Consider the following 65,112-nt stretch of genomic DNA (forward strand, 5'->3'; position numbering starts at 1 on the left):
TTCACAATTATTGTAGATGTATGGAAGATGATGTGTTATGTGTGAGACCGGGTTTGGGAGGGGGGACCTAGGGGGCAGGTTGTTCATTCAGCAGCCTGACTGCATGGGGGTAGAGGCTGTGGGCCAGTCTGGTGGTTCCTGGCGCAGATGGACCTATATCTCCTCCCAGAGGGCAGTAGATGGAACAAGTGATGTGCTGGGTGTGACTGGTCCAGAATGATGTTGCGCACTCGGCGCAGGCAGCGGGAGGTGTAGACAGTGGTGATCTCTGGGAGGTGAGTCCCAACTATTCTCCCTGCTGATTTCACCACTTTTTGAAGAGCCTGCTGTTCTGCCTTAGTGTAGCTGAAAAACCACACTAACAGTCCATAAGTAAGCACACTTTCTACAGCACAGTGATAAAAGTTTACCATAAGCCTCTGGGGAAGTTTTGCTCTTTTTAGCTTCCTCAGATAGAAGAGGTGTTCCTGGGCCTTCCCTATAGCTGAAGTGATGTGTTTGCCCCACGACAGATCCTCCGTCACAGTCAGACCCAGGAACCTAAAACTTGAGACCCTCTCCACCTCCTCATTACCAATGAAGAGTGGAGAGTGGCTGAGCTGTCCAGTTTTGCGGAAGTCCACTATTATTTCCTTTGTCTTTTTTATGTTAAGAACCAGGTTGTGGTTATTGCATCATGCTGCTAGTTGACCAACCTCCCTCCTGTATGTGTCCTCATCACTGTCAGTAATGAGACCGAGCACTGTCGTGTCGTCAGCAAATTTAATGATGTAATTTGATGGAAAGGAGTGAGAGCAGTCATGTGTGAAGAGTATAAAGAGAAGTGGACTAAGCACACCCTTGGGGGGCCCTGGTGTTAATGGATAAATCATTAACATTGCCATTTTCACAAACAGAGTAAAGGTTTCACAAATCAGAAACTGTATTTTAATGAGTCTCTGGATTCTCCATGTTAATTTAGTCCAGAATTGACAGGTCTAAGTATAGTGGTTTGTGATCTGGACCTGGTCTAATGTGGTCTGGATGGAAAAAAAGCAGTGAAATCGCCCTGTTTTGCATTTTCACAAATAGAGTAAAGGTTTCACAAATCAGAAACTGTGTTTAAATGAGTCTCTGGATTCTCCATGGTAATCTAGTCCAGATTTTACTAGTTAACATTGAGATCATTAAGAAAAAATACTACAGTAAAATGAATAAAACTCAGGATTATGATACCCTTTTACATCTCCTGTTATACTGGAGTATTAGTTTAAGTGTTGTACTTTTGACCTGTGCACTAAATGAAATATTTGAAAAATAAGTTTTTGTTGGACACTGAAAAACAAATAATGAAGTAACAAATAATTTTTCCATTTAATTGTTTTTTCATTCTTAATTGAAATTCAAATGAACACGGACTCCGAGATTAGAAATTAGAAATATGTATTTGTGATTGTTGTAAGCTATTTTGTTAAGTTTCTTCTTAGCAAAATGCTCTGGGGAATTTAAGCTGGCCTTTTAATGTGGAAAGTAAACAAGGGAAGGAGTGAAGCGGTAATGCACTTTCATGACAGTGTGAAAATTAATAAAGAGTGTTGCCATCTTGGTTCATGCTGGTTCAGAACATGGAGCCTCTGTGTTTACTGTGTTCACATCTCTTTATCGCCCACACATAATCAAGGTCACACTCTTGACCTAGTTATTTCTAAAGGTCTTGATATAACCCCAAGGTGCATACTAGGTATTGGGATTTCAGATCACTTATGTGTAAAGTGGTTTTCTTCATATCTCTTAGGAAGACTGTTCTCTGTGTCTATCTGTAATTGTAAATCTGATGAGGCTGGCATTCCATATGGAGTCCCTCTGGGGTCAGTTCTCAGTCCTTTGTTGTTGAATTTGTACATGCTTCTGCTTGGGTCCATAATGCAGCAATATAATATGTCATATTAGTAGCTCAGTACATAGGGAATTGTGTTGGGAACCAGAGGGTCGCCTGTTCGAGTCCCCGTCCAGACCAAATATGGAGCGTGGACTGGGTGGCTGGAGAGGTGACAGTTCACCTCCTGGGCACTGCCGAGGTGCCCTTGAGCAAGGCACCGAACCCCCCAACCGCTTGGGGTGCCTGACCAAGGCAGCCCCCTCACTCTGACATCTCTCCACTTTGTGCATGTATAGGTCCTGTTTGTGCATGTGTGTGTCTTTCGGACCCGTGTGTTAATGACAAAAAGAGTGAAAAAATTGAATTTCCCCTCAGGGGGATTAATAAAGTATATAAAATTAAATTTAAAAAAATTAAAATACTTCTTATTGTTTTTAAATGTTTTAATGGTTTTGCTCCTTTTGCTCACACCAGAGAGATTCCTTACATCATCAAACAGAGGTCTACTCATTGTACATAAAACCAACTCTCAGTCAGCTGATGGTGCTTTTAGTCATTATGGTCCTACAGTCTGGAATTATCTTCCATATGAACTACCGTCTGCTCAGGGGCGTAAATAAAGACAGTGCAGGCAGTGCGGTTGCACTGGGGCCCATTGGGTCTTGGGGCCCGTAAAGAGTGTGGGCCCTTGCAAGTGATTCAGATTGCCACCTTGAATTTATTCCTGTGTTCAAAGAAGAATAACGAAAAAAAAGAATGTGCCTGATTTAAAAATGGTGCCACTATTTATGTCCTCAAAAAGGCAAACCCATGTACGTCATGGTTTACTCTTTTATTTATTTATTTTTTAAATAGTCAGTAGCTGGTTAAATAAAATAATATGCTTTTTCTACATATGCTTCAAAATCTATAAATAAACTATAAAAACTATTCAATTAAATGAATGTAAATGTTGTCCAATCAAGTCTCTAATTGTGTCAAGACAATATATACATGATAACGTGCTCTAGGGCCCATCATAGTAGTGTGCACTTGCGCCTGTCGTAACGTCCTTACGCCACTGGGTCTGCTACAACTGTTCTTTTTTAAAAGCAAACTAAAACATATCTTTTTTCGCAAGCTTATAGTTAGGTTTTTAAGTGTATTTTTATTTGTTTTAGGATTTAGTATTATTATTGTTATTATCTCCCCTTTTTGAAGAAAAACGATAATCATAGTACCCTCTTACTTTGTTTGTTTTTTCTCATGTCCTGCTTGGTTTTATGTATATAATACTTTTTTGTCTTATATGATATTTTATGTTTGTCATGTATGATATAGCTTAAGCATAGTGGGTCTCATTCATGAAAAGTGAGTAAATCTGTGTGTAGATTTGCACATAAAAGCCTACGCTACTAAAAACCTACTCCGGATTCAGGAACGCCACGGGAAACTCAGATTTGATCGTAAACACGTGTGTATGATCATGAATGCCAATCCATCGTAAAGTGACAGCGTGCTCCCGGTAATCAGCAATTAGCATAAATCCCCGCCCATGAATAGCCAATGACCACCATATAAGGAGGTGTAGGTGCATCCAGTCGACCTGTCAGTCATGGCGCAAAGAAAAGAAGAAAAAAAGAGAGAGAAAGAAAATGATTTTTTCCGAAGTGGAGATTGAAATAATTTTGGGTGAAGTGGACTTAAGAAAAAACATTTTATTTTCTTCAGTTAGTAGTGGTGTGACAGGGACAGGCAAAGCGAAGGCCTGGAGGGAGGTAACAGATGCTGTTAATGTTGTCTCCGTAGTACAAAGAACCATGTCAGAGGTGAAGCGTAAATGGTTTGATATGAAACTGGAGGCAAAGTAGTCTCGCCACCAGACAATCAGAGATCTCCACCTTCTGATAGTTTGGGGACACTCCTTTCTAAAGTGTGTTTAACACACCGGCGAAAACGGCCGGCAACACAGCAACGTCTCTTGCATTTTTGAAAAGGACACGCCTTCTCGGAAATGTGCGCTCCCCCTTTTTTCGTCCGCAAGGAAACAACCACACAGAGAGCTTGAAAATGGATGCCGAGAGATTAAACTCCATTTTATCAAACTTGTGCTCATCCGTGAAGAAAATATTTTTTCCAGCGGATGTCTTAGTTACAACATGATTGAGCTAACTGGAGTAGTTTCATGTCATATCCGACAACGGGAGGCTTTTAACAGATGACGTCCAGATGTTAGCTTTGCTGCTAGTGTTAGCTGTCCCTATCAACTGATGCTTTCTAGACATCGTGATTTCCCAAAACTGAATAAATACCACACATAGCAACACAAAACTGCTTTGCTAGGTCAATCATGTTGTAACTAAGATATCCGCTGGACAAGATATTTTTTTCATGGACCGTTTAATGAGTTATTACCTACTACAGACACCGCTAACGGCTAATAGGGCTAACAGCTAACGGTTAGCCCAGCTAAACGTGCACACAGAAATAGTAATGTTTGTTCAATCATTGTGTTTATAGACTTTACAAACATCGGATTAGTCTAAACAGTGATACGTAGGCTATATATGTAGCTAAAAGCTCTGCGCTTGTTTTCTACCCGGACTATAAAGGGAATCGCCTTGTTGTTTACAAGGCGATTGCCTCTATAGTCCGGCCGGACGGATGAGTCATGGGCTTGTAAAAGATTATGTTTGTTTCTTTCAGTTGGCGAGAATGTGTCGCCACAAACGCAACAAACATCCACTAACTTTGACGGAGTTTTCTGCGAGCACGGCTGAGCCATTTTGTACCGCTACACGTGCTTCTAATCGGACTATGTTTACAAGCACAAGAGTTCAGCGAGCCACCGAAGGACCGCCCTGCAGATTTACTATTGGTTCTGCAACGTAGGGAGTTTTTTTAAACTCTGAAATTGTATCCGCCCATCTAAACACAAAATCAGGGAGAAAGTCATCAGTCTTTAGTTAAGCAAAGCGTCACTGAATTGTGAGTCTAGAGGCAAAGAAACGCATAAGCACACACACAAAAAATACAGCGGTCACCAAACAAACAGAAGATTCATTTGTGGGGTTTTGAATGAAGTGGGAGGGAAACCAGAGATGTTTTGTGCGTAATGGGTAAACTCTAAATCAGTGATGGCTGTTGGAATCTGGATCTTAAACCTGCTAATTGCCAACTAATTTAACTAAATGTGTGATATTTTTTAATTTAATAATATTTTGACATGTTTAGATTACGTGTTTCAAAGGCATCTGTGTATTGTGTACATAACAGAGTTAAAATTGTAATTTCCAATAGTGACAAGCAATATTTATGTGCTTTACTAAATTTACACAAGCACTACGAGTGGTCAGGAGCAGGAGTAGATTTTGTTAGTAGCTACGAAAAGACTGGAGCTACAAAAATATTGATGCATGCGGACGTGCACGTAAATTTCCGTCTGCGAACAGTTTACACACAAATTCCTTCTGCTCACGTTTCATGAATGAGACCCATTGAGTCTATGCTTGTCGTATGAAATGTCCTATATAAATAAAATTGACTTGACTTCCCCTATTGGTTAGCACAACTGTTAATACAGCTGTGAAGGGCAAATATTTGCTAATTAGAAAATACTGTCAAACACAGTCCAGCAGCTTTATACACACTAGTAGCGTGAACACACCATTAGGTATCATGGTTAGGGTTAAAATGATCACTTGAAACATGAAATCTTGCAGGGGTTTTCAAATCTGGGACATCTAGACAGGACCTAACCTCCATATTAACTTCTGTATACACAAACTGAACTTGCTGCAAACTCACTGAGGTGAGGTTTTGCAGTAACGCCCAAATAAGCACCAAAAAAGTACTTACAAAGCATGGAAAGGCATCTTTTGTGCATTGTACCCATTGGCTTGCTGCTAGAAAGAAACTGAGGATTGCTGGATTTACGTTAAAGCATTATCTTCATAGAAAAGTAACACACTAGAGTACCTTTTCCATTACCCCCAACCCCCGCAAGTCCCTCTAGCTACAGCTGGGCGATGTGCTAGAGCAGAGACCTACCAGAAACCTTATTCTAAAACAGAAAATTACAACCGTACACCAATCTAAGCTTCTCTCTTTTGTTTCACCTTACTAGGACTAACTTAATTGCCTTGTAAACTCAACGTTAAACTCTCTTCATTCAAACTCGACAGAAACACAATAAAACTCATTAAAACTGCTTTAATCTTGTTAGTCATCTAGATAGATTTTTCTTTGTGTAGGCTACTCTCCTACAGAGGTGTGGTGTCTTGATAATTAAGCTGTTGTGTGTCTTTAATGGTGCTTTCACATCTATAGTCGGTTTCATTTGGTTGCACCAGAGTGAAAAAGTGACAAATAACTGCAAATCAATAGTGTAGTGATCAACATATTAGGCCTCACCAAGGGGCACCAAATATGTTGTAAATTAGCTATCGGAAATAATTAATAATTATTAATAATAATTAATAATTATGTTAAATAATGTGAATAATTAACATTAAATCACCTCGTGGGGCACCATTCCCGTAAAGGGAAAATGAAGATATCAGTCTCATAAAATACGCTAAACTATTAATTTGGAGTTTTGATTAATAATTAAATTAATGGGGGCGTCTGTGACTTAGTGGGTAGAGCAGGCGCCCCATGTACAAGGCTGTTGCTGCAGCATCCCAGGTTCGAATCCAGCCTGTGGCCCTTTGCTGCATGTCATCCCCCATCTCTCTCTCTCCCCCTTTCACACTTACCTGTCCTGTCCATTAAAGGCAAACTGCTGGGCGGTGAAGAGTGAGGTCGAACAGGAGGCTTAGTTAATTATCCCGATTTTAATTTAGGTTTCATTAGGTCCAAGTGAATGGTTTTGTGCATTCCTGCGGTCCCCATTGATAATATAGGCTGTTTTAATATAGGCTACTCTCCCACTATCGCCAAACTAAGCAAATCAAACGAGTGTTACTTCTCACTTCATTCATATACAGTACAGGCCAAAAGTTTGGACACACCTTCTCATTCAATGCGTTTTCTTTATTTTCATGACTATTTACATTGTAGATTCTCACTGAAGGCATCAAAACTATGAATGAACACATGTGGAGTTATGTACTTAACAAAACAAGGTGAAATAACTGAAAACATGTTTTATATTCTAGTTTCTTCAAAATAGCCACCCTTTGCTCTGATTACTGCTTTGCACACTCTTGGCATTCTCTCCATGAGCTTCAAGAGGTAGTCACCTGAAATGGTTTCACAGGTGTGCCTTATCAGGGTTAATTAGTGGAATTTCTTGCTTTATCAATGGGGTTGGGACCATCAGTTGTGTTGTGCAGAAGTCAGGTTAATACACAGCCGACAGCCCTATTGGACAACTGTTAAAATTCGTATTATGGCAAGAACCAATCAGCTAACTAAAGAAAAACCAGTGGCCATCATTACTTTAAGAAATGAAGGTCAGTCAGTCCGGAAAATTGCAAAAACTTTAAATGTGTCCCCAAGTGGAGTCGCAAAAACCATCAAGCGCTACAACGAAACTGGCACACATGAGGACCGACCCAGGAAAGGAAGACCAAGAGTCACCTCTGCTTCTGAGGATAAGTTCATCCGAGTCACCAGCCTCAGAAATGGCAAGTTAACAGCAGCTCAGATCAGAGACCAGATGAATGCCACACAGAGTTCTAGCAGCAGACCCATCTCTAGAACAACTGTTAAGAGGAGACTGCACGAATCAGGCCTTCATGGTCAAATAGCTGCTAGGAAACCACTGCTAAGGAGAGGCAACAAGCAGAAGAGATTTGTTTGGGCCAAGAAACACAAGGAATGGACATTAGACCAGTGGAAATCTGCGCTTTGGTCTGATGAGTCCAAATTTGAGATCTTTGGTTCCAACCGCCGTGTCTTTGTGAGACGCAGAAAAGGTGAATGGATGGATTCCACATGCCTGGTTCCCACTGTGAAGTATGGAGGAGGAGGTGTGATGGTGTGGGGGTGTTTTGCTGGTGACACTGTTGGGGATTTATTCAAAATTGAAGGCACACTGAACCAGCATGGCTACCACAGCATCCTGCAGCGACATGCCATCCCATCCGGTTTGCGTTTAGTTGGACGATCATTTATTTTCCACCAGGACAATGACCCCAAACACACCTCCATGCTGTGTAAGGGCTATTTGACCAAGAAGGAGAGTGATGGAGTGCTGCGGCAGATGACCTGGCCTCCACAGTTACCGGACCTGAACCCAATCGAGATGGTTTGGGGTGAGCTGGACCGCAGAGTGAAGGCAAAGGGGCCAACAAGTGCTAAACACCTCTGGGAACTCCTTCAAGACTGTTGGAAAACCATTTCAGGTGACTACGTCTTGAAGCTCATCGAGAGAATGCCAAGAGTGTGCAAAGCAGTAATCAGAGCAAAGGGTGGCTATTTTGAAGAAACTAGGATATAAAACATGTTTTCAGTTATTTCACCTTTTTTTGTTAAGTACATAACTCCACATGTGTTCATTCATAGTTTTGATGCCTTCAGTGAGAATCTACAATGTAAATAGTCATGAAAATAAAGAAAACGCATTGAATGAGAAGGTGTGTCCAAACTTTTGGCCTGTACTGTATATATTGTTAATTTTGTGTTGCGTCATATAATCATCATTTGCTATTCATTTACTCTGTGTTACCCATTTAGTTAAATAAATCTTCATTTATCGCCAAGTCGTTGTTTGTGATGTATATCTTGTGTACAGGAGCTGAGATCACTGCCTAGAGAATTCATAACCCAGATACTGAGATTGATTCATTATTGATAAGCGTGCTGACGAATTAATAAGTAATTTACGGAGTTATTCATTTGATTAGTCGCTTCCCTCATTAGGAGAGTGGTGCCCCAAATTCATTATTACGAGTGCAAATATTCTAAAAGAGGTATTTCCCCTACATTATCTGGTGCCGTCCGTGTGAGGCCTTATCAAATCATTGTTCCTGTGAACAGGTTATATAGGGTAAGTTCAGGGTGAGTGGGACAGTTTTTGGTTTTCTGCATTTTGTGAGATTTCTGGCTATGGATTTCAAAAAATAACCCAACATATGATACATTTCTGTAATGCTGAAGATTTTACCTATCCATTTGCGGAGGAAAGAAGATCTGATTATGTTCCATGGATGCATGGCATACCCTTTTTTGTGAACTGACTAAAATTTGTTTTTGTGTGTGAGATTTGGGTGAGTGGGACAGGACATTTGGGTGAGTGGGACAACACATTTGTTTAACTTTTTGTTCTCTCCCTGTACTTTTCTTCTTGCCTTCTCATTCCCTCTCTGCCTCTCTGGTGCCATTCTTTCTGCAGTGGATTAATCAGGATTAGTTTGGCAAGAAATCAAGTCTAAACTTTGTATAGGCTGACATTTGATGAACAAATGTTCCCTACTGTTGTTACTTTGAAAAGCCTTTACGTCTGCATCTAGTACACATATTATCTGATAACTGTGTTGCATTGTATTGGCAGGGGTGTGTGTATATGTGTGTGTGTGTGTGTGTGTGTGTGTGTGTGTGTGAGTGTGTGTCTGTGTGTGCGCATGCGTGCAGTTTGTATTGGTTGGTGTGTGTGTGTTCCTCTATATATCCTATCATCAACAATAGGCTTGAAGAGTTGGGGACAATTTGCAAATTAGATCCTGGGAAATAATCTGTTATCATGCATCCCTAGTAGGCTGGGTACACTTGCTGTTTATGCTAGCTGTTTTGCTAGCTAGGTAGTCGGGCTAGCAGTAAAAAATTGAGGTGCTCCATCAACAATTGTGTGGTAGATTTTGGGTCTGCACACACAAGAAGGTAAGGAACTATTAATCTAGAACATATATAATGATTCCCTATGGCAGGATTGATCATTTTTATTCATTAAGAGTGCCTTTTGGTGCTGTCCCACTCACCCAAAACCATGCTGTCTGGGACAAAATAAAAATAGCCTAATTCCATAAATGTAAACATAATCTTAACATTTTTTTCTGATTTTATTGTAGAAGTGCATCAAATTCATGTTTCCAGCAAATATTTCTGCAATATCTTGGCGAAAACATTTTTATAACCTTATGATCATAACAATCAAAATCTTATGCCATTTTCCTCACCTTGGGTTATGCAGGGTCAACTTCCTGATTGATGTTGGCCCCGCCCCCACATGTGACATCACACCAATGAGTGTAAGCAACTCTGATAATGTGGTTTCACAGCAAGGCTCAGCAAAAAAAGTTTTTATTTTCAATGACCAGGGGAGAAAATACAGCCAATTTACTTATACTGTCCCACCCAACCTGATGTCCCACTCACCCTGAATTAACCCTAAACAGACAAACCTTGGCGTTTTTAACGGCGATAGTGGAAATACATTTCCCCGATAGCCCCCGTAAGGCTTATTATATGAACAGATTCTGAGCGGGTTGTCCACTGGAGGATCGATCATGTGTTTTAATCTTTGTGCTTCTGATTTGTGTGTGAGCATTAATAACGGCAGTAAAATATAACCTTTGGGTGGATGACGCTAAACCCAAAAGATAGATTATTTAAATCCTCGCGTTCAGACCATGGTAAATGATATATTTGTGTTATAACACGGAACTTAAGAGCTAAACTACGGTAAGCCTTAACGTTTCAATTGTGGTGCTGTGACACCCGAATCTCTCAGATATCTGCATATGAAGCGTCCCGTACACATTAAGAAAGGCCTATTTGACACACTGATTGCCATGAAACGCGGAATCATAATCGTGTCCTGTTTTAATTAAGCTTTGCTGCGATACTCCAGAAAGCTGTAATTAACTCAGACCCTCTGTGTCCTCTGGTTTGATTAGCTACCTTGCCAAGACAGCTGCTGACGGCAGTTAAGAGGTTGTTGTTACTGTCGTTGCTATGGTAACGCTTGTGTCGGAACAGCGCTGACTGTTTTCGAGCTTTAAAGTGATTCACTGCTTTGATAAGAGTGAATGAAATCGTCGCCGAACGATAAAGTGTTAACTGATTGCCCTGCTGGGTAACTGTGCTAAACGGGTGAAGCCGCCGTGCTCATCTGTGTGTGGGTTTAGTGAATTCTGAACTGCTGCAATATGATTGCAAACGATGTTTTGCCCTGGGTGTTTTCAATGGTTACGAGCTTCTGAAGCAAAAACAGGACAAGCCACCAGAGATACTGGATGAAGCGAGATACCCAACTCAGCTCACTTCCTGATTCAGTGACGTCAGCGCCACGCCCCCGTAGGAGACTTGCGGCAGCTCTGAATGTATTGTCGTCAATGAGGAAAATGAACGTGATCACAATTTATGGTCAATTCTTTCGCCCAGTAGTCACTAAAGTAAATATTGGGTTCATTTTCCACAAGCCACACATCTTACCAACATTCTGACACTAAAGCTGCATTTTTCATCCGAACAGATCAAGAGAAAGTTAACTTTGTTTGAGCCCTGTCCGTCTCAGAAAACAAGTTCTCGCGAGATCTCGTGATCTTGATAAACAGGCGGTAAAATCACAGTTAGTTTACAAACAGTTATTTACCGCTAGTAATAAATAAAAAATGCCCAAGCTTTGTGCAGCAATAGGCTGCAATAATAGGAAGAATGTATTTTCATTCCACCTGCTTCTCGATCCGCATACACAGACATCCACAGAGCCTCTGTTCAACACGGTGGTGGGGAGGGAGGTTGAGGGAGAACAGGCTCTGATTGGAGGGAGAGCTAACCACGCCCACTTAGGAGACAGGAAGAGTAACCGTTTTCTTAACATTGGATCAGCCTACAGTTGGGTATCTCCCTTCATCCAATATCTCTGGTATCTCCCTTCATCCAATATCTCTGAAGCCACTCAGTGGGCGGTGCTAAACCGTCACTTCCTGCCCTAATCATCTTCTACTATTTAGTGCTCCCTCAGGATAACGCCCTCTCGGGCTATTCTACCCAATTACATTGAATTTAAAATTAAACAGCGCCCTCTTTAGGTTGCTGTGCCGCATTACATTGAATTTAAAGTGAACATCGCCCTCTCTGGTTCCTGTCTCTCATTACATCGAGTCTGCAAATTGAACAGTGCCCTCTCCTGGTTGTTTGGTTAACTGAGTTTGGTTCACAAATTCAAACTGTGTACAATTGATGAGTCTTAAATAACCAGCATTGATTTAAGTTAAGTTTTGTTAACTCTGCCATCCCATTATCTTATATTCTTATCATTACACAAAACAATTTCTTTTAAATCTGAGTAAACCTATATTAAGCCTGATTTCATTTCAAAGGGTATTTAAACACACAGATTTGTCTTACCATTCATAAATAAGTGGCTTATTTCGTTTGTTTTGATCTAAATTGTGATTAATTACAAATTGTGCTTTGTGATTTTCTTTTTTTCCCTCCACAGGAAATTTTAAATAGACTAACCACTATAGTTACTGAAAACTCACTAGTTACTATTGACTGTTTATGTGACTGTTAACTGCAGAAAATTACTTCCTCAAAAGCAGAATAATTATTTTTCACCTCAAACGAAAAATTTAAATTTACCAATCTGATTTTCTATAACTACTAATAGCACTATTGATTTCTATACATATATAGAGAGAGATAGAAACCAATCTACACAATTTTGATATCATTGACAAAACTCAAATTAAAATAAAATAAAACTTAATAAAATAAAATATTTACACGCCCTACACATTTTGAAAAAAAAAAAAAAACCTTTTGATTTTGTCTTTCTCATACTACACTTAGTGATAGACTCTCTCAATTTGACACGTTTTGTGTTCCCACTGATCTGTACCCAAAGGTCAAAACTCTTTAACCAAACTCCTTGTACCTTAAGCCTAAGCTAAAGCCAACATGGCTACAGGTCACTCTTCTGAACCCTCAAGCCAGGGAGACCCCCTTGATGAACTTGAGCCAGTGTTGGTGGACATGACTAAAGACTTGATACCTGGCTTTGTAATTGACATCCAGAAAACTGAACCTTCCGAACTTGAAGCTACACTGTCACTATTAACAACCACAGCTTTAGTTACCCCACTAAAAGGCCAGACACTAACTGAGATGTTAGGAAAAATGGCAGTCGTTATGGCAGCTGAGCGGAGAGCCCTCAAACAAACACTTGAGAGCACTCACCAAGCTCTGGCCAAAGCAGAAAGAGACATTAGCGAGCTGAAAGCTCGGCCCAGTACTTCACAGGGGGACGCTGATGGTGCAACTTCAAAAGATGAAGAGAATGCTGAATTGCAAGGAAAGAACGCAGAGTTGGTCAGCCACCTCCATGACCGTGACATGGAACTATTTGCAACCACGCAAAGGCTCGCAATAGTAGCCGAAGAATGTGATGAGGCTAAGAGCCTCCTCAAGAAAGCCTTCAGTGAAATAAGATCAATCAATCAATCAATCAATTTTATTTATAAAGCCCAATATCACGAATCACAATTTGCCTCACAGGGCTTTACAGCATACAACATCCCTCTGTCCTTTGGACCCTCACAGCGGATAAGGAAAAACTCCCCAAAAAACACCCTTTAACGGGGGAAAAAAACGGTAGAAACCTCAGGAAGAGCAACTGAGGAGGGATCCCTCTTCCAGGATGGACAGACGTGCAATAGATGTCATACAGAACAGATCAGCATAATAAATTAACAGTAAAACAGTAATCCGTATGACACAATGAGACAGAAAGAGAGACAGAGAGAGAGAGAGAGAGAGAGAGATGCAGGACAGACGGTAATGACAGTAGCTTACAACAACATTAATGAAAGTAATTATCGTTATAGTTCTGGCTACTATGGTACAATATGTTGAAAGTATATATTAGTATCTGGCAGTATACATGTGTGATAATAATCATATGTGTATAATAACAGTAGAAGTATGACTAATCACTAATGATGGCAGCAGCAGCAACAGGAGGCATCTGGCAGGACCACGGCAGCAGCACAACCACACACATCACGCTATCCAGGCACCGCTGCAATATGAGTTAACCTGAGAGACAGTGGAGCACAAAGGCTCTGGAGAAGAAGCCGAGTTAGTGACATCCAGAATGGCCGAGTTAGCAAGATGCAGTAATAGGATATGAGAGAGAGAGAGAAGGAGAGAAGGTGCCCGGTGTATTATAGGGAGGTCCTCCGGCAGACTAGGCCTAAGTCAGTCTAACTAGGGGCTGGTACAGGGCAAGCCTGAGCTGGCCCTAACTATAAGCGTTATCAAAGAGGAAAGTCTTAAGTCTAGTCTTAAATGTGGAGACGGTGTCTGCCTCCCGGACCGTAACAGGAAGATGATTCCACAGGAGAGGAGCCTGATAGCTGAAGGTTCTGGCTCCTGATCTACTTTTGGAGACTTTAGGGACCACGAGTAACCCTGCGTTCCCAGAGCACAGTGTTCTGGTGGGATAATAAGGCACTATGAGCTCTCTAAGATATGATGGAGCTTGACCATTTAGAGCTTTATAAGTTAACAGTAGGATTTTAAATTCAATTCTGGATTTTACAGGGAGTCAGTGCAGAGAAGCTAAAACAGGAGAAATATGATCTCGTTTCTTAGTTCCTGTTAGTACACGTGCTGCTGCATTCTGAATTAGCTGGAGAGTTTTTAAGGACTTGCTAGTGCTACCTGATAATAGAGAGTTACAGTAATCCAGCCTAGAGGTAACAAAAGCATGGACCAATTTTTCTGCATCTTTTCGGGACAGGATAGGCCTAATTTTCGCAATATTACGCAGATGAAAAAATGCAGTCCGTGAGGTTTGTTTTAAATGAGAATTAAAAGACAAATCTTGATCAAATGTTACTCCGAGGTTTCTTACAGTAGTGGTAGAGGCCAGAGCAATGCCATCTAGAGAAACTATGTCATCAGAAAGAGTATCTGAGTTGTTTGGGGCCAAGAACAATAATTTCAGTTTTGTCTGAATTTAACATCAGGGAATTGGTGCTCATCCAGGTTTTTATGTCTTTAAGGCAGTTATGGAGTTTAGTTAATTGATTACTTTCTTCTGGCTTCATCGATAAATACAACTGTGTATCATCCGCATAACAATGGAAATTTATAGAGTGATTTCTAATAATGTTGCATAAAGGTACATAAGGATGATTCATTATGATCGTCAACAAACTGAAAACAATCAGATAAATAAGATTTAAACCAGCTTAGTGCAGAACCTTTTAGGCCAATTAAGTGTTCCAGTCTCTGTAGCAGAATTTGATGGTCAATAGTGTCAAACGCCGCACTAAGATCTAATAAAACAAGTACAGAGACGAGTCCTTTGTCTGAAGCAATCAGAAGGTCATTTGTAATTTTAACTAGTGCTGTCTCAGTGCTATGATGCACTCTAAATCCTGACTGAAATTCCTCAAATAAATTATTATCATGGAGAAAATCACACAGCTGGTCTGCGACTACTTTTTCAAGGATCTTTGACATAAAGGGAAGATTAGATATTAGTTGGCTAACACCTCTGGATCCAGGGTGGGCTTTTTTAGTAGAGGTTTAATTACAGCTACCTTAAAAGACTGTGGTACATAGCCTGTTAATAAGGATATATTGATCATATCTAATATATGAGTGTTAACTAAAGGGATGACCTCTTTAAGTAGCCTAGTTGGGATGGGGTCTAAGAGACACGTTGATGATTTAGATGACGAAATCACTGCGGTCAATTCTTGAAGAGAAATTTGGGAGAAGCAATCTAAATATATATTAGGTCTTACAGCTGTGTTTGAGGTTAGATAGGTAGGCCTACTATCTGAGGACAGGAGGTCGTGAATTTTGCCATTAAAAAAGCTCATAAAATCATTACTGCTAAGGGCTAAAGGAATACAAGGCTCAATAAAGCTCTGACTCTCAGTCAGCCTGGCTACAGTGCTGAAAAGAAACCTGGGGTTATTTTTGTTTTCTTCTATTAAAGCTGAGTAATAGTTTGCTCTGGCATTGCGGAGGCCCCTCTTATAAATTTTGAGAGTGTCTGCCCAGATTAAACGAGATTCTTCCAGTTTGGTTAATCGCCAATTCCTTTCAAACTTTTGCAATATTTGTTTTAACTTACGGGTTTGAGAGTTATACCAAGGAGCAAACTTTCTTTGCTTTATTAACTTCTTTTTAAGAGGAGCTACAGAGTCGAGTGTTGTTCGCAGCGAGCCTACGGCGCTATCAACAAAATGATCAATTTGGGAGAGGTTAAAGTTGGTACAGGAAACCTCTGTTACTGAAGGACTTGATATTGAATTTAACAACGGAATAATCATTTCCTTAAATTTTGCGACAGCACTATCTGATAAACATCTAGTATAGTAACCGTTGCTGAGTGGCATGTAATTGAGTAAAAAGAAATCAAAAGTAATCAAATAATGATCCGATAGCAAGGGATTCTGTGGAAAGACTGTTAGGTTATCAATTTCAATTCCATACGTTAGAAATAGATCGAGGGTATGGTCAAAACAGTGAGTGGGTTCATGTACACCCTGACTGAAACCAATGGAGTCTAATAATGAGATAAACGCGGTTAAAGCACGTTAAAGCAACTGAAGTGAGAAAGCAGAATGCAGGCTAGTAGAATTCACCAGAGCAGTACAGAAACTCTGTCACAGAAACACCAGAAATGACACAACTCGCTTACCGCAATACGTCAGCACGTCAAGAGACTTGAAAGCCTGAGTCAAAGTCCAGTCTAAGTATAAAGATATTGATCAAGAGCAGATCAGCAATCTGCGACAACAACTGGCGGACGCCAAAGACAGAGTTGCTGAGTCGCAATGCCAACAGTTTATCAAAGAAGAAGAACTGGCAGATGCAAAGAGAGAGTTACAGTACTCCTTTGAACAGAGCCAAAGCCGCAGAGTCTTTCTTGATGAACCTCCCCTTGAAGCCAAAAGAGATACTAAGTCTCTGAAATCATCTCAAGAAGACCTACTCTTGCAATCTTCACCATCGTTCTCGCATGAACATGCCTCCTGTTCTCGGGACATCCGGCCCCAAGCTCAACAAACCAGGGGGGGCCTTCACTCGACCTCCTGACCCAGGGACTGGCGCTCACCTTTCGCCGGGTCCTTCAAGCAGAGATCTGCCTGTGCGACCCGCCCCACTGTTTCCACCTCAGCAGGTCTCCCGTTCCCGGGACACCCGGCCACCACTGAAACAGGTAAGTAATATTTACGCTCAACAGCCGCCTCCTACGGTGGGCGCTCATTTTGCGCAGGGTCCCTCAGATAGAGACCTTGATAAAATCGCCCGCAACATAACTCGCTTTGAACCCAATCTTGGTGGTTCACATCACACCAATCACTACCTTAGAAATATTGACTTCTATCTACAGAAGTTTCCGAACGCCTCAGTCAACGACAAGATTTACCTTATCAAGGTGACCTCTAGTCGAGACGTCAGTGCTTTCATTGACCGCCAGCCTGATTATATCAGGATTGACTACTCCCTTCTTTGCCAAGCATTGTTTGAGGAATTCTCTGACTATCTTTCACAAACTGGTTTGACCTCCGCCATGACAGTCAAACAGGGAAGAAACGAATCTCCTCAGCAATACTATCATCACCTGCGTCTCACCTACTTTGGTTCCAGAAATGAACCTGGGATGGAAGAGGACCTGCACTTCAAGGCTCTCTTTATCCAGAACCTCCATCCCACTACTAGCGTCCATCTTGGTGTTGCGGCATGTCCTCGTACTTTAACAAGTCAACACCTACGAGAACTCGCTTTAAAGGGTTTTGCTAAACAAAAACAAAACTTGACTAAACACGGAGAACCCAATACAATCTTGAGTCTCGAAGCTACAACTTTGGAGTTGGAAGGGGTTTCTAACAGCAAGCCATATGACCACTGCACAACCCCTACCAAAACTCTTCAGCCTGGTCGGACAGAAAAACCACCTCCACCTAAACCAGCCCATCAAAGTAATGGCTACTCACGACCACCTTGGTCGAGTCAGAACCAAAAACCAAAGTTCAAGGGGAATCACCGCTTCCCCAACTACGGATCAGATAAGTTTTCACCAAACCAACGGGAGAACCGTCCGGCCCGGGACCGCCGAGAAAGTGACCGACATAAGATACAAGACACTTACCTCCAGGACAAACAACCGCCAAAGCAGGATCCGTCTGAAGAAAAGGCAAAGAAGGACAAGGACTCCAGAGGTAAGCCCACAAAAGTTGATCTTAGTGAGGAAGAACTCGACGCTATCAGACGCGTCATACAGAACATGCGTAGAGAGAAAAAAGATAAAGCAGACCTCTTTTCCGTCACCTCCGCATGCTCTGAACCCTCCCCTCAGGCCGTTTTGACGCGCTCACCTGAGGCAGAGGCTGAAGAAAGCTATCTAGACCCCTGTGAACCCGAGCCTGCACTGCTTTCAAACCGGGTCACGACAGTCCAGTCCAATTCTCCTGAACAAAACTTGTCTCAGTTAACACCTCCCAGTGCTGTCTTTGTGGTTCAACTGGACTCAAAAAATGATTCTTCCAAGAAGAACTCCCTAACCATACAGGGTGAACCACCCTTCCAACAGTTCTTGTGCCATCTCACCGAGAATGGGGTCGCTCGCAAATTCTATCTGTCCATGACACTTGAAAATGAACTTGTGCATGAAGCACTCCTTGATACCGCCGCAGATATCACCTTAATGTTGGCGACCCTGTTCAATACATTGCGAGCAATAGCACATCGCTCCAACAAGGAGTTGAAACTGCAGACCTGCTTTCTCAAGGTCCAACCATACGGCCTGCATAGCACCACCTTGAAAGTCATGACACTGGTGCAGCTGACTATCGGACCAATGACTCTTGTCCACCCCGTGTACGTGTCATCTCTCGACACCATTCCTCTTCTAGTCGGCAAGGATCTTCTCAATCGGTTTGAACCACTAATTGATTTCAAACAACTAAACATCTGGGCACAGGTTCATCAACCTCTGCCTATCTCCCTTCCTCAATGTGGTGCAGCTCAGTGCTGTGTTCTTGACATCGAGTCAGTGTCACTCAAGGCCCAAGTCTGCCCACCGGAGGTTACTAGGGACGGCGACACGCCAAGCACAACTTCTAAAACCTTGCTTACATCACCATGGCATCAAAACGAATCGTTGGCACAATGAGACACCTTCCTGTGTTCATTCACTGATTCTGATGGAGAAAGTGAATACTGCCCAGAAGTTTTTCCCAGCCCTCCCACCCCTTCGGTTTATGCAATCACTCGGGCTCAAGCGGTGGCCTCCGCTCCGACTGCCGCGCCTGTGCAGGCTCCTCTCGCAGTCACTCCTGCCTTCACTAACTCTGATCTGGTTTCCCTCCAGTCTCTTGATCCTGCCATCAATAAAATGCTGCTTTCCTTGTCTGATCCTGCTGTCCATACCGTCTCCGAACATGATCTTGAATCCGTTCCCGGCTTGCTGCACCTGTATAATGCGCGTCCTGCGCTACGGGTCATCAACGGCCTTCTGGTGCATGTCTCTGATACACTTGCTTCACCTACGTTTGTGGTGCCTCAGAGCCACAGGGGGGTGATGCTAATGCATGCCCATGACTCCCCATGCGCAGGACACAAAGGAACTAAAGCAACATATAAAGCTCTCCAGCAGGTGGCATACTGGCTACACATGCAGAAAGATGTGGCAGACTACATCAGAGGCTGCCTGGTCTGCTGCCAGTTTCAACCATCAAGACCGCTCCACAGAGCTCCCTTACAGCGAAGAGGCATTGCTTTCCCATGGTCAGACTTGCAGATTGACTGGGTGGGGCCTCTAACCAAATCAACCCGAGGAAACAATATTTCCTCACAGTCACTTGCACTTTCACCAAATGGGTGGAGGGCCTGCCAGCCCCAAATGACACAGCCCAAACCACTGCGTACTTACTAATGAACCACATCTTCTCTCGGTTTGGTCTGCCCAGTCGTGTCAACTCAGACAGGGGGACACACTTCACCGCTGAAACCATGCAACATCTCTGGGAGATGTTGGGCATGAAGGCCAACTTCCATGTCAGTCATCACCCTCAAGCTTCAGGACAGGTAGAGCGAGCGAACCGAACGATAGTCCAAATACTAAAGAAGTATGTGGCATCCAACCACAAAGATTGGGATGTAAAACTGCCTTTGGTCTTGATGGCCATCAGAGCCACTCCCCACCAAACAACAGGAGTTTCTCCCTTCCAAATGATGACGGGTCGACAAATGACCCTCCCCCTACACCTGCTCTACCAGCCAGGTGAGGCTAACATCGCAACAGCATATACGACCCATCAGTATATGACTGACTTGAACAAACACTTAAAGGCCACATTCGCCTTTGCCCAGAAAAATCTAGAAAACAGCATAGAAGGACGCAAGGCCTACTACGACCAAAAAGCGTCCTATGACGAACTCCAAGTGGGGGACAAAGTCTGGTACTACATCTTTGCCCAACCAACTGGAGCAAGCAACCAGGGCCCAAGAAAACTCGCTCGCAAGTTTCTTCCCCACTGGGAAGGGGCTTATGTGATCACGGAGAAGGTCTCACCCGTCGTGTACCAGATCCGAATCAAAAGAGGCCAGAGAGAACCAACTCTCAGATGGGTTCATCGTAACCAGATCAAGCCTCACAAAACCCCCATGGGAAGTAACGGGGATGCCAACGTCTCTGTTTAGTTTTTGAAAGGAGTAGTCAAATATTTGGGGTGACAATTACTAGTGGAAATTAAATCGTGAATTGCTAAACAATAAAACAGAGTGGCAGTATCGTATAACACCAGTATCAAAACTACCTTAAAGCCAGGTATCTCATACTTTAGTCTGCCACCAACAGCTACACCACGAGTTATTGTCTCTCCCTCTCTCCAACCCAATCTTATCATTTTGTTATAAGTGGGGGTGACACTATATTTCACCTGCTACTGATTCTCTAATCTAATCTACATAGTACAGTCCAAATTCCTCCCTAACCATGTACATTTCCCTCATCAGGATGATTTGGCTGCTCACCCTCTTGACCCTCGGTCTGATCACCGCACCGGTGCTCCCCGAGATCATAGAACCAGGACCTGACTCTAGGATTGTTCTGAAGGAACAATCCAGGCTGCTGATCACTGACTGTCGCCTACACACACAAAGGGTGTTTGTTAGGTTAAACCCCCTGGAGGTATGTAAAAAGAACGTCCCTGTCACAGCTCAGCTAACCAGTTGGGCTGGCACGAGCTGGAACAGGGAGGTTATACGCCATACCGAGGCAGACACGACCCACATGTTGCAGCAGCTACAGAAGTTCACAATTACCCAATCAGAACTAGGTGGACACAACAAGAAATCCAAACGGTTTATAGGTGGGCTGCTAACTGCAGCTGCCGCTGTTGGCTCTCTTTTCAGCATTGGACTCTCCTCAGTCAATGCAGTAAGCCTGTCCAATGTTAAGTGCCATATAGGCGAACTCCAGGATGAAATCCCAGACATCAAAGCACAAATTACCCAGCAACAAAGCCAACTTCAAACAATAGGACAGACAGTGCGAGGAACCGTCCTAGTGGTAAACACCCACAGTGAGACATTAAACAAAACACTCCGTGCGGTTAATTCTCTCCTCTCTGTTGTGCAAGTTGATTATGCTCATACGCAACTCGTTAGCGCATTGATGTCAGACATGCTGCGAGATATTGGATCCTCCATGGACAGCTTAGCTATAGGTAGGATTCCTCCATATTTTGTCCCTCTTTCTCTGGTACAGAGGCTCCTGACTATAGCTACTCGAGGTCTGGTCACCCCCCTTCAAGCCCATTTGGCCTACACTTTAGGTAATGCGGTCCCAATCTACGTCAATCCTGAAGACAGAGAATTGGCTTTTATTATCAATCTGCCAATGGTGGCCTCTGAAAACATCTCTCGACTAAAGGATGTAGTAAATGTTGGATTCTGGCAGGGGGATGTGCACGTCAAAGTGCAGACCCCTCCAGTCATTGCTTACCATGATAATAGTCCGGACCTATAGCTAGCCCCAAATTTGCACACTGACCAAGGATATCCATTACCTATGTCCCAGTAAGCCGTTTATCCGTGATAGCACGGATGGGATATGTGGCCTCAAGCCTATGGCACCCGATGCCCGATGCCCAACAACGGTAACATCCCGATCTCAGGTCACTGACACTCAGGCTGAGATTGTAGGAAGCCACTGGCTAGTCAACACTCCAGCTAATACTGCTGTTCTCACATATGACCAACATGACACCACTACCCGCGTCGTGCTGCCCGGCCAGACGCTGTGGATCACTGTACCAGAGAACGCCATTTTACATATAGAGGACTTAGCCCTTTACCATCTGAACCCTGATCAGTATGAGAGCGAGATAGAGGTTTCTGAGTTCTTCAGCCAGCACACCTTGGAGTTAGATCCAAACACAGTAACTCAGGTACAATATAAAGGCACTCAAATGATCGATGTTACTCCGGTTGATGACGTGCTCAAGGAGATTGCCTCATCTAGCCAGGACCCATCAACCATGCATGGTCGACCCCTGACACCATACTTGCCGTCACAATAGCCCTAGGATACTTCCTGACCTTCGGGATAGCTTTCTTCTACATTAAACGCTCCCAAGCTCTACAGTGCAAACTGGAAAAATGCCACAGGGGCCTAGAAACCTTAGCCAAATCCAGAAAGTCACAAAAAGACAACCAATCAACTGAACTGCAGGAGGTTGAGGAAGGCAGGGACTACAGTGGAGTTGGTACTCCCCTGGCCCCAGCCATCCTGGACCTGGATTTCTAAGGAATAAACCCTGTACAAGACTTGAGCATCGGCTCACGTGGTCTAACCATCAATATGCACCACCTGGGCGATCCAAGGTTCCCGGGACAGTCAACATTGGAATCGAGTGGGGGAATGTAGGAACATATTGATATCTATTCTCAGCAAGGCCAGATGTTTATTGCCCTGCCCCCTAACTGACCCCAGTCAGGAGAAAGACAGTCTGTCTGTCTCCAAGGACATCATGTGAAGACTATTCAAATCAGGTCATTAACTCATGAAGGGGTCCCCTTTCTCACCCCGAGGTAGTTTTGATTAGCAACTCTGCCTTGAAAAACAATGCACCCTTTGATGACCGCATCCTGCCTCTCATATGTGACTCAAAGAGAGACAAATGTTCGATTGTAGCAGGGCTGAAACGTATGTGTCAGATCCTTGTGCCTCTTTATTACCGTGTAACATGTCTAGACTTGTTCAATACACATAATCATGTTTTCATATGAATGGAACTCTGTTAAGAACAAAGTTTTGATATGTGGCATAATTAAATGTAATTTCAACTCTCTAACATATAGCCATATTGCCATCTTGTGGTGGAGTTAGGAAGGGTTACCGTAAGGAAGTCCACTTTATATTGATGGACTAGGGGCTCATCCTACTCTCCAGTGTGCTATGTGTGAGCTCAGTCCTGCGTGTTCTTTAATGAAGCAATAGGAGAACATATTCGGTCTCAGTTAATGTAGTTTATTAAGCAGTAAAGGAATAAAATTACAGAGCTCTGGGTCTCAACTTCACGTCCCTGATGAACAACAAAGGTGTGTCAGTTCACGAAGTCTGACCTCCTGTCCTTTCCCTGACCCAGTATATTTGAGCGTAACAGAGTGTCATTGTGCACTCTCTTCTCTTCTCATTGGCAGTTCCACTTCCTCCTTCACCACACCACACCCCTGCCTCGTGTTAATCTGACTCCTTCCTGCTGGCGGTGGGGGCGTGGTTCCTGTTTTGAAAGACAAGAGAACAACACAACTCCCTACACGTGCTGTACCTTACTGTGGCAGGACGGCACAGCCCGTCTCCACTCATGTTGTGTATGTGCTGGGTCAGGTGGATAGCTGTGTAGGCTCGCCCCTTTGCTCCCCGCCCATTGAGTGACACTGGGCTGGGAGCAATTATCCAATTTCACCAGCGTACTGGGCGAGGCCAGCCAAAGCTATATATGGGGGAGAGCTGCGCCTCTCAGATGTGCGTCCCCCCCACCTTATCCGGAAACCTGAGCGTGTGTGTCGGCAGTGTGGTTTGGCGTGGCAGAATTTGATCCACGTGGCTGTCTTGAGACGCAGGTCGACGCGTCTCCTCTGCTCACTTTGCCAGGTAGGCTCAGACACTATTATTGCGTCTCTGGCTCGTATTGGTGCCGTGTCTGATGCGCTTTCTGCTCTCCAGCAGAGTTGGCCTGTACTCTGGCCGGGGGTTGGGAGTGCGTGGCCTCGGAGCCGTGCGCAATAATCTGCGCACCGGGTTGGGAACCCTCAGGTAGGCTGGCTCGTGTGTGTCTGGCGTGTCTCATGCGCTCTGTCGGGCTGCACATTTTGTGACTCTGGTCTCTGTTTGCTGTTAGCAGCTATAAAGGTGGTTGGTTGGTGGCTATCTCTCCTGTTGCCTGTGACGCTGCGCCCTCACTCACGGGTATGTATGCGTGCTTGTTTTAATCCATCTAATTGCAAGTCACGTATTAATTTTAGTCTGTATCACAGCAGGTGGCTCCTCCTCTGACGTGGGCCGCTGCGCTGCTGCTGCTGTTCTGTCCACCTGTTCTGTCTCGGGTTCACCCCAGCAAGCTTATTGTTCTCTTACATTTGTGTCTATTGTTTTTCGTTGTTTTGTTTTTTTGACATCCTCATTGTGTGTGTGCGCGGGTGTTTGGAGTTTCGCACGCCTGGAGTAAGTCAATCTGGATGAAACTCAAGTGTTGGCTTAACTGTATGCAGTGCTGCTCATGGGGAGGAAATGAATGCAGCATAGGACTTAAAGCTACACCAAGAGGACTGATCCACGTCAGCAATCTATTAGTATCGGTTGATTATTGTTTCTTTGTATTGTAATTAGATAATTATTTCGATCATTGGTGGATTTTGTGACCGTTGTTGTTTTCTGTAGATTTTTTTTTGTGTTTAGTTATCCAGTTATTTTTGCATAGGTTTTGGTTTCTTATTTTTTTTCGTTTATTATTTGTTTGTTATATCAACAAAAGCACCATCAACCTTGGTGGAGACCTCCTGGGCCTGGCATAGTGTGGTGTTGGGGCAGTTTCTGGCTTGGTTTTGTTTTTTTTCTTGCCCCTTGCTTTGACTAATATCTGCCTCTTTTGTTGGACAGGAGCTGTTGGGCTGGTGTGGCGAGCGACTGACTGATTCCTGCGGTGGCGGTCCCCTCACTTCCTGTACAGTAGTGCACATGGGTGTCAGTTGATGGTGTGTGGTTTCTTTTTTCTTCACGTGTGGTGTGCCTCATCAGGACCCTTCCCCTCCCCCTCAGTCGTCGCCGCCTGGTGAGCCCTCAGCCCCTTTACACAGCACATGCACTTTTTTTTTGGCAAATTTAACCAACCTGTCAAGAGGCCCCAGAGGATTGTGCAATAATTTGCCTTTTGTTATTATTATTGTAATCTTGCTTGCATCATCACTGAGATTGGTCAGCATTTTAAATTTTGAAATATTGTTAATAAACTTTCTCTTTTATATTTTATTTGGAATCCGTCAGTCTCTGTGTCTCTCGTACCTGTGTGACCTTGTTTACAGTATTAGAGAGGCGTTTCCCCTCTGATATATTTCCTGGGAGTGAAATTCCCCTAGGTGGCGTTGTCGGACACTTATTAACAGAAATAAATAAATCCAACCCTCGTAGTATTGCCACATTCTTGGCGTTGTCGGCAGGATGACACCTTGAAGGCTGACGTGTAGTCCATTTTTTTTCTGTTTTGGTGTTTTTTTACTGTACCTGTTAATAGCTTGCCTTTTATTGTATGTAAATGGTTTTGGAGACAGAACAGCAGTAGCAGTTTTGTAAAGACCTAATCAGCTCCATCAGTCAAATTTCTCAACTTTGTTCTCGTGAGTTTTGGTGCAGCTTGTCCTCTGGTGCCATGGAGGAGGAAATGCAACAGCTCAGAGACCTAATCGTGCAGCTGAAGGCGGATAATGAGCGGCTTCGTCAGGAGAGGGAAGCCTCGCAGGCCGGCCCGAGTGTTGACACTCCAGCCCCATCTGTTTCGGTGAGTACTGCCCCAGTAGCAGAGTCCAGCGCCACGGTAACCGAGCGGTTGGTTGTGGTACCAAGAGACCGTCAGTGTCCCATGTTCAATGGTAGGACTGGCATCAGTGTAACTGAGTGGGCAGAGGAAGCTCAGGCTTGTATGCGGGCCCGTCGCTTGTCAGCTATTGATCAGGCACTCTTTTTGGTTGACCATCTAGAGGGAGAAGCCAGAAGGGAGATTAAGTACCGTACCAAGGCTGAGCAAACAGATCCTGCTCGGATCCTTGCTATTTTGAATGACTTGTATGGTTGTACACAGTCATACATAACCTTGCAGCAAGCCTTCTTCTCTCGGGTGCAGCAGGAAGGAGAGACATTACAGGAGTTTTCCTTAGCTCTGATGGCCCTCATGGACCAGGTACAGCAGTGTGCACCTGATGGTCTTCTTAATGCCGCAGTCTTACTCCGTGATCAGTTTGTAGAACATGTTCTTGACAGTGCCCTCCGTAGAGAACTGAAGCAGTTGGTCCGTCGTCAGCCTCGGTCCACCTTGCTGGAGGTGCGTGCAGAAGCAATTCGTTGGGAAAGAGAGGGGCTTCCAGGGGGCGCCAGGGAGCGTAGCCATTCTCTCCCTTCCATGTATGGTCTGCAGTACGGGGTACAGAGCAGCCCCCATCCACCTCCTTTGGCCGCCTCCCAGGGTTCAGAACTGGGTGAGTTGAAGGAGCTCTTGAAGCGCCAACAGGAACAACTCAACCAGCTCACCCAGACGGTGGCATCTTTGCAGACCTCATCCTTTCAATCCCGCCCCAGTCGCTCTGGTCCAGTGATCTGTCGAAGATGTCAGCAACCAGGTCATTTTGCCAGGGAATGTGATGAAGAACGGGCTCCTTCTCGTGCTCGTGCCACTTCTGCCCTTGGTCTTGCGAACAATGTGGTCGGGTCCTCTTCTTCCTCTCACCAGCCGGAAAACTGAAACCCACTGAGTTGCCGAGCCACAGCTCAGATGGGGAGTCAATGGGCTCAAGGGAGGGGACCATGGGTAAATTAATGTCATCTTGCCCTCACCTCAATCTCTCCATGGGCGGCATCATGGTCCCATGCTTGGTGGACACTGGATCCATGGTGTCCACGATCACAGAAAGCTTCTTTTTGGAGCATTTTGCACCTTGGGGTGCCGATCGTCTCCAGTCTTGTCATTGGCTGCAACTTCGGGCAGCTAATGGGTTAGCAATCCCTTACATCGGCTATCTAGAGTTAGATGTGGCACTGTGTGGCAAAGTGTTTCGTGGTTGTGGCATACTGGTGGTGCGAGACCCTCCAGGTGCGTCATCTTCTGTTTCTGGAATCTTGGGGATGAATGTCATCCGCCGATGTTATCGTGACCTTTTTGGGGCACATGGTGCTGCACTGTTCAGCTTGCCTGTGGTGACTCAAGCTCCTGGTTCAGTCATTGAGGCCTTGCAACAATGTCACCAGTCCACCACCCAGCATCCAAAAGATCTGTTGGGTACCGTCAAGGTTCGAGGCCCGCGGGCAGTGCGAATACCCGGTGGGGTCATGCAGTTTGTTGCGAGCACCTGCCCCGAACAGTTTTCTGGTCAGGATGTGCTTTTTGAGCCCCCTCAGTCAGGGCTGCCGGCTGGGCTGCTTGCCTCCCCCTGTCTCACCCAAGCTGTCCGTGGTACAGTCTACATCCCGGTAGTTAACGTAGGGACCACTGAAGTTCTCCTCTACCCACGCACCAGTTTGGGTGCCCTCAGTTGTGCCCACGTTGTGAGTCTACCCACTGGGGTCACCGAGGTGAGGTCTGCCACAGCTACAGTCTCCTCCCATGTGGCTGACAGTCCTGCACAGAGCGGTGTAGAACTGGTAGACCTGTCTGCCTTGGCACAACAAGACCAAGCCGAGGTGCGGTCCCTACTGCGGAAGTACAGCTCCGTCTTCTCTGCACATGATGGTGACTTGGGTTGCACTGATCTCATTTCACACGACATTCCACTGCTTGACAACATTCCTGTGCGACAGCGATACCGGCGTATTCCTCCATCGGAGTACGAAGAGGCCAAGGCCCATATTAACCAGCTTCTGGAGGCTAAGGTCATCAGGGAGAGCAGTAGCCCATACGCCTCCCCCATCGTGTTGGTCAGGAAGAAAGATGGTAGTCTACGCATGTGTGTAGACTACCGCCTTCTCAACAGCAAGACGAGGAAAGATGCTTTTCCTCTCCCCCGTATTGAAGAGAGCCTGGATGCTCTTTCTGGTGCCTGTTGGTTTTCAACCTTGGATTTGGCCAGCGGCTATAACCAGGTTCCCGTGACCGAGCAGGACAAGCCTAAGACTGCCTTTTGCACGCCCTTTGGTCTTTTCGAATGGAACCGAATGCCATTCGGGCTGTGTAATGCCCCAAGCACCTTTCAGCGGTTGATGCAAAGGATGTTTGGGGACCAGCAGTGTCAGTCTCTCCTCCTCTACCTTGACGACATTGTTGTGTTTTCTTCTTCTATCAGTCAGCATCTGCAGCGCTTGGAAGTTGTCTTGAGTCGGCTCCAGAAGGAGGGTTTAAAAGCCAAGCTGGAGAAGTGTGCTTTCTTTCAGAAAGAGGTCAGCTATCTTGGGCATGTCATCTCTGGGGAGGGTGTTTCCACAGACCCTGCCAAGATCGAGGCGGTCGCCAGGTGGCAGCGCCCCCGCCAGGTTTCAGAGCTGCGTTCTTTCTTGGGGTTTGCCAGCTACTACAGACGCTTTGTGGAGGGTTTTGCTAAGCTGGCAGGCCCTCTGCACAAGTTGGTGGCAAACACGACAGGCAGTCAGATCAAACGAGGCCAGAAACCAGATGTTGGTTCTGTATGGACACCCCAGTGTGAAGAGAGCTTTGAGGCCTTGAAGGCAAAGTTGGTCTCGGCCCCCGTCCTGGCATATGCAGACTTCTCCCGTCCCTTCATCCTGGAGACTGACGCTAGCCATAATGGTCTAGGAGCTGTCTTGTCCCAGGAGGTGGAGGGTAGGGTTAGACCGATAGCTTATGCTAGCCGAGGCCTGCGGCCAACTGAGCGTAACATGACCAATTACAGTTCTATGAAACTGGAATTTCTTGCCCTTAAGTGGGCCATGACGGAGAAGTTCCGTGACTATCTGTGGGGGCACAAGTGTGTTATCTTCACCGATAACAACCCGTTAAGCCATCTCCAGTCTGCCAAACTGGGAGCCACAGAGCACCAGTGGGCAGCCCAACTTGCCGCCTTCGACTTTGAGGTCAAGTATCGATCTGGCCGCAGCAATAAAAACGCTGATGCCCTTTCTCGTGAGTACGTGTCAGGCTCTGGCTTGGTTGAGCAGGCCCTTCCTGGTACATCAGTTCCAGCTCTCCTTCAACAAGCTGCTCCCCCAGTCTCAGCGGTTCCAGTGACCCAGTCTATGGTGTCTGTCCTCCCGTTCCACTCTCCCTCTGACATTCGCTCATTGCAGGAGTCTGATCCCCTCCTGAAAGAGGTGTTGGTCTTTTGGAGAAGGCAGGTTCGGCCGACCCCAGATGAGAGGAGGCACGTGTCCAAACCAGCATTGGCGTTGTTGCGACAGTGGGATCGCCTGGTGGACAAAGATGGTGTACTCCATCGCAGAGTTTTCCGCTCAAATGGGGGAGAGGAGAACCTCCAGCTGCTCCTGCCAGCTCTCCTGAAACAGGAGACATTGAAACTGCTCCACCACGAACACGGTCACCAGGGTATTGATCGGACTACCGAGCTGGTACGAGAGCGCTGTTACTGGCCAGGGATGTGCTCAGATATCAAGCAGTGGATCAGGGAATGTGAGCGCTGCCAGGTCGCAAAGGACTCTGGGCCCATTTCGCACAGCTTTAGGGGCCACTTGCTCGCATCGAGGCCAAACCAGATTGTGGCCATTGATTTTACTGTGTTGGAGCCCTCCAGAAATGGGTGGGAGAATGTCCTTGTAATGACAGACGTGTTTAGTAAATACACTGTGGCTGTCCCAACTGGGGACCAGCGCGCTCCTACTGTTGCCCAGGTCTTGCTCAATGAATGGTTCTTTAAGTTTGGTGTACCAAGCCGCATTCACTCCGACCAGGGCCGCAGTTTCGAGAGTGCCTTGATCCAGCAGCTCTGTTGTTTGTATGGAGTAGAGAAGTCCCGCACTACCCCATACCACCCGGCAGGAAACGGACAGTGTGAGCGGTTCAACCGAACGCTACACAACCTCCTGCGTACCCTGCCAACTTCTCGGAAACGAGAGTGGATCTCCTGCCTCCTGCAGGTGCTCTTCTGCTACAACTCCACACCTCATCAGGTCACGGGAGAGTCTCCCTTCTTTTTAATGTTTGGTCATGAGCCTAGGCTTCCTGTCGACTTTCTGTTGGGTCGAGTCCAGGATCCTGTCCCAGGGAAGGTACAGGATTGGATTTCTGAGCATCAGGTGCGACTCAGGACAGCTTTCGAGGGGGCTCATGATCGGTTGTTGGCAGCGGCTAGTCGCCGTAAGGAGCGGCATGACCAGCGCGTCCATGACGAGCCTCTGCAGGTTAACCAGCTTGTTTATCTCCGAGACCATAGTGCTAAGGGCCGGCATAAAATCAGTGACATTTGGAGTTCCGTGGTGTACCAGGTGTTAAGAGCCCCACGTGGCGACGGTGCGGTTTACACCATTGCTCCTGTGGACGACTTGGAGAAGGTGCGCAATGTGCATCGCAACATGTTGAAGGCCAAACTAGGGCCTGACTTGGCTGGTCCTCCTCCTGCTTCTCCTCCCGCTCCTCCGTTTCCACCAACAGCACTCGAGGGTAACTCCTCTAGTGATGACGACCTCTGGGTGTTGGTCCCTGAAACCCCGTTGCCATCGTCCGCACCTGTAGCTGGCAGTGCTGATCGTAGGGGGTCCCTGGCAGCGACACCGCCGAGAGATCCTCCTGTCCTTGGTATGCCTCTGGCACGGGGAGATGCTCCTGTGTTGGGTTTTTCTCCCCCTACGGCAGGTTTAGGCAGCAGTAGTCAACCCGCTGTCCGTCGAACAGGTCGATCCACCACTGGCCAACACTCAAACGTGCATCATCTTCCACGGTCAGCCGGTTGCATTGACGGTGAAGTGGCGGGACCGTCACGGGCTGCGTCTAACACCCAGTATGCTTTCCACCGCCCTTGGTGTTAACCCCCAGGTCCCTGTGGTCCATTGTCGGGGCGACAATGCAAAAAGGGGGGGGTAGATGTGGCAGGACGGCACAGCCCGTCTCCACTCATGTTGTGTATGTGCTGGGTCAGGTGGATAGCTGTGTAGGCTCGCCCCTTTGCTCCCCGCCCATTGAGTGACACTGGGCTGGGAGCAATTATCCAATTTCACCAGCGTACTGGGCGAGGCCAGCCAAAGCTATATATGGGGGAGAGCTGCGCCTCTCAGATGTGCGTCCCCCCCACCTTATCCGGAAACCTGAGCGTGTGTGTCGGCAGTGTGGTTTGGCGTGGCAGAATTTGATCCACGTGGCTGTCTTGAGACGCAGGTCGACGCGTCTCCTCTGCTCACTTTGCCAGGTAGGCTCAGACACTATTATTGCGTCTCTGGCTCGTATTGGTGCCGTGTCTGATGCGCTTTCTGCTCTCCAGCAGAGTTGGCCTGTACTCTGGCCGGGGGTTGGGAGTGCGTGGCCTCGGAGCCGTGCGCAATAATCCGCGCACCGGGTTGGGAACCCTCAGGTAGGCTGGCTCGTGTGTGTCTGGCGTGTCTCATGCGCTCTGTCGGGCTGCACATTATGTGACTCTGGTCTCTGTTTGCTGTTAGCAGCTATAAAGGTGGTTGGTTGGTGGCTATCTCTCCTGTTGCCTGTGACGCTGCGCCCTCACTCACGGGTATGTATGCGTGCTTGTTTTGATCCATCTAATTGCAAGTCACGTATTAATTTTAGTCTGTATCACAGCAGGTGGCTCCTCCTCTGACGTGGGCCGCTGCGCTGCTGCTGCTGTTCTGTCCACCTGTTCTGTCTCGGGTTCACCCCAGCAAGCTTATTGTTCTCTTACATTTGTGTCTATTGTTTTTCGTTGTTTTGTTTTTTTGACATCCTCATTGTGTGTGTGCGCGGGTGTTTGGAGTTTCGCACGCCTGGAGTAAGTCAATCTGGATGAAACTCAAGTGTTGGCTTAACTGTATGCAGTGCTGCTCATGGGGAGGAAATGAATGCAGCATAGGACTTAAAGCTACACCAAGAGGACTGATCCACGTCAGCAATCTATTAGTATCGGTTGATTATTGTTTCTTTGTATTGTATTTAGATAATTATTTCGATCATTGGTGGATTTTGTGACCGTTGTTGTTTTCTGTAGATTTTTTTTGTGTTTAGTTATCCAGTTATTTTTGCATAGGTTTTGGTTTCTTATTTTTTTTCGTTTATTATTTGTTTGTTATATCAACAAAAGCACCATCAACCTTGGTGGAGACCTCCTGGGCCCGGCATAGTGTGGTGTTGGGGCAGTTTCTGGCTTGGTTTTGTTTTTTTTCTTGCCCCTTGCTTTGACTAATATCTGCCTCTTTTGTTGGACAGGAGCTGTTGGGCTGGTGTGGCGAGCGACTGACTGATTCCTGCAGTGGCGGTCCCCTCACTTCCTGTACAGTAGTGCACATGGGTGTCAGTTGATGGTGTGTGGTTTCTTTTTTCTTCACGTGTGGTGTGCCTCATCAGGACCCTTCCCCTCCCCCTTAGTCGTCGCCGCCTGGTGAGCCCTCAGCCCCTTTACACAGCACATGCACTTTTTTTTTGGCAAACTTAACCAACCTGTCAAGAGGCCCCAGAGGATTGTGCAATAATTTGCCTTTTGTTATTATTATTGTAATCTTGCTTGCATCATCACTGAGATTGGTCAGCATTTTAAATTTTGAAATATTGTTAATAAACTTTCTCTTTTATATTTTATTTGGAATCCGTCAGTCTCTGTGTCTCTCGTACCTGTGTGACCTTGTTTACAGTATTAGAGAGGCGTTTCCCCTCTGATATATTTCCTGGGAGTGAAATTCCCCTAGGTGGCGTTGTCGGACACTTATTAACAGAAATAAATAAATCCAACCCTCGTAGTATTGCCACATTACTATCTGTACATCACTTTCTATTCTTTTTACCATATATGAAACTAATTATTTAAGCATTGTGGTATGTGCTCCTCAGACTTCATGTCTCTTCCTCTCCTGTACTTCTCCACTTCTGCAAAGCAAACACATTCAGATCAGCTGAAATCATCTCAGTATTCTCATTGCTCACACATCTAAAACTTATGTAGTGAAACACAACTTATAGTAAAACACATAAAATCATTCTATTCCCAACAGTCCCCCTTTTGGCCTCATAGGACTGAGGCCACTTTTTTCAGTCTCAATGTATCCAGGTCCCCCTTTTTAGGTCTTGTGATTACTGCACTTTTTGTTTCTTTTGAAACAAAAAGTTATCACTCCCCCTTTTGGTCTCATACACATGAGACCACTCACACCTTGTCTTCTCCTGAGTCTGAGTCCGAATCTGAATCAGTAGGCGGCTCTCCTAACAGGGTGGCCGTCTCCATTTGAGTCATCTGATATGGTGGGGGCTGTGGATGTTTTCTCTCCACAGCTGTCACTGTGATTCTTTCACAGAGTGACCGGATACATGGGATACAACAACAATCACATAATGCTAACACCGCGAGCATTCCCACCAGAGACAAGAATACCGATACCACTAAATCTTTCCACTTACCGAACCACTTTTCGAAGATACCACCCAGGGGTTTATCAATGCCTGAGTGTTCATGCATTTCCTCAGAGAGCGTGCGCAGCCCTTCTAGCACCTTAGTTACTGACCCTTCTGGAGCTGTGTTGTTTGGGATGAAGGTGCAGCAGAGGCCCTGGAACATAGAGCAGACACCCCCTTTCTCCGCCAAAAGCATATCTAACGCAATTCGGTTCTGTACTGTCATCAGGGAGGTGGCTGCCAGTTGTTCAGTGAGTCCCCCAACTGCGTCCCTAGTGCTGTTGGCCAGTCTAAGAACATTGTAATGCACATAATTAATTCTGTCCACATTTTTGTTAGGGGTGATGGGAAACAGTGCAGCTAGTATGGGTATGTTTTCAAAACCAGCGGCCACTTGGTCAGCCAATTTGTACTGGTCTGGGACCCCACCAGGAACACCTATGGCGTCCATGTACGTGGTTGTTCCCTGGCTCATATCAAATGCATTTCTTTTCTGTCTACCTGGGTTGGTCTGGGTATCCCTCATCCCTAACAGGACCAGGGGTACAGCCAGTCGGACCAGTGCACACGTACCAACCCAGGAGGATGGCAGGGACAAGTGGAGGGTCTTATCTCCACAGTACCAGAACAGGTAACCTCTAGCCTGAACCATGCTGATGGCGTTCTGCCATGTACTCACATTCAGTGTTCTCTGGCACCAGTCAGCTTGCATCTGTCCCATATCAGTTACCACCCCGGTGGAGAGGTTCCTATGGAAACAAGTGTAGTTGGCGATTCTGGGACTAAACGTTGGTGGGATGGTGTGATTCTTTATGGGTGGAAACAGAGAACTCAGAGTGGTACAATTAGCAGGATCAGGATACATGGTCATATTTATCATACAGTTAAAACCAGTAGGGTCTGTGTCAGGATACAAAAGGGCTGGAGTGGTGAACAGCATACGATGCAATTTGACATGTTCATGGATTCTGCTGTCGCCGCCACCCAATCTAACCATAGGTTTCTGTCTCCATAGCCTGTGGCCAATCTGACTACGTCACTGCGGGTCAATTTAGAGTAGTCAGTGTTTATCACGCCTGTGTTCTGTTGGGGTTCAGGCGCCTTGGTTACATTACTTGGGGATACGGTGGTATTAGTAGGGGGAAGATTCAATAAGGTTAGTTTAATTAGTCCCATGGTATCGGTGCCACTGTGGTCTACTCCCAACACCAAATACGTTGTGTTGTTGGTGCGATCTCCGCATTTGGTGCGGTGCCTAATTGAGTTTGACCATGGGTTTGTTGTGAGATTATACACGCTTAGCAATACCGGATTCTGCTTATGGGAGCCTGGGAGAGGCTGAAGCTGCTGCCTCTGTATCTTTATCTTTTTCCCAACATCCTGTCCTCCTACCCTATATGGTGGTGGGTCCCAAAGCCCAGAATACGTCATCACATCTCTCCATCTTCCACACCACGGATTGTGTGTGGGCCCTCCCCATGAGAATCCGCATATGTACACGTCATACCCCCTCCAATTTGGATCCTTTCCTTTACAGTTTATTACGGAGCACAAGTCAAACTGGAACCCTGTACTTTGCCCCATGATGTATGTCAATTCTACTCCACCATATTTAGCTATGCAGGAGTCTGACGTTCTACTCCCTGGTGTGTTTCTCCTGGTTCGGTTTCGTGGTGGTTCTACGGCTTTGTCTCTGAGGGAAGACTCATAATACAACAGAGGTAAAACAATAACACAGGTTAACACAACAACTCCCAACACACACCACTTATGGTGGCGTGGTTCTAATCCTAATAATTCTAATAACAATTTCATTTCTTTATTTTGTATTGCAAAAAGGTAAATATAAACGTGTAAAATATAAGAGTAAATATGGAGTGTAAATGTTCTGCAAGCGAGTCTTTCTTGTATCCTGGCTTTATATTACTCAAACGTACTCTGGGCAAAGTGTTGCTTCAAAGGAGCTTCAAACCTTCACATTGATCACAGGATATCTCTTCCGCACTTACGCTAAGCTAAATGAATAAACGTCTGTGTGAGTAAGCTGTGTGTGGTTTTTTTTTTTTTTAATCTTTAGTGTCTCTTATGTCCTCCAGTGTTCGGGCAGGTGTCTCTGCCGCTGCACACTGACTCCAGTGATACCATGTGTCACCTTTTCCCTGTAGTTTGACGGCGTGGGACGTCCATTCCACGACTTTGTAGGGACCAGTCCATCTTAGCTCTGACCACTTTCGTTTGATAACCTTGAGCAGGACCCACTCTGATGTTGGGGGGTCTTTCACTTCTGCTCCCTCCCGAGCTGTGGTCACCTGTTTGGAGAAAGCTGACACCAATGCTGTTAGTTGGTCATAATACAGTTTGTATTGCATAGGGCTTTCTATTTCTTCTGTAGTTTGGATCCCAGCTCCCGGTCCCGGGAACTGGTGTCCTGTTTTTAGTTCATATGGTGTGAACCCTGTCAATGAGTTCACTGAACTCCTGATTGACATTAGAGCTAGGGGTAGAGCATCTACCCAGCTCATTTTAGTCTGAGCACAGATTTTGCCTATTTTTCCCTTAATAGACTGGTTCATCCTTTCCACCTTGCCCTGTGACTGAGGATGATAGACTGTGCCAAATGTGTGTTTTAGCCCCAATGCCTTCTCTACCTGCTGTAGGTCTTTGTTTTTAAAGTGAGTCCTGTTATCAGATCTGATTCGTTTGGGGAACCCGTGCCTGGGGATATATTGATTTATCAGAAATTTGATTACTGTCTTTGCATCCTCTGATTTGGCAGGTATGGCTTCTGGCCAGCCGGTGTATGCATCCACCGCCACCAGAAGGTACCTGTGTCCTCCCACTCTTTCTATCATGTCTGTATAGTCAATGATGACCTCTTGACCTGGGAGTTTAGGGAGAGGAAATTTCTCTTGGTGTGGTTTCACTGTGGGTCTGACATTATATTCTGTACATATTTTACATTCTCTGATGTGATTCTCAATCGTGGCTGGCAGAAAAGGGTGCCACCAATGAGTGAGACCTCGCACCATTTGCATCTTTCCACAATGAGTCATCCCGTGAGCCTCCCGGAGGACTGATCTTATCAGCCCTGGGGGTAACACTGGTCTTCCGTCCGGAGACCTCCACACACCCTCTGTTCTCACTGCTCCTCTCTCTTTCCAGACTGTAAGCTCCTGTGGAGAAGCTTTCTGCTGCTCTGCTATTAACATATTTACATCACATGTTGGCAGGAGATCATGTACTGTTTTCTCTGTTTGTAACATGATATACTGTTGATTATATCCTGCCTTTCTCTTGGCTGCCATATCTGCAGCCTCATTTCCCCTAGCGATAGCTGTCCCTGCTTTATCATGGCCCTTACACTTAATGACTGCTACCTGTGCTGGCTTCATCAGAGCCTCCTGATGCACATTCCGCGCGCCCGCCACAATACTCATCACGTCCTGTCTCAATGCCTCCACCTGTACTATTCCCTGTCTTATTTTCTTCATCACTTCCTCTTTGGCCTTCACATACTCTTCTTCCCCTATCACATCTGTATTAAGCACACCGTCTTTAATCATCAACATTGGCATTTGCATATTCTTCCCTGAATATGGTGGGGGAATTGAAGCTGTGGGTGTTTGGGGTAGCTCAGGATACAACCTATTAGAGGTGGGTTCTGGTGGGGATGAGGCTGGATCCTTTGCAGGAGCAGACAGAGGTTGCTTATCTTTGTTTTGTTTTTTGTGACTTTTGTCTGTGTTTTTCCAATAGGCCATGGCTGTAACTGCCATCTGATGGAGCAGAGCTTGTTTGCGCTCCTTAATGTCTTTCTGATTTTTCCATTTTCTCTTTATAAATTTAGGTTCATTCTCCTTTTTAGCGTGTTCTTCCAAATCATTTCGTGCTTTTACTTCTGCAGCCTGCAATTTCTTTGTGATGTTTCCCTACTCATCATCCCCAGGCAACTCACCTTGTGCCTGTAATGCCTTCCACAGCTCATCAAACTCTCTACCAACTTCCTGTCTCCGCTTATCCTCTACTCCTGACAACAACTGTTTTCTAATTTCCCTAAACTGAGTTTTTACCAGCATGGGAGGGCAGCCTCCCTGCTCGCGACAGTCCCTGTCGAATTCGCCGATCATCACGTTTCTCTGTCCCTCTTCCATTCTGACTTGTTTCTACCAGTAAGGTACTGCTGCACACAATAAAAAGACAAAAACAAAACAAAACTATACACAATGCTTTGTGCCACGTGACCGCTCTACAATGCAGTCTACGCGGGCTTATTATTCAAAAAACAAAACTGTACACAATGCTTTGTGCCACGTGACCGCTCTACAATGGATGCCTATGGCTCGGCGACAACTGGCTTCTATCTTAAGGCAAAATTACACAGCTTCCTCTTTTTCTTCCCCACAGAACACGACCACCGCTCAGACACTGAGAGAGCAGGAATTTGAGTCACCTCTAATAGACTCTATACAACTCTCTCGCCCCGTAAAATAGCTGGTTGTCGGTAAGCCACCCACACAACAATATCCCCTTAAAAGACTTATTTATTTACACTCCCAATATCAGGGTGGTTCTGCGGACCACTGAATAGATGTCTCAACATGAGCGATAGTATTCAGTGTTAGGGATCACATGGAAAACGCTCCCCTGCCCGCAGAACTCTGTAACCTCTTTTTTGTGTTGTAACAATCTACACAAAGGTCTTTCAACCTCAGACAACCCGTGTCTTCAGACTATATTCTCAGCTGTCCAAGGGGCAACCTTAGATGGAAACCTAATCTCAGGGCTTTTCACCCGACTATGTTTCATATTTAGGAGTCAAATTTATGATTTGCTCCAGGGCCTTACACCCGACTATGTTTCATGTTTAGGAGTCAAATTTATGATTTGCTCCAGGGCCTTACACCCGACTATGTTTCATATTTAGAAGTCAAATTTATGATTTGCTCCAGGGCCTTTCACCCTGCCCCGGGGCATTTCACTTTTGTGTTTTGTTTTAATTTTATTCCTTTACATTTTAGACTAGGAGACTTTAGTACAATGACAACACAAGTTTTAGTGTTTCCAATTGCAGAACTTCGATAAAACAGGCGTCTGCTTACCTTCTTTTTAGGCCGCGGCAAGTGTTGTCACGATACTGCTGTCCTCCGCTGTTGAATGTCTTTTGTCCCGTCACTCCTCCGGCTTCAATCACGTCGGGGTCACCAATTGATGGACTAGGGGCTCATCCTACTCTCCAGTGTGTTATGTGTGAGCTCAGTCCTGCATGTTCTTTAATGAAGCAATAGGAGAAGATATTCGGTCTCAGTTAATGTAGTTTATTAAGCAGTAAAGGAATAAAATTACAGAGCTCTGGGTCTCAACTTCACGTCCCTGACGAACAACAAAGGTTGGTCAGTTCACGAAGTCTGACCTCCTGTCCTTTCCCTGACCCAGTATATTTGAGCGTAACAGAGTGTCATTGTGCACGCAAGGCGTTGTCCTCTTCTCACTGGCAGTTCCACTTCCTCCTTCACCACACCACGCCCCTGCTTCGTGTTAATCTGACTCCTTCCCGCTGGCGGTGGGGGCGTGGTTCCTGTTTTGAAAGACAAGAGAACAACACAACTCCCTACACGTGCTGTACCTTACTATCTGTACATCACTTTCTATTCTTTTTATCATATATGAAACTAATTATCTAAGCATTGTGGTATGTGCTCCTCAGAGTTCATGTCTCTTCCTCTCCTGTACTTCTCCACTTCTGCAAAGCAAACACATTCAGATCAGCTGAAATCATCTCAGTATTCTCATTGTTCACACATCTAAAACTTATATAGTGAAACACAACTTATAGTAAAACACATAAAATCATTCTATTCCCAACAATATATATTTAATGAAGATATAATTAGGTAGTATTAATCAACTTGTTACATGACTATGTGTTCCTTCATTCTGTTTCTCATTATACATTGTCATTGAATTAATCAGAGCGTGTGTATTTGACGTAGGCTAGCTGTTATCATGGCATAATAAGTGTATTTTGATTTAATGTTAATCTGTATGTTTAATTGGATGCTAAGAAACAATGTGGACCATAGTGGGAAGAGTAAGCATCACTCGCGCGTAACATATTAAAGTATACAACCTTGTATCAGGAAAGAATTAAAGTTTCCCCTGATTATATCTCAATAGGGACATATTCCTTATCACGAGGAAAACCCCCCTTCTTATCAGGCTCGCCGCCCACTTTTTGACTCAGTGAAATACCCGGGCACCGCTTGCTCTCATTCTCTTATCTCTCTTCTTTTCTCTTCTCTCAAACTCTTGTCTTAACTTGTTTTCTCTTGTCTCCTCTCTTCTGTTAATTTCTCTTGCTCTTAGCTTCTTCTCTTAATTTTTCATCGTGTCTTGATTTACGCGCTCTTAACTTTTAACTCTTGCTTCAGTTTTTTTTTCCTCATTTTCGTCTGCCGTATTTATTCGCATTTTTAACCTTTCATGCTCACGAGCAAAGTTATTTTGAACTTTGAAATTTTATCAATCCAGTTTTCTTTTATTTCCAGTGTTTTCAACATTTTTACGCATAATGGTAACTTTGACAGCAGTATCGAACCAGCCAACAGGCCTTCTCCAGCGTGGGCCAACCAGCTGGGTACCCACAGGACATCGCAAATTCAACCGCTCTTCCGGCTGTGAAACAGCCATGCTATTCTGCTGGAAAACCCAGGAGCAGCTGAGCGACAGTCCAGGGACCCCGAAAAAGCTCCACATGTGATCCCCGCTGTTGAAAGTATGCCAAAATTTTCCATAACTTGAGTTAATATATATATATGAATGAAGTGAGACTTCATTCATATATATATTGTTAATTTTGTGTTGCGTCATATAATCATTATTTGCTATTCATTTACTCTGTGTTACCCATTTAGTTAAATAAATCTTCATATATCGCCAAGTTGTTGTTTGTGATGTATATCTTGTGTACAGGAGCTGAGATCACTGTCTAGAGAATTCATAACCCAGATATTGACGTTGATTCATTATTGATAAGCGTGCTGACGAATTAATAAGTAATTTACGGAGTTATTAATTTGATTAGTCGCTTCCCTCGTTAGGAGGGTGGTGCCCCAAATTCATTATTACGAGTGCAAATATTCTAAAAGAGGTTTTCCCCTACATATATTAGATATGATCAATATATCCTTACTAACAGGCTATGTACCACAGTCTTTTAAGGTAGCTGTAATTAAACCTCTCCTAAAAAAGCCCACCCTGGATCCAGAGGTGTTAGCCAACTATAGACCAATATCTAATCTTCCCTTTCTTTCAAAGATCCTTGAGAAAGTAGTCGCAGACCAGCTGTGTGATTTTCTCCATGATAATAATTTATTTGAGGAATTTCAGTCAGGGTTTAGAGTGCATCATAGCACTGAGACAGCACTAGTTAAAATTACAAATGACCTTCTGATTGCTTCAGACAAACACTTAATTGGCCTAAAAGGTTCTGCACTAAGCTGGTTTAAATCTTATTTATCTGATCGTTTTCAGTTTGTTCACGTTCATAATGAATCATCCTTACGTACTAAAGTTTGTTTTGGAGTTCCGCAAGGTTCTGTGCTCGGACCAATCCTATTTACTCTATATGTGCTTCCTTTAGGTAACATCATTAGAAATCACTCTGTAAATTTCCATTGTTATGCGGATGATACACAGTTGTATTTATCTATGAAGCCAGAAGAAAGTAATCAATTAACTAAACTTCATAATTGCCTTAAAGACATAAAAACCTGGATGAGCACCAATTTCCTGATGTTAAATTCAGACAAAACTGAAGTTATTGTTCTTGGCCCCAAACAACTCAGAGACTCTTTATCTGATGACATAGTTTCTCTAGATGGCATTGCTCTGGCCTTTAGCACTACCGTAAGAAACCTCGGAGTAATATTTGATCAAGATTTGTCTTTTAATTCTCATTTAAAAGAAACCTCACGGACTGCATTTTTTCATCTGCGTAATATTGCGAAAATTAGGCCTATCCTGTCCCGAAAAGATGCAGAAAAATTGGTCCATGCTTTTGTTACCTCAAGGCTGGATTACTGTAACTCTCAATGGGAGATTTTGACTCTAGAAAGAACTGATAGAGATACTCCCAAGAAAATTTTTGACATATTGTCTAAACTGTACGGTGATAACACATAGGCTTCCACCTTGAGGGCCCAGTTTTTCAACTGTAGGCAAGAACCAAATCAGGTCATCATGGGTCTGAGGGGCCAATCTGCCAGGAGCTCCGGCGACTAGTTAGGAAAACCTCTTGTGTGTCTTTTGATGAGATAAAAAAAAAAAAAAAATAACAATAATAATAATAAGCTTTATTTGTATAGCACCTTTCCAAACAAAGTTACAAGGTGCTTTACAACAGCAGAATAAAAAGGCAGAATCCAATAAAATGACAATAATATAAAAACATTATAAGAACATAAGAAATAATAAAACATTAGAAAATAGAAAACATTAGACATTATTAGAGTACATTATTAGATGACAACAGCAATTAAGTAAAAGCACATTTAAAAAAGTGTGTTTTTAAGAGATTTAAAAGAGGACAGAGATGTGGCTCGCCTGATCTCCTCTGGCAGGTCGTTCCAGAGCGATGGGGCCCTGATAGCGAAGGCCCGGTCGCCCTTGGTTTTCAATCTAGATCTTGGAATCTCTAATAGGGACCCACCGGAGGATCTCAGGCTACGCCTTGGCTCATATGGGACTAAGCAGTCTTTGATGTACTCAGGGGCCAGTCCCATCCGGGCCTTAAAAGTGATCATTAAAATCTTAAAATCAATTCTAAAACACACAGGTAGCCAGTGTAATGAAGCTAAAATCGGGGTTATGTGTACTCTTTTGTTTGAATTTGTGAGGAGTCTGGTGGCAGAATTTTGAGTCTGGAAAGATAATGTTTACTTAGGCAGGAGTAGAGTGAGTTACAGTAATCTAAACGGGATGTGATGAATGCATGAATGACAATTTCCAGGTTCTTGGGAGACAGAAAGGACCTGATTTTGGAGATTCTGCGTTGTAAAGTAAGGAACTTTACCTTTCTTTACCTTTACCTATGATAATGACATCGGATTTGTCTGGGTTCAATTGAAGGAAATTATTAGACAGCCAGCTGTACTTCATTTAGGCATACCTGGAGAGTGTTTAGTTGCTGGTTGATGGTAGGGTCGAAAGAGAAATAAAGCTGTGTGTCATCTGCGTAAAAATGGAAACTAATATTGTGTCTGCGGATTATGTGTCGTAGTGGTAACATGTAGAGTGAGAAGAGCAACGGGCCAAGGACTGACCCCTGAGGTACTCCACAAGACAAAGATGCTGTGGAAGATCTGCAGTCACCAATGAGTAAAACCAATCTAAAACAGTGCCAGAGATGCCAACCCACTTCTTGAGATGTTCCAATAAAATCAGGTGATCCACGGTATCAAAAGCTGCAGTGAGATCTAAAAGGATTAAAATAGATGAATGGCCAGATTCAGCTGCTAAAAGAAGATCATTGAGCACTTTGAGGAGCGCAGTCTTTGTGCTATGACCCGCTCTAAAGCCAGACTGGAATTTTTCAAATAGGCCATTTCCGGTTATAAATGAAATGACCTGTTCTGCAACATTTTTTTCTAAAACCTTGGCCAGAAATGGAAGTTTGGAAATGGGACGAACGTTGTTCAGGATGATGGGGTCTAATGAGGGTTTTTTGAGAAGTGGTTGTACTAATGCAGTCTTGAAGTGGTCGGGAATTATGCCTGATGAGAGGGAAGAGTTAATTATAGTTAAAATAAAAGGACAAACTAAATGCAGGACTTCTTTAAGGAAGCGGGTGGGGAGGATATCAAGAGGACAGGATGTGGGCTTCATGTTGGAGATGGTTTTAGCAAGATGTTCTATTGAGACAGGGTGAAATAAATTTAAAGAGCACGACAGATTAATGGGTGGATTGAGAGTTACAAGAGGCAGTGGGGTGATTTGATTTCTTATTGTACTGACTTTCTTAGAAAAGAAAGATAAAAACTCCTCACGTCTCCGTAGACGGCTCAATCACAGTGGGAGGGGCATCTGTAGTGCGGCTGATAGTATTAAAAAGCACTCTGGTGTTATGCTGGTTTTTCTCAATAATATTGGTAAAATAGTTTGCTTGAGCATTTTTAATTTTCAAATTAAAATCTTTCATTAAAATTTTTAGACTGTCACAGTGGACAGTTAATTGTGTGGCCTTCCATTTCTGTTCTGCTTGACGGCAGATTCTCTTTAATGAGCAAATTTCCTCATTTATCCAGAGTTGAGAGGTATTTTGAGGCTTTTTGGTTATAAAAGGTGCAACTCTGTCTAGAATGTCTGAGCAGGTGCTGTTAAAACCATTTAAAATATTGTTAGTGTTCATTAAAGAGCAAATTTGGAACTCAGAGGAAGCAAATTCTTGACAGAATATGGAGGCAGAGGTTGAATTAAAAATGCGGGAGCGTGTCTGACTTTCAGGTTGGTTTGAGATAATGGGCAAGGTGATGTTAAATAAAATACAATTATGATCAGTGACCCCAATATCAATACAGAGCGTGTTGTTTACAGTAATTCCAGTATATAAAACGAGATCCAATGTGTGGCCTTTGGTGTGAGTAGGACCAGTAGGAGTGAGAGACAAACTAAAAATCACCTAAAATTAAAATATTATCAAATTTAGGGATAGCAATTGACAATAATTCTGAGAATTCTGTGATAAAACTAGTTGTAGATTTTGGTGGTCTATAAATAAGAATACAGAGGGTCCATGCGCTACCCGAAACAGTGAAATAGAGGGATTCAAAGGTAGTGAAAGACCCAAAAGTAGTGCTACAACATTTAAAACATTTTTTTATAGAAAACAGCTAGACCACCCCCTCGACCAGTTAATCTGGGTTGGTTCAGGTAAGTAGCCAGGGGGACTTGTTTCTATTAAAGGAGCTATGTTATTCCTGGGTCAGCCATGATTCAGTGATTAGAAAAAAATCAAGATCATGGTCAGTTACTGAGCCGGTAACAGAGGCAGTAAGCAGCAGAAAGGAGGGACAGAGAGGGACATAAGCATAGCCCTGCTACAATCTACCCCCCATTTTTGTATCAGCGGCCCGTCGATATAGAAATCTCTACCACCCTTGCTACATGATTAATTAGCTCCAGGGCCTAAAGTACGCTGTGGTCACACTACTCAAGCCAGGGACCCGAGAGACTGCAACCCCGCCTCCCCTGTTTGTGCGGCCTCTGGAAGATGATGGAGATTTGAATGACATCCTGCTGTAGTCCGTGTGGTCCTTCTTGGGGCCTCAGGTCCACTGTCAGGGGCTGTGTCGAAGGAGGCTGCAGAGAGCGAACCAGGAGAGTTAGAGGAATCATTTGAATTCACCTGAGGGATTTGTTCCATAGGGGCAAGCGGTTCGTCCCAGGGCGGCCTGGTCACCACAAGGATAACATCCTCTGCCTCCTCCTCTTCCGCAATGCTGGTCAGTGTGTCTGGGTCTGGTACAGTGGGTTCCTGGGGGCAAAGGTCATGAGGCACAGGCTTAATCATGGAGTGGTGGACATGTTTCACTTTTTGGGGATCTTCCAGGGCTGCAACAGAATATACTGCACCCCCAGCACTTGGTGTCCTTACCACCACATAAACCGTTGGGCTCCACAGGTCTTGAATCTTTACTCGGCCTCTTTTACTGTGGTCTCTCAGATAAACGAGTTGGCGTTCCTGCAGATCACTGACCTTAATCCCAGCATCGTGGCGTTCCTTGCGCCAATTTTCTGCCATTTCCAGCCATCCACAGGCCCCATCATAGGCTACCTGAAGTCACCACTGATGCTTCTACACCCAGTCCTCCACCCGTCCCCCAGTGGTCTCTGGGACTCTGCCTAGGAGGAAGTCAACAGGCAGATGTGGCTCGCCAGTGGACTGATGCATGGTTGTGTTGTAGGAAAACACGACTTGGGGCAGGTACCTAGACCAGTGCTGCTTCTTCTCAATTGGTAAGGTGCGGAGCAGGTCATGGAGGGTGCAATTAAAACGCTCACACTGGCCATTGCCGTCAGGATGGTATGGTGTAGTGTGGGTTTTCTGAATGGCATAAAGATCCCATAGCTGCTGTATGAGGTCACTTTCAAAGTTTCTACCTTGATCAGAATGAAGGCGGGCTGGTACTCCGAACTTGTAGAACCACTCAGACACAAGGACACTTGCCACTGTGGAAGCACGTTGATCTCTTGTAGCTACTGCCTGGGTGAACTTAGAGAAAACGTCTGTCATGACCAGAACATTTTCCTTACCATCTTGAGACGGCTCGAGAAGTGTACAGTCTATGGCCAAAATCTGATTAGGTCTTGAGGCAAGGAGGTGACCCATGGCTACGTTGGCCTGTGGGCGAGTTACCTTAGCAAGTGTGCAGCGCTCACACCTCTGGCACCAGTCCTTGATGTCTTTGTGCATGTGGGGCCAGTAGCACCTCTGCCAAACCAGCTCTGTTGTCCTCTCCACTCCTTGGTGACCATGGCCTTGGTGCAGCTGTTGCAGAACCTCTTCCCTCAAAGACTCTGGCAGGAGGATTTGGTGGATGTCCTCACCGCCATCCGCTCGCTGGATGTGACGATATAGCAGGCCGTTCGTTTGGATGATTCTGTCCCACTGGCGGCACAGCTCTAACACGTGGGGTGAGAGGGTGGCTCTTTCAGCCCTATCTGGGTGCCTTTGGGTTCTCCAATACTGCAAGAACACTCCTATAGTGGGGTCTGCTTCTTGGGAGGCTGCCAGGTCATTAGCAGAGCATGAAGGCATGGCTGAAACAGCTGCTTGAATTACCTGCTGGAGTGCATCTTGCCTGCCAGGTTGCTGCAATGCTTGAGGGATGGCCGTCCCTGGTAGCAGGAACTCGAAGGCATCCTGGGGTGCTGCTGGAGACATATGGGAGAGAGCGTCAGCATTAGCATTAGTCCTATCAGACCTGTAGCGAATAGTGTAGTCAAAGGCAGCCAACTGGGCTGCCCAGCACTGTTCCATGGCCCCAAGCTTTGCAGTGTTCAGATGGCTAAGGGGGTTGTTATCAGTCCAGACTATGCACTTCTGGCCAAGGAGGTAATCACGAAATTTCTCCGTCATGGCCCACTTTAATGCCAGAAATGGAGCTCATGGAGCTATAATTGGACATATTTCTCTCAGTAGGCCTCAATCCACAGCTGGCATAGGCTACAGGTCTCACTCTCCCCTCTTGTTCCTGGGAGAGAATGGCCCCAAAACCACTAAAGGCGGCATCAATCTCCAGAATAAATGGTAAGGAAAAATCAGCACACGCCAAAACAGGTGCACTCACCAACTTTGCTTTCAGATCCTGGAAACTCCTCTCACACTCCCCTGTCCAGCCATCTCCAAACAGGTGCTGCCGTTGTCGACCATGGGCTCGCTGCACCTCGGCCACTAGACGATGAAGTGGAGCAGCCAATTTTGCAAACCCCTCCACACGTCTGTAATAGCTAGCGAAGCCGAGGAAGGACCGCAGCTCAGAGACGCTAGTAGGGCAGGCCCACTCGGCCACTGCAGAGATTTTATCAGGATCTGTAGACACCCCTTCACTGGATATAACATGGCCATGGTACTTTACCTCCTTTCTGAAGAATGCACATTTGCCAAGTTTCACTTTCAAGCCCTCCTGTTGCAGCCTACTCAACACAGCCCCCAGGCGGTCCAGGTGTTCAGCTACAGTAGAAGAGAAAACCACAACATCATCCAAGTACAGAAGCAGAGATTGACCATGCTGTGCCCCAAACATTTGCTCCATCAAGCGCTGAAAGGTGCTAGGTGCGTTGCAAAGACCAAATGGCATTCTATTGAATTCAAAAAGGCCAAATGGAGTGCAAAAAGCAGTTTTCATCTTGTCTTTTTCTGCAACAGGCACCTGATTGTATCCACTTGCCAAGTCCATGGTAGAGAACCATTTTGCTTCTGACAGTGCATCCAGGGATTTCTCAGTTCTCGGCAGGGGGAAGGCATCTCGGTGAGTCTCACTATTTAGCTGGCAGTAGTCAACACACAGGCGAATGCTGCTATCCTTCTTCCTGACAATGACAATGGGAGAGGCATAAGGGCTGCTGCTCTCTCGAATCACCTGGCTGTCTAGCAACTGTCGAATATGCGCCTTCACTGCCTCGTACTCTGAGGGGGGTACCGTCCTAAATCTCTGGTGAATGGGCACCTCATCTAGCAGGGGTATCTCATGGGTGATCAGGTCAGTACACTCCAAATCACCATCGTGAGTAGAAAACACAGTCTCATAATGCCGGAGCAAACACCTGACTTTGTCCTGCTCTGAAGGAGTGAGTGACGAGAGGTCTACAGCTTGAACTGGATCTTGCAGTGGGGCCTCGGAAGTAGCTTGAGAGGACACGGTAGCTGTCACCTGCCCTTTAGGGGACACAGTCACCTCAGTGATACCTTGGGTAGGCTTACTATCTCAGCTGGGCTCAGGGTACCTAGTGGTGTGCAAGGGTGGAGTGTAGCATCAGTAGCACTAACATTAACCACTGGAATGTAGGCTGTCCCTCTCACAACTGTGACCATAGCAGGAGACACTAGCAAACCTATGGGGAGCGAGCATGTAGCAGTGAGCGGCTTGAAGAGACCAGAACCAGGGGAACCGAACACACCCTGGGGACATGTAGTAGCAATTACCTTAACAGTACCTGCTGGAATGCAAACTGGCCTACGTCCCCTCACCCGTACCATATCCATTTTAGGGGGGGCTGATTCAACCTGAACCCGATGACACTTTTGGAAAGCTTTATTCCATGGGGAGGAAGATTGGCCAACAAGAGGTAGGGCAAAGAGGGCGGCACCACGTTCTCTGAAAAGCTCATTAAAGCATTCTCTGATGACATTCATGCCTATTACACCAGGCACTTTAGGTTGAGGCAAATGCTCGGGGGGGGGGGGGGGGGGGGGGTCCCTGACAACCAAGATTCCCCGACTGGGGACAACTTAACCCAGCACTTCCACATCAGTCTCCAAATAACCCAGGTAAGGTATCTCAAGGCCATTAGCAGCATGAAGATCAAGCCAACGACAGGTATGAAGCCTTTCTTGGAAATGCTGGGCAAAGAAACTTTGAGTGATGGTTGTCACCATAGACCCAGTGTCCAGCAAACACTCAAGTTCAACGCCACCAAAGGTAACAGTTGGACATGATCCTACCAATTTGGAGACAGTGTCACAGATATTCTGACTGGGGTCATCGGAGCCAGGGGGGTTCCCTTCTGAGTTGTGGCTCTGCAACACAGAAGGAATTAGTTTTCCGCCGGCTGAATGGCAACATTTGGAAGAGGGGCACAAGACTGGGGTGCTTGATGCGCATGCTGCTGGTTACAGTTTCTTGCAATATGGCCCGGCTGCTGGCACCGTCTACACACTAAGGGGGCGTTTCGATCAAACTGGGGGTGTCTAGGAGGGTTTCGCCACTGCAACAAATTTTGAGAAAGCTGATTAATCTGTTCCTGCTGCTGTTTTAGCATCTCCTTTAACTCTACCATCTCATCCTGAACCTTGTTACTAGGTGTGGTCACAAGCTGTTCATTGGCCTGGAGACGCTGAACTGCACAAAAAGACGGCACTGAATAACTTCTCCCCCTCCCTTCTGAAGGCTGACCCTCCTGCTCCCATCTAATTGCTTCCCTTCTAACATCCAGTAAAGTGTTGTCTGGATTTTGGCAAATAAGTCGTTTTAACTCTCTGTGTAATGCTGGATCAAGCACATGTTCCACAAATTGATCTCTTAAGAGGACAGCTGAATTTATCATACCAGCAGGGATGCTCTTAGTTACCTTTTCCATGAGGCAGAAAAGGGCATGAGAGTACTCCTGCAAGGACTCACCCTCAAACTGCTTTCTCGAAAAAAAAAATTCTCTTGTAAGGCAACATAGGATTTGGAACACCCATAAAGTTCTTGGAGAATGGTCAAAATGCGTTCTGGATCCTCGCAATCAGCCTGGGGCTGGTATCTAATCTCCTCTTTAGCCTTGCCCTCGAGGTGGTCATAGATAAAATAAGCTTGGTCAAGAGGAGAGAGATATCAGGCCTGCCTGCTAGATCGCACCTCTTCAACCCACTCACCAACACCAATACCAGAATTACCTCTAAAAATGGAACATTTATGTTCCCTAGGAATGTAGATGATGCGTTCTCTGGTATGGGCGGCCTGTGAGGTCGAGGGTTGTGCTCCATTAGATGTGCTGCCATTGGAGGAGGTGCCATCCAGGTGACTGGGTGCAGAGCAGAGCATGTGAGTGGAGCGGGGAGCGGGGAGCGGGGAGCGGGAGGATTTTGTGTTGAGCGAGGAGCGGCTATTTTTTTTTTAAAAGGTGGATCTCTCGCTCCAATTTCGCTCCGGTCGCTCATGCCCCATGCAGAATGCATCTTTGCACCTGTGCACACCCACACTGTTTTCTTTCAAAACTATGGAGTTTACTGTGTACTTCAGAAAAGAAACTGAGAAAAGAAGCAGCGGTACCTTGGAGAACGGTCCCTAACTGCGGGGAGAGGCGAGAGGGCTTCCCCGGAGGTCGGCCACTTAACCTGGTCCGTCTCCTCCACACTTTAACTTATTTCCACCCTGCCGACAGTGGTACCGTGGAGAACGGTCCCTAACTGCGGGGAGAGGGCTTCCCCGGAGAATCTACCAAGCTCATGTTTTATTTGTGAATAGAAGATTACAGGTTAGGGTAGTACGACGCAGTTTTTTTGAGCGGAGTGGTGAGCGAGTGGAGCGGGATAAAATTTATGATGGAGTGGAGTGGAGCGGAGCGAAGAATGCGCAGAACCAAGCGGAGCGGACGAGTGGCGCAAAGTGACAGGTCTGCGAGCGAAAATTTTCTCCCGGTCCGCTCCGCTCACATGCTCTGGTGCAGAGTCTCTAGCCGCCGCTCGCTCCTGTCGCAGCTGCTCATTGTCAGCCTGAAGCTGACGGATCATGTCCTTTAATTCCTGCAACTCTCCTTCCATATCTCTACTCAGATGAGGAGAAAGAACAGTTACTGGTTGTAGAGACAGTAATTCAGGGTCTTCACAGCTCGAGCCAGGACTTTAATGTTTCTAACTAATGTTTCTATAACGCGAAACACCAGAGCCACCTCTAGAGGTGATTGTGAAGTGCCTTTTAGGCGGACTGCAGTTGGACAAAATGTTATGTCGTATGAAGGTAGCAAGCTCTGGAATAGCCTACCACTCTCAGTCAGCGAATCTTCCAGCTACATAACTTTCAAGAGGCTTCTGAAGGTGTGGATTAGGACCAGCCAGATCTGTGACCATGTGTAATCACTTCCATAAACTTGATGTAACAGAGCTGTGTACAATAGGGCCACGTGAAATTTCTTAAGCACTTTAATATGCAGTATGCACTTTATATTTATAACTGTACCATTTATTAGTAATATGTAGTAGGGCAATGTGCAATCTTCATTTAGTACTTGTTAATTTTCTGATTTGCAGCAACACTTTAATATGCACTAGCACTTTATAAGGGCATCTTGCAATTTAGATTTGTATTTATTTAAATCTGTGCAATATATACTTTATCTATGCAACAGCACTTTATTTACATGCACAGTCCCATGCACTTTATAGTAAGCACTTTCCTCTTTTGCACACTAGCTCGAATGGTCGCCTACCACTGAATGTTCTGTGTACTTGTATTGTATATGTTTTGAATGATCCGTGTACTTGTACTGTGTATGTTTTGTTTCTTTTCCTTTTTCTCTTTTTCTATTTTACCTGATGTAATATCAACCTGTCAAGGGACTACAGATGGAAACTAGCCTACGGCTATAATCTGGCATATTATATATGTATATATGTTCATTAATATGCACTGTCCCTTTTTAAATAAATAAATTGAAATTGAAATTGACATTAATCCAGCATCGAGTCTGTCACTGTTTTGCCTTTTTAAAACTTAAACTATACTGTCTTGCCTTTAACAAAAAAAGTAATTAAAACTGGTGAACCAACTGCACACCACAAAAGAACAAGAAGCACACGTCTGTTTTACAACCCTGCCGACAACGCCAGAATGTGACCTGACCAGAAGGAGGGCAAGGTGGCTTTAAACTACACCGTAACCTGGGCCCACCAAAGACTAGTTTTTCAAGGTACAAGCCATCACAGATAAGTGTAAAGGACTGGCAGAGGCGTAGCTTCAAATTCAATTGTACAATTTTTATTACAACAAGTTATAAAGAGTCAACATTTAATGTCCACTTAAAAAGATAAAAGTGGCATTTGCCAGCAATAAAATAAAGTTCACAGTGCAATAGGTCTAATGTTGGTTCTGCGCTTTGGAGCAACGGGGGGGGGGGGGGGTGTCACCCTAATTAAAAGGACAAAAACACACGATTAACAATCAGGCTGTCTGAACTTTTTTGGCCTCCAGTTTTTAAAAAATCTGCATCCATATGAGCGGTGTAATAAAAATACCTCCGTCCACATGACACCGCAAATTCCACTATCAAGCAATGTAATACACATGCCAAAGCAGTAGGTGGCGATATAACTCCTAACTGTAAGGCCATTGTAGCCAATCAGAAGGCAGTAAAACGTCATTACCGGAAAAACAACAATCTCTGAACTCTCCCCCCCCCCAACACCCACTCAGCAGAAAGAACTCCAGAGTGTCTAAATCAGTCTGATGACAGATTCTGATTCCTAAGCAGCTCTGTGAGAATCACTGTGTCATCATGTCACTGAGTAGCGTTAGTTGTATGATACAGCCACAAAGTGCTGATATGCTGCTAAATAGCAGCTGTTGGGATTCACAGGACCACAGATGATTTATCATTTGGTAAAATCTAAATAGTAGATTTAAAGGCTTTTTCCTCTGCATGCTCTTTGTTCTCCAAACAAAGACAGCTAGGACACCCATCTCCACAGGAGGTCTCACCTCACACCTCAGTGAGACTCAAGTCCCAAAACTTGATTGGACAAGACCTTTTACAGTGACATGTGACTCTGTGATGTCACAGACATCTGTACCAGGTCTGCTCCCTTCCACAGAATTTTTTTTTGCTCCAACCATGGAGCAGTGCTCTTCTTGCTCCAGCTGTTGAACAGCTAACACCTCTTCCCGTTTGGGCCTGGACAGCAGAGGCCCGAACCCCTGCTCCATAGCCCAAACCACTAAAGGGAGGGCAACTGATCACAGACTCTCTGGCAAACACAAGGTTTGCAACCAGCTTTCCAGCAACAAGGAACTAAGTGAGTTACCACCCAGCATCTAACTCTGCAAGGACCCCGAGCGACCAGCTTCCTCGGATCAGAACCTTTCGAACAAAGTACAACAAAGACTGCAGCTGGAACCATCTTTCCAGCCTTCTTCTGCCGGCTAACAAAGCACCACCACCAAGTGACTCTTCCATCCACTCAAGGATCAGTAATGTAACAACTGGGCATAGCTTATCACAGCTTTACAGGCTAAGCAAGACTGTTTGACTTGTTGTATGTGATTTGATGCTGTTTACTGAGTTATTGTTGTGATAGATTGCAGTTAGGTCATTGATTAGTTGGCTTCGCCAACAGCTAAGTGTTTAGTTTGCTAATACTATTCACAAACAGATTCTTGCATGCAACTAAACAATCTCTGCACTAATCCAGACCATTTGCAACACACGTCACATTGACACAGTTCAAATAAACACAAGAAGTTTGTGCTCTAGAGAAAGGATCAACACTCAGTGAAAAACCTAAGCCCTATGATAAGCTAATATGGCAAGGCTTAACTATACAAACCAATGAGCAGTGATAACTAGCATGTCTTTGGGGTCATCGGGTGGGAACCTCCTTTCACCAGTGTTTTGTCTAGTTGGTCCCACGACACCTCCAGGAGGCTAGACAGTGATCTCTAGCGTCCCAGAGACACTCCCCTAATGACAGGTCTCACTGCTCCCCTCCCTGCACCAACCCAATAACCTGCTTTACTTTACTTACACATGGCTTTCTCAGCCCAAACAGCACTGCCACCTTCAACCAAACCCAGGCTCTGTACATGCGAGCTCTAGGTAGAAGCAGGGCTGATACTACCTTTCCTAGCACATTCACCACACTACAATACAAGCTAAAGTTAATATAAGCTAAAGTTAAAGGAGCTAAATAAACTTAAAGGATCAGCAAACACACTCACCTTGCCGCATGGCCTCAAACAAAATGGATTCAAATAGGCCACTCCCACACTTAAATAACCTTCCTTTTCCTGGACTTCCTCCTTACTTACACATGGCTTTCTCAGCCCAAACAGCACTGCCATCTTCAACCAAACCTAGGCTCCGTACATGCGAGCTCCAGGTAGAAACAGGGCTGATACTACCTTTCCTAGCACATTCACCATACTCTATTTCACACGCTACATAGCATAACTACAATATAAGCTAAAGTTAAAGGAGCTAAATGAACTTACAGGATCAGCAAGCACACTCACCTTGCCGCATGGCCTCAAACAAAATGGATTCAAATAGGCCACTCCCACACTTAAATACTTCCTCTTCCTGGATTTCCTCCTGAGAGGAAGTGGATCTCTCCACCTGATCTCAAGGAGTTATGTGCCCTGTTTAGTAGTTCCCCCTGCTGGTCCCCAACTGACATTACTTCTTCTCTTATAGATAAACTGGCTACATTGAATTGCTTCATCTGACTTTTCCCTCACTGTCTTCCTCAAACTCTGTCCCCGCACTCCGAGTTCCCCCAGGAGTGAGACAGCTGATCTTGCTATGAATCCCCTACACCCCACTTCCACTGAGGGGGGTGTAGGCTAGACTCATTAACAAATAGGCTTTCAACAGAGCTACACCCAAACAGGCATTTCAAAGTTCCCACTTCTTTTCCTTTGTCTTTGTCCTGACCACACGGTCAGACAACCACCTCCCCCGAAAACTGAAGCAGCCTTGATTCTGCCATTTTGGTTGTTCTCTGTTGTCAGCCATTTTGTTTTGTATGCCAAACGGCTACTTGATCACCACACCCGCCTTTGTCTTTCTTTCTCTTCTTTCTCTCTCTCTCACACACACACAACACACATATACACACCAAGCTTGTATATAGTTAGTTAGAATTTGTGTGTTTTGGTTTGCTTTGCTAATTTGTGAATAAATATAATTCTTTGGAATCATGCCTGCTGTCTGTTTAATGTTGCACAAGGGTGAATGAATAGTCAACCTCTGCTGCGTCAAGAACTCCAAAATCCTTCAGGCATTACCGTTAATTTTGGTTGTTGTCATTAATTTAATTATTAATCAAACTCCAAATTAATAGTTTAGCCTATTTTATGAGACTGATATCTTTAACTGGCAATCATTTTTCCCTTTACGGGAATGGTGCCCCACGAGGTGATTTAATGTTAATTAAGTCACATTATTTAACATAATTATTAATTATTAATAATAATTATTAACTATTTCCGATAGCCAATTTAACCCCAACATATTTGGTGCTTCCGTTTTAAGCCTAGTGTGTTGACCCCAACATATTTGGTGCCATCATGTGAGGTAAATATATGTTGATTCCCAACACAGCAGTATTTTGTTTAGGTCCATCCTCAAATCGTCTCTCGCACACACTGGATCGGGTAATAACACAGCTGTTTTCTGTTTACGTCGCACACTGTGACATCATACAATGGAGACAAGACAAAATAACTGCGGTTATCCTGTCCAGACATGACTGCTGACACCGGACTTTTCCAAAAAGTTCACCCTGGACACTGGTTACAAATAACTCCGGTTACAGGGGCCCAAAACTGCAGTTACGTGTGGATGAGAGGCCAAACCGTGAGCAAAGAGTCACGGTTTTATAAATACCCACGTTGGTGTGGACAGCCCCTAAGGGTATAGGCCACTGTTCCACTCTTACTTCACCATGTGCTTCCCATAACCAGGGTGGTTTCACACACACATACACTCACACACACCATCACAGCAATCACACACTGCAAATTTACTGTTTCACTGCAATCATCACCCAGAGTGTCAATACTTCACCTGCATGCAAGTGCACAGCAAACCACACCAAACCCAGTGGCCTGCGTCCCTGGACAGCCCAGCTTAGTGGTGACACTGCAAAGAGAGCAGAGACAACATTAACACTTTCACAAAACCAGTTAAATGCAGTCAGTTCGCTAAATAAAATAAAGACAATACCTTTATCCACACAGATAAACAAAAACAACAAGAGTAAATAATTGAGTACAGAAAAATAAATACCAAACAAAAGGATAATTTTAGGCAAAACAAACCACTAGGCAAAACAGTGACAGGCAATCCTCTGCTGCCACACACGCAGCTCACTCACGTCACCTCATGGGACTCCTATACCACACAAAGAAACTTACATGAATTTGGACAAAGTAAAACAGAATTTGTAAATGAAAGGATTCCCATGCCTACCTTTACAGGAGGGAAATGCTAGCTCTGTCAGTACTGCCTCCTAACCCAGGGGGATCTGCACCTCAAACGGGGTTTTACACGTCTTGCCAGTGGGAACGACGTAGATTAGTAGCCTGACTGCATACACGGAGAGGTCTGACTGAGTGTTGTTCGCCGGAGATGTTTAAAGGAGATACAGCTGCGCTAATCAATGAGAGCGAGTTGGCGTCTTCCATATATGGAAAGTGGCAAACATGCGGAAGAGAGTGACGCAATGAGGGTGACCTGTCATGTTGAAGTGGCGGTGCAGTTACTGAGCCGGTAACAGGCAGTAAGCAGCAGAAAGGAGGGACAGAGAGGGACATAAGCATAGCCCTGCTACACAATGCACCCGCCACTTTTCAAAGATTAATGCAAAGGTGCTTGGGAGAGCAGTTAACAGAATCATCTGTATTTGGATGATGTGATTGTGTTCTCCAGAAGTTTTTCAGATCACCTGGACCATCTGGAGTCAGTGTTCCAAGCCCTGGGACACTATGGCCTCAAACTCCGCCCAGAGAAATGCCAGCTTTTCCAGAAAAAGGTGAAGTTTTTGGGACATGTGGTCAGCAGCCAGGGAGTCTCACCTGACCCTGACAAAGAGGCAACTGTTGCGGATTGGCAGCCCCCCAGCACTGTAAGGCAAGTCCGTGCATTCCTAGGGTTTGTGGGATATTACAGGCGTTTCTTACGGGGCTTTTTCAAAAATTAATAAACCCCTTTATGCACTTTTAGCCGGTACTGGGCACAGCTGGGGCCGGCGCTCACCCTCTATTCAGTGGACTGATCAGTGTGAAGCAGCCTTCCAACAACTGAAACAAGAGCTTCTCCAAGCCCCGATTTTAGCATGATTACACACTCCCATTTACTGTCTACACCGATGCCAGTAATTGTGGGCTTGGGGCTGTCCTGGCCCAGGAACAAGATGGCCTGGAACGGGTAATTGCATATGCTAGCAGGAGCCTTCACCCGCCAGATCGCAATGATTCAAACTACAGTTCATTTAAACGAGAACTTCTTGCTATGAAGTGGGCAATAGTGGAGAAATTTAAAGACTATCTGTGGGGGGCAAGTATTACTGTAGTGACAGATAACAACCCACTAATACATCTACAAACAGCAAAGCTGGGGGCTGTGGAACAAAGATGGGTTACACAGTTAGCTAACTTTGACTATACCATCAAATACCACCCCGGGAAAGACAACACTAATGCTGATGTTCTCTCTAGATTCCCTGCTGCTTCTACAGGCTCTGGCCAAGCTGGAGAAAAGCCAGGAGAGGAACGGCTTGTGAGAGTGGTTGAAGCTCCACCCACCCCAGACACTGTGCCTGACAGTTGGGGTTGGGATCCAGAACAGTGGAAAATAATACAAAGTGAGGACCCTACTCTCTGTTAGGTAAAAGGATATCTGGAACAAGGTATGTTACCTAGCGCTCCAAAGAGGCAGTTACTGTCCCTGCCAGTTAAGAGACTATTGAGCCATTGGAAGTGGTTGGAATTAAAAGATGGTGTTGTGTGCAGAAATGTACAAGATTCACAAACCCTTGAGACTCTTCAACAGATTGTCATTCCTGCTGTCCAAGCCCAACCGCTATGGGAAACGTACCATCAACAGGTGGGGCACCCAGGGTTGGAGAGGTCGCTCTCCTTTTTGAGGAGGAACTTCTACTGGCCCCAAATGGAGGAGACTGTGAATACCTGGATTCAAGCCTGCCCACGCTGCATTCTGCACAAGGCCAGATCACAAGGTAAAGCACTTCTAGTTCCTCTCATACCCAAGACACCAATGCACATGGTGGCCCTTAATTTCTTGACCCTGGGTCACCCCACAGACAAGTATCAAAATATACTGGTTATGACCGATCTGTTCTCAAAGTTTGCATGGGCAGTCCCCACCCCAGACCAAATGGCTGGGGTGGGGACAGCCTGTGCTCTATGGACACATGTAATCCAGCCATTTGGCTCTCCTGAAGTGTTTCACTCAGACCAAGGCCCTAACTTTGAGTCAAGGTTGATTAAAGAACTGTGCCAAATCTATGGATGCCGAAAGAGCCGCACTACTCCCTACCATCCAATGGGGAATGGAGCTTGTGAGAGACTCAACCAAACTCTTCTGAGTATTTACCTGGGCTAGTCCAGGCATATAATACCACTGTTCATGGTTCCACGGGATATGCGCCAGCCTTCCTCATGTTTGGTCGCCATCTGAGGATTCCTGTAGATATGCTGACTGGAGCCATGGGGCCTGCCCCACCTGACAACACCATGGACTGGGTCAACAGGCATCAGGAGCAGTTGCACTATGCCTATAAGAAAGCATCCAACAGCCTACAAAGAGCAGCAGAGAAAAATGAAAGGCTTTACTGTATGATCGGACGGCACAAGAGGCTCCCCTCCTACCTGGTGAGCGAGTTTTGGTTCTGGACCAGAGGAGACGGCAGAGGGGAAAACTGGGTGACAGATGGGAGGAACAGCCATATGTGGTGGTAAGCCGGCCACACCCAGAGTGCCCAGTGTACCGAATCAGGCCTGAGGGTAAAGAGGGCCCCGAACGATCTCTTCATCGCAACCTCCTTCGAACATGCCTCCTCTACCCACCCCAAAGGACAACTGTGGCCGGAAGTGACAAGACAATTGAGACACACTGGCCAGCATGGGGCCTGATGGTGCCAATTGGGGGTGGAGGCCATGAACAAGTCCTTCAGCCTGAGCCCAGGCGCTCCCAAAGATCCACAAGAGGAACACTGCCACAGAGGTATTGGGTAAACGACTAGCACACACAGGTTAGGGGGGAGTGCCACAGTGTGTGTGTGTATGTGTGTGTTCAAGGGACGAGAACACATTGGTTGGGGGGGGAGTGTCACAGGGTGGATGTGTGTGTTTGGTTTGTGGGTCTGCTCCTTCCCCCCCTTCCTCCTGTGGTTAGCAAGTGCACCGCACTGATTGCTGTGATTAGCTGCACCTGTCCACTGAACAGCAGCAATTGTGACTGGCGCTGGTGAGGTTTGGGTTCCTTTTTAGCAACACGTGTGTTGGATTGGGGTGATGAGAGAGAGAGTCAGGACACAGAGCCGACGGGCAGCCACGGAGCTGTGAGGAAGCGTCCAGAGGCTGGGGCGACAGAGCTGAACGGTGGCTGTAAAGAGAGCACGGCGGCGACGTGCTGCAGGCAGAGGGACCAGCATGTGACCAGTGGCCTGGAGAGACCCGTGCAGCAGAGCTGAAGGAGCGAGCGAAGAGAGAGAGAAAGAGAGAGAGGAGGTGCTGTGGGAACTGTGGAGGAGTGAGGCACGCTTTACTCCTCCTCCTGCTCCACTTCTGGATGCAGCCTGGCCCAGCTGATTGTACAAGATGAGGCTCCTCCCTTGACCCTGAACTTTTAGCAGCTGGTGTGCTGGTGAACTGGATTTTGAGAGACTTTAATCTTGGACTATTTTAGCAAATCTTATTTAGTTTTTAAAATAAATTCTTTGTAAAGACATTACTCTCTCTGTGCTGATTGACAGACTCCTCCCCAGTGGAACTGTAGATAGAAAAATTTGTGGTTTCATTCCCCGTGACAAGAGCATGCAGAGAGGAAAAGCCTGTCCAGTTTAGATTTTAAAAAATGACAAATCATCTGTGGTCCTGTGAATCCCAACAATAGCATGTTAAGAATAATGACTCGTAGAGACAGGATTAATTGAAGGCGTCTTGTGCAGTAATGATTTGGGGCTTAATACTGTGGGATCACTGTCACACACTTTTTAATGGACTTAATGAGCAAAGTACATGGGTCAGATATAATAATGGCAGTTTTAACAGCTTCTTAATCAGGGAAAATACCCACACTGACATGCTTATGCGTTACCATGGTTACATCAATTTCAATCAATCAGTTTTATTTATAAAGCCCAATATCACAAATCACAATTTGCCTCAAAGGGCTTTACAGCATACGACATCCCTCTGTCCTTTGGACCCTCACTGCTGATCAGGAAAACTCCCCAAAAAACCCTTTAACAGGGAAAAAATGGTAGAAACCTCAGGAAGAGCAAATGAGGAGGGATCCCTCTTCCAGGATGGACAGACGTGCAATAGATGTCGTACAGAACAGATCAACATGATAAATTAACAGTAATCCGTATGACACAATGGGACAGAGAGAGAGACAGAGAGAGAAAGAGAGAGAGAGAGAGAGAGAGAGAGAGAGAGAGAGAGAGAGATGTAGGACAGACGGTAATGACAGTAGCTTACAACAGCATTAATGAAAGTCATAATATTAATTAATATTAATATTAATAATTAATATTACCTACAGGCTATTAAACATTATGCCACTCACATGACATGCAGGACAATTAATGATGGGCAAATGTGTTTGTGTGTGTGTGTGTGTGGGTGCGCGTGCGTGGTGTTATATCAACACGTGTGGTTCTGGACATGAGCAGCTGCACATTTAACAGCCACACATCACAGACAGTCCGTTGAACAGCATAACGGGTTGTGAATGAAATAAACTTAATTACAACATGACAGATTTGCACGAAATATCATTAACGTTACTCTTTGTAGTCACGTAGGCATGTGAAATACAGCGTTTCATTGCAAAGAATGCATGTAACGGGTACACTTGCGCTGTTTCTCTGTCATCTCGTTCAAATGAGCCAGATGTAGAGGGCGGGTATTTATACGTCATGGCGTAAAACTCTTCCGGATAGGAAGCTTTTTTTTTTTTTTTATTGAAAGATAGATACAAACAAACAAGGCACAGAATAGACATACAAAACCACATATTTTTTGCCTTGGGTTGAGCAAGTTCAATATGAAATGCAAAACATACTTCATGAACCTAATTATAAACATAATACAAAATAAAATAAAACAAACAAACAAATACAATAAAATAAAAAATAAATCACAGGGGCCATCTCGTATTAACTTAAATGTTTTTAGTAAAGAAAATAATTTAAGGGCTTTCTTTTCTTTAACATGACTCAGGGACTTACTCAAGAGTTTTAGCTCATTCCTCCAATGAGTCAAACACGATTTGGTCTTAAAATATCTGCATTTGTGAATGAAGAACTTTCCCAATAACACCAAAGTGTTGAGGACAAAGTCCACGTTCTTATTTTTACCAAAACCACCAAATATAATTGTCTTTACTGTTAAAGGTAACTCAATTTCCTTGGACTGTAGCCAGCTCTGCATCTCGCTCCAGCAAGACTGCACTGAATCACAATGAAAGAAAAGATGTTCCAAACCTTCAATTTCTCCTTCACAAAAAACACAATTATTCAACTCAAAGTTAAATCTTAATCATAAAAATTCGTTCGTTGGGTAAATTTCATTTAAAATTTTGAAGTTGACCTCTTTTACTTTAGATGGGAGTGGAAATGAAATATAATTTTTTCTTATTTTCTTAATCTTTTCCACTTCAAATTCCTTGAGAATATACATTCTTTTTACTGGGTTAGGGTAATACTCTTTTAGCAAAATATTTCTAATAACTTTGTTGGTACATTTAAAATCACAAAAATCCAATCCCCTGAAGCAGAGCTGTCTCAGTTCAGGGGAGACCTCAGAGTACCGAATGTCTTCTCTAACCACTGACCTCAGAGAAGTTGGTATGGCTTTTATCACTCTATTATAATGCTTAACATTACATTGAAGTTTGTATTTTTTACAAAAATCCTCATGCTGTAACATGTTTACAGTATCATCCAGAAAATGTGCAACAGCCCAGATTCCTTTGGATCTCCATTCCTCGATATACACAGATTTTCTACTAAGCAATATATACCTGTTATTCCAAACTGGTGTGTTATGTGGTGTAAAGTTATGACTGTAAATTAACTTCCAATAGAGAAGGACTCGCTGATGGAAAGCAGAAGGTTTAACTGGTAATGAGCTACATTCAAAGTCACATCGCAGAAGAAAGTCTATTCTACCCATTTTTTGGAAAATCATATTAGGGACAATAAACCAGAAAGGAATGTCTGTTTGTAAGGAAAGATTTTAACCATTTCAGTTTCAAGACACCATTCATAATATCAAAATCAATCGCATTCAACCCCCCATCTTCATAATTTTTTAACCATGTCAATCTTTCTTATATATTGACATCTATTTCTCCATATGAACATAAAATTGACAGTATTTATCGTTTTAATCATTCTTACTGAAATGGGTAAGGAGAAGGCCGGGTAAATGAGTCTGGACAGACTATACATTTTCGATAATAAAAAAACTGAGATATCTCTCTGCAGCCACCTGTTTAGAATTGACTTACACTTGTCCACATTGTTACAAATATTTATATTTTCAGTTGTTGTTTTATCCTTAGAGATAACAATCCCCAAATATTTGACCTCCTTTTTTATCTTTATGTTATACAAGGATTGCAGATGGTAATCATGTAACGTTAAAATTTCACATTTATTTAAATTCAGCTGTAAGCCAGAAGCTTCTGAGAATTGACTGATAGACTACAGTGCTAAGGGAATTTGATCTTCATTTTTTAGGAATAAAGTTGTGTCATCTGCCAGTTGACTTACTACAATTTGTCTGTCCATCACCTTTAACCCTTCAATGTGACTGCTTTTGATTAGAATAGATAACATTTCAGCAACCATTATGAACAATAATGGTGAGCTGCCACAACCCTGCCGAATGCCCCTCTTAATCTCAAATCTAGAACAAATGCCATGTCCTAAAGCTACAGAACTGTTGATTCCATTATATAGCATTCCAATCACATCTATAAATCTTCGTCCAAACCAAAATGACAAAGTTTTTAAAATAAAGGGGTGTTCAACAGAATCAAATGCTTTATAAAAATCTAAAAATAAAATAAACCCACTTTCTTGAACCATCTGACTGTAATCAAGCAAATCCAATACAAGTCTAATATTATTGTGAATTAACCTTCCTTTTAGAAAGCCAGATTGCGTCACACTAATTATGGAAGAAATACCTTCTTTCAATCTAGCAGCAATAGCCCCTGAAAGAATCTTATAATCTGTATTAAGCAGTGTCATTGGCCTAAGGTTATCTAATATCCTTTTATCTTTTCCAGGTTTAGGAATCAGGATGATTAAACCTTGTTTCATGGTTGACGTCAATTCTTTTTTCTCTATACATTCCTTTAATGCTTTAAATAGTAGATCTCTTACATCCTTCCAGAAGAATTGATAAAAATTTCTCGTGAGCCCATCTGTCCCAGGGGATTTGTTTAAAGCCATTTTAAAAATAACTGAGTCCAATTCCTCAATTTTAAAGTCCGACTCACACAGATCTTTAAAGGAGTCATCAATACAAGGGACAGAGTTCTCAATCTTATCAAACAGGATGTCAGTATCTACTAAAGAATAATTGGAAGAGTACAGTTCAGAATAAAATGAGAAAATCTTTTTCTATACTTCTAAAATCTTTGTTTACTATCCCATTAATCATTAGACTTGTAATAGAGTTTCTCTGCTGTCTGCTTTTTTCCAAATTGCTAAAATATGAGGAATTTTTTTCACCTGCTTCAATCCATTTCGCCCTTGATCTTATGAAGGCACCCTGAGCTCTTTCAAGATAAAGATCATCTAATTTGACCCGTAACTCCATTAATTTATTCTTCTCTTGAACGTTTAGGTCCGGTTTACTACAGCACATACTTATTTTCCGGAGCAAATTACTTTCATACTCTTTTTTTCCTGTTGAGTTCTCTGCAAAATTGAATGGTAAATTGTCTAATCTTAAATTGAGTAAATTCCCATCTACCCATATTATTTTCAGTTGATTCATTATTTTCATTTTCCTTTATTAATTCTCTAATCTTATTACAGTATTCTTCATTTTGTAGTAATCTGCCGTTAAATTTCCAGTACCCTTTATTCCTAACTTCCTTCATTGTGGGTTCTAAAACTAAATCTATGAAACAATGATCAGATAGAGGTGCTTTAGAGATTTTAGTATGTGAGGCATATCTTAAAATGTCATCACTCACCAACTAATAATCAATTCTGGACTTGTTTCCTCCGTTGGGCTTAAACCATGAATATCTTTTGACATCTGGGTTTAAACTTCTCCATACATCAGTTAAATTATTATCTGTCATGAAACTTTTAACAGTGTCATTACATTGTGGTTTTCCTAATCTTGGAGGCATCCTATCCACCCATTCATCCAGAGTCATGTTCCAGTTGCCTCCTACTAAAACATAGTCAGTGGGGTACAACACTTTAAGATCTGATATCACATTTGTTATATTTTCCAACAGTTTCTTATTTTGTCCATTGTTATTATACCCATAAATATTTGTTATAATAAGAAACAGACTTTCAACTTTCAATACCACCGTCAGTCAGTGACCATCTCCATCAGCTCTTTGAGTTATAATTTCTCCAGGGCATTTGTTGAAGCATATTGCCACGCCTCCCGATCAGTTAGAGCCATGACTAAATAAAATCCGGTCTCCCCATTGATTAGTCCAAAAAGTTGTGTCCACATCAGCAGAATGAGTCTCTTGTAAAAATAGACACTGAGATCTTTGCCCTTTACAAAATAAAAAAAGTGCTTTCCTTTTCACAATGTCCTTCAGGCCCCTAACATTCATTGAACCAAAAGAAATGTTAACATTTTCCATGAATACTAAAACAACAAAAAAAAAAGAAGCGAACTGCAAGTGTAACACTTGTTTACTCCGCCCACTCAGATAGTGAATGAACCTAAACCTTTTAGTTTTAACGTCCCTTTATAAAAGTTTCCACTGTATCACAGTCATATCAAATGATTTCACCTGTCATCTCCAATCCTGCGTCCTTCAATGTATCTGTGAGGACCCTGAAAGAAAGCCAGTTTTCCAGCGCGCCTCGCTTGTTCAGTTTGCGGCCAGACGCCTTCTCTCCTCCCAGTCCTCCCGTGGCAACACTAAAGCAAAACGGATGCCTTTATCCTTGCAGACCTGCGAGTTCTTGGTCTGACGCCAGATCTCTTCTTTCACCCACCTCTTGGCAAACAGAATGATGACATGCCTGACCTTATTGTCCATCTTTCTCCCCACTCTATGGACGATGTCGACTGCTTCCTCCACCTTCGACTCCAGATCTGGCGCAATTTTCCGGAGGATTTTGGTGACTTGCACTTGGATGTCCTCATCTCT

General features: G+C 44.5%; 1 protein-coding gene and 2 long non-coding RNA genes across 3 annotated transcripts; 1 reads left to right on the forward strand and 2 right to left on the reverse strand.

Moving 5' to 3' along the window:
• Positions 1-23,270: 23,270 nt before the first annotated feature.
• On the reverse strand, positions 23,271-34,427 carry LOC144458370 (endogenous retrovirus group FC1 Env polyprotein-like). The gene is made up of 2 exons (XM_078160721.1): positions 32,892-34,427; positions 23,271-23,592 (listed from the first exon to the last, which is right to left on the reverse strand). The coding sequence occupies exon 1, from the start codon at positions 34,394-34,396 to the stop codon at positions 33,272-33,274; it is 1,125 nt and encodes a 374-aa protein (XP_078016847.1). The 5' UTR covers positions 34,397-34,427; the 3' UTR covers positions 23,271-23,592; positions 32,892-33,271.
• On the forward strand, positions 30,721-32,881 carry LOC144458371 (uncharacterized). The gene is made up of 3 exons (XR_013487866.1): positions 30,721-31,336; positions 31,412-31,651; positions 31,720-32,881. It is a non-coding gene; the product is annotated as an uncharacterized LOC144458371 (long non-coding RNA).
• Positions 34,428-35,325: 898 nt separating the features above from the next.
• LOC144458397 (uncharacterized) lies at positions 35,326-39,377 on the reverse strand. The gene is made up of 2 exons (XR_013487888.1): positions 38,616-39,377; positions 35,326-35,839 (listed from the first exon to the last, which is right to left on the reverse strand). It is a non-coding gene; the product is annotated as an uncharacterized LOC144458397 (long non-coding RNA).
• Between the last annotated feature and the right edge of the window lie 25,735 nt (positions 39,378-65,112).

The sequence above is a fragment of the Epinephelus lanceolatus genome, chromosome 17 (genome assembly GCF_041903045.1).
Source record: "Epinephelus lanceolatus isolate andai-2023 chromosome 17, ASM4190304v1, whole genome shotgun sequence".
Classification (NCBI taxonomy): Eukaryota; Metazoa; Chordata; class Actinopteri; order Perciformes; family Serranidae; genus Epinephelus; species Epinephelus lanceolatus.

Bases quoted from the DNA above. Each gene is read 5' to 3' on its own strand.
- LOC144458370 (XM_078160721.1), bottom strand. From the start codon at position 34,396: ATGATAAATATGACCATGTATCCTGATCCTGCTAATTGTACCACTCTG.